The 62,696-nt window shown below is 46.3% G+C and overlaps 1 protein-coding gene across 1 annotated transcript; it reads left to right on the top strand.

Annotated features, from left to right (window-relative positions):
- Positions 1–22,153: 22,153 nt before the first annotated feature.
- On the top strand, positions 22,154–23,053 carry NFILZ (NFIL3 like basic leucine zipper). Its single transcript, XM_075723842.1, has one exon. The coding sequence runs from the start codon at positions 22,154–22,156 to the stop codon at positions 23,051–23,053; it is 900 nt and encodes a 299-aa protein (XP_075579957.1).
- The last annotated feature ends 39,643 nt before the right edge of the window (positions 23,054–62,696 follow it).

Below are 62,696 nucleotides of genomic sequence, written 5' to 3'. Positions count from 1 at the left end.
GGTAAGGATCTTTATGTCAGAATCCCATTTCCTCACAGATTAAAAATCAGTTCTTGCAAAATCAGCATTTTCTGAGGGAAAATTTCTATCTTGCCAGACAAAAAAAAAAAAAACAAAAACACAGTATTATTTCCCAGTGGAAAAAATGAAGCAAAATATTTTATTCTCTCAGCATGGTTAAAATTAATATTGTTTGGTCTGTCAAGCCTGACTGAGGTATTAATTTTCAGTTCCACTCTGCTTTGAACTGCATCCATATGCAGTGGCCATTGCTCATTAATAAGTCCTAGTGCTGATGCCTCATGACCTCATTCCCCTTTTGGCACAACTCCCTGGCAGGCTGGCAGTCCTGTCTCTGTGGCGTTCCCTGGCTGAACCACACACCACATCACACTGCACGACGAAGAACGAAGCCTGCTGGGGAACCCAGCCCCAGAGAACAGGGATGCGAGGGCACCAGATTCCCATGACAGGCTATTTCAGGAAAACCCGCTTGTGAATGGGATGTTGCCTTGGGAACTGCACAGTAAAATTCATCTGCAGTAGTTATGTTCAAAAGAAGTGACATGATATATGTTACATATCCAGCAGTGCATGAGGGAGCATTCAGCACCTACACTCGTTCATGCTTGGGTTGAATGTGTGCGGTTGATACGTACTGCAAATGATTTGAGGCAATGTTGGTGTGTTGTTGCAGTTTAAAAAAAAAAAATGAATTGGAGGTGGTCACTGATCTTCTCTGATCAGATTCATGGTTTTCTCACGAGAATGCACGCTCCTGAAGCATGCTATGTTAGTGTTGAAAAAAATCTGTGAAGGTTGATCGTGATTTAGAGCGTCTGGGCAAAAAAAGAGTTTTGTGAGTGATAACAGAATAGCAATGGATACAGTCTACATCTTCAGAACCTACAAATTATTCCCTCGCAAACGCTAAGAGTTCTGGGTTTAGTTTCCTATTCTGGGGCAATCTGAGGGGCTTCGCGCCCACAACAGCCTGCTCACAAAAGGCATTACGCTGTTTCTGACTGGCACTCCCAGCTCTAGTCTTACAGCAGGAACACAGACCAATCTGGTAGCACCGCAGCTCTCATCCAGACTCCTCACCTTACACTGCTTTATGCCCAATGCAGAGAAAGATGCTAAGATTTTTTTTTTCCTCCTCAAGATAATAATCTAAAATAGACCAGATCACTCACACCCTACAAAAGTCTGTTTCTCTCCATTCACTGTAAGAGGAATCTTAGAGGATAGGTCCATATGTAGAAACCCTGCTTTTGCAGATATCTAAAGCTAAATGAGATCAATAGTATCCCGATTCCCACTTTTGGGAGCAATGAGGGAGAAGAGTGACCTCTACAGCTCAGCTCCTTCCCAGGCCTGCTGCCCTGGGCGGAAGGATTTGCTCTCTCCATTGCTCACACTAATCCTGTCAGAACCGGGGAAAAAAAAAAAAAAAAAAAAAAAAGATTTAAGCCAAACTTATGGAGACTGGCCTTTAATGGCCACTTCACATATACAAGTGCCTGTGTCCCTTAGGCTGAAATTTTACTGCTGAAGGCTAAAGGAAAGTCAATTTAAAAATAAAATAAAGCTAAACATCCAGATACACTTTAAAATATGTTACCCAGAAGACTAAGACCTAGGTTCCTTGGTTCCTTCAATGCTTTTGCAAATTTTAATTCATATTGTTAAAAAGGCAAACAAGCTATATTCTGGCAATGTTAACTTCATTTGACTGAAAAGCAAAATTCTGCAAAAGCTAACACCCACTGCTATGAATGAAACCGGAAGGAATAAAAATTTTCCCTGCAGCTGGGATGGTTCAAACCCAATCCTACAATACAGGACTTCTGGTAAGACTCCTGTCCCTTCCTGTACTTGGAGGACTTTGGTGGCTAAGGCACTGCGCTCTGCAGGTGCGTGCCGGGGAGCAGCACAGACTTGCGCACACAGCCAGGCACATTTTTACCGCAAAACAATTCACCCTGGCAGCATACGAGGCCACCTTCTCCACACTGCTGCTTTTAAAGGTTCGTAGCAGCATGTCTCCAATCCCATTCGTACCCCTGCGGCTGGGAGGTTCAGCCCTCACCGCTCCTACCTTCTGTCTCAAAGGATCAAAGCGGGCTGGATTGGACACCTGGGACCAGGGCAGTGTCTGTGCTTTCGGCGAACATTTACTGCACCCCGGTGCAGCTCAGTGTTTCCTCTTCGGTGTCCAGCAGGTGGCACAGGCTCCTGGCAGGTCTACGAACAGGTAATGCAGCAGCAGACCACAAAGGTGATTTCTGCTTTTCTGGACTGCACTGACTCCTCAGCAGAGCTGGTTCCTTGTTTTTCTGTCCTCGGGGGATGCACGCCAAGTTTCATGCTTGTATCAACAGAGTTTCATCACTGTATTACAACAGAACGCAAAAGCACAAATAAGATCCTAGCGCTGCCAAGGCAGATGCAGCATGTACCATATGTGCACCATAAAATCTGCCATCTAAACGATTATCCTCACTTTATTGATCTGGAATTTCAATCTATAGAGACATACCGCTGACTTGCCTGAAGTCTTAGACCTGTGCCCATCATCTACACCTTCTTTGTGATACACATTGCAGGGTGAGTCCTGATCCAAAGCAAACTATTGCCTGCTTTGTATCTGTCTTTCCTCACCAAGGGAAGAAGCTGGTTCATTCTAAATGAATGAACCAATGAGCAAACCTCCCGCAAGCCGTGAAGCACAGGACGTAGCACCTGCTTAAAACAGTAACAGAAACACCAGTGAATGATGCTGTAATCTGCTATGTTATTCAGAGGGAGAATTTAATTGATTAGAATCAATTAATTAACTGTGGCAGTCTTTAGCACAGTATTTTGCTGTATGCTAATACTTCACTCATCAATAATGAAACATATCCAAAAGCAATGGTGTGAAGGAGAGCCGTGGAGGGAGATAAGGAATCAACGCCACATCCCACGTGGAAGAGCAAGTCTCCAGCATCGCCCGCAGTTGCAGGTCTGTCACACTGACTGCTACCCCCACATAACTCTTTTTCCTTGTATTCTCCACAAGGATTTTAGAGTTCCTGCACAAAACTTAGCACGTTACCCCAACATTTGGAGGGGTAACAATTTCTAGGTCCTGTAGATCAGCTCTTGGAGGATCTTACACGGCACGGAAGCATGTGACATCTCCCACACCGTAGATGAGGCACAAGAGGCATCCGTGTCACAATAATGGCTCCTCATTACTGCCCTCATGATGGAAGGCTGTCCCCTGCAGCTGTCCCCTGCGGAGCCATGCCTGCCCAGGCAGGGAGCAGGGCACCTTGGCTGCTGCCAGGCCCCAGGACCGGGCAGGGGGCCGGGACGCCTTCACCTCCCGCCAGGCGCCATGGCCCCGGCACCTCCTCAGCTGCTGCCTTTGTGTTGCGCAGACATGGTCTTAAGTGAGGGAAGAGTGCCGTAAATAGTCCAGCATGCTCTAAAAATGGTATATTAAAACTTTTCACATACTTTGAGGGCGCAGCTGCCTCAGCCAGCGAGCGCCTCTTCCCCTGGGCTGGCTGGCAGGGCAGGCAGCAGCTGGGTGCAGCCCACAGGGCGAGCAGCAGGAGGCCCCAGCGCAGCTGATTTTATCGGCCTCAGGGGATTTAAAGGCAAATTCCCACCCTGGCTCCTGACAGAAAATGACACGACGGGCCCAGGCAGCTGGGTTGCCATGTTCAGCGGCAATCGTCCCCCTGGCTCCCAAAAAGCCGACCGGTGCCACAAGCATGGCTGCGTCAGGACGTCAAACATGACTCCCCTGAGGGAAGGCGCCTCGCTGAGGCTTCCATGGAGCCGAGGCCTCCATGAAGCCACGACACCCCAGGAACCCCAGAGGCCTAAGGCGGCGGGGTGAGCAGCACCTGTGTCCCCGCAGGCAGGGCCTGAGGCGGGGGGAGCCCCTTCTCCGGGGCTCCTCGCTGCCGCAGGCTGGGTGGGCAAGCCTCAGGGTGGGCAAGCCTCAGGGTGGGCAAACCTCAGGGTGGGCAAGCCTCAGGGTGGGCAAGCCTCAGGGTGGGCAAACCTCAGGGTGCGCAAACCTCAGGGTGGGCAAGCCTCAGGGTGGGCAAACATCAGGGTGGGCAAACCTCAGGGTGCGCAAACCTCAGGGTGGGCAAGCCTCAGGGTGGGCAAACCTCAGGGTGGGCAAACCTCAGGGTGCGCAAACCTCAGGGTGGGCAAACATCAGGGTGGGCAAACCTCAGGGTGCGCAAGCCTCAGGGTGGGCAAACCTCAGGGTGGGCAAGCCTCAGGGTGGGCAAGCCTCAGGGTGGGCAAACATCAGGGTGGGCAAACCTCAAGGTGCGCAAACCTCAGGGTGCGCAAACCTCAGGGTGCGCAAACCTCAAGGTGGGCAAACATCAGGGTGGGCAAACATCAGGGTGGGCAAACCTCAGGTGCGCAAACCACCTGGGAGGGGGTGCAGGAATGGGTGAGGCGGTGGGAGAGGGCGGCTGCTGGGTGCGGGGGCCTGGTGGGGTGGAGGGCTCTGCCTTGAGGCGCAGCCCTGAATCTATTTATTTGTGCTGTACTGACGTGCCCTGCCTCTTATTTAAAGTGAGATTTATCTGGCTTCATCCATCGAGCCCTCCTCCTCCTCCCCGTGTCGCACCGCCGCTGTGTCAGCCTCTCTGCCTCAGGCCTCTGCTCCCACCTCAGCGCGATGGGACACGGCGCTCCTCGCCTGGCTTTCTGAGTGACTCAACACCTACAGCAGCTTTTTAAACTTCAAGCTCGTCAGGGAGGCCACCCCCCTCACTGCCGCTGCCGGGGCTGACATGGTTTTTCGGTGTAAAAGCTAACGGGAAGCTCGAAAGCAGCAGCGTTGCTGGCAGGAGCCACCTGACACTCTCCCCCCCCCGCCCCGAGGGTGATGCTGTCTGCTCTGCCACTGCTGTCACCGCCTCTTACGTAATCACTACATGACTCCAGCTTTCCTGGGACCTGGTTATGCAAAAAAGAGAAAAAAAAAAAAAAAGCCCCAAAAAAAAGTCCTCACTGACCCCACTGACATGTTTCTCAGTGCAGGGCTGTCACAAGCGGGCATGCGGTGAAGCGGCGTGCAGCAGGAGTTCATCGCCCCCCTCTCGCCTTGCCTGGGTGGCTCTTGGGTGAGGAGCCAATGCCGGATGACTCCGGGCGTCGGGTCCGATCCGCAAGGTAAGTCCTGGCCAGGTTGGTGAGAGGGAGCTCATGGCGTTGGGGCTTTTCCAGGTATTGTGGGGCAAAGAAGGCAGCAATGTCCTACCAGAAAACCATTTCTATGCTTGTCCCTAGACCCCTGCTAGCTTTCCTGAAAAGTGAATGACTTTTGGTGTGAAAATTGCTGGCTTTTTCGCCTTTTTTTGTCTTTTTTCCTTTTTCTTTATTTCATCCTTTCCCCCCCTTCTTTTTTCTCTTTCCCTTTTTCCTTTTTTTCTTTTTTCTCCTTCATCTCTCTCTCCCCCATATGTTATCCTATGCTTCCCCCCAGCTGTCCCTGAATTTACCTCTTTCTCTCAACTTCCGACATTTCAGCACTCCTCCCTGCCACACCTGCCAACACACCAACACCTGTATCTGCAGACACATGGATGTACACGCACTTACCATATTGCAACGCCTGATATCTTCCTCCCTGATTTTTCTTCCCATCCTCAGGGGGAGTGATGGAGGTGGTTATATTTGTGGATTTTGTTGTATGCTACTTCTATGTTTGCCTAGTTGTCAATGTTGGATGGTTTTGTTGCCTGTTCTTTCCTATGTGCGTATTTTGGTTCAGTCTCCTCTTCACATCGGAAACACCGATGGTCATGCACTTGCACATGCCTAGCTGTGAGACTAAGGAAGAATTTGTTTCCTGCATTGGGCAGATTTTTGTTGTTTCTAGAGCATCGCCTGGCATCTCTATGGCAGACAATACAGCAGTAGAGCTTGATAATTACATACTGAATGTAAGGTGCTGGATTTGCAGCCCTGAAGAGAGGGGTCGGCACCATCTCTGTGGAGGAGTCACAGTAGAAAGGTGGCTTCCTTGGAGAGGACCTTCTGCCGGCGAATCCCACCCTGGCAGAAGGACCCACCTCTCAGCAGATGGAGCCCTTTGCATGTCTGCACAAAGCTTCGCTTGCGGAGATGATGAGGCCAGGAAAGGCAGTTGGGCTTAGTGATACCAATGGTTAGTATGGAGTGAATGATTGCCTAGGCCAAGAACAACTCCTGGCACGGAGGTCCCTGTACGGTATCGGCATTTGCTCAACTTTGTGTTTTAACCACGGCAAACTCTGCTGTGAATTTCCTAAGCTAGTGAGCTTGCACTGAAAACACAACCTGTTTTGTTCCAGCTGGTCTGTATGTGCTTCAAACCCTTTGCTTCCATCTCTCTGTCTCCTCATCCTCTCCTTCCCTGGTCTAAATTTCTCGTATGACACTTTCGGCCAGTTTTTCACAGTGCTGGAGTCCCTAGATGCAAACCTGTTCTGAAAACCTCATCCTTTATGTCCAAGTCTGTGTAAAAACATAACATTCAAATTGGCTTTCCCTTTGCTTGCGCTGCACAGGGAAGATATTGATGTATATGCCCTTCACTATGTCCCTTGCAGTATCAGAAGCACTGAGAACCAGGATAGAAAATACAAATGATCCAGGCATTGAAAACTGTTAAAAAATTATTAACACCATGTAGGACTTTGTTTCTTTCTATTATTGCTCAGCTTGTAACATGGTTTCTTCAGTTCACAAAGCTTCTGGGGACAAGCCTTTTCCTCTCTTGCTTTGAAAAAACCTTTTGCATCTAATTTCAAAGACGGGGAGGGGTTGTTGTCATTTCCCCCTCTCCCTCTCAGACTTCCCCTTCTGTAGCAAGTTTGAGAGAGAAAGGCAGAAAGAAATCTATTCCGAAGGCATGCAGGATTTATATAAAGGCAGGTGATACATACTTACTGTACCTGGAGGAAGGTGTAAAATTATCGTGTGTTATTTCTGAAGCTTGTGGTGAAATAGTTCACATTTTGAATTTTAAAGCTGATAGCTCTCATGAAATTTTTATACAAAGTAAAGGTGTATTTAATCCCCTTTTTTCTGCCCAAGGTTCACTGTCCTTATTTTGCTTCAGCAAAACAATTAATTTTACAGTGAAGAAAATAACACATTAAATATTTTGATTATATTAATTGAAGTGAGTGATAAATGTCACAGTCATGAGCTTAGAGGATTCACTAACCTCCGCTTCAGAGGTAGTCTTTGGTGTGAGAAGGACTTTAAAGTGGCACAGAAATCTGCAGCCTGGGCTGAACGCTACTGCATGGCCTGTAAGCACAAAACCAAAGGCTATGCCTTGAAGCCACTTTTCCTACTGGCTTTCCGTGAACTCCAAAACACAGGATTTCCTCCCCTGTGGGCAAAAGTATCCCCAGAGTTTCTCATTAATTTTAGTACCATTAATTAAAATGCAGGAGAATTGGGAATGTGCTGTCAATAGGCCTTGGGAATTACTCCTCAAAAGAGGTCCTGCTGCCTTGGAGTAATCAACTCCCCCGCGCACACCGTGCATCCCTTAGCATGCAAAAATCATGGTATATTCAAACTCTTTCAGGTTGCTGTGGTAACAATGGCCCTTTCTTTGCTCTTTGTCTAATGTTAAACCCAATATTCTTTGTATACTTTATAGTCACTGCAAGTAATATGCAGTAGAGAAAACTCTATAGAGAGAAAAGCTGATATGCAAAAGAAAATGAAACTGCCATCCTGAATTCTGTGGAATTAACCAAATTTCCCCTTCTACGTAAGTGCCATGATAATAGATATAAAATGCAAGTTAATGAAACAGTGTACATTTGTTGAAAAAGCTAGTGAGTCTCATATGACAGAGATGCGTATCTATCTGGATGTTGCAAATCAGCCAAACCTCAATCTGCTGTTCATAATCACTTGGTTATTTATGTAAGCAACATAAAATGCAGTTCCAGCTGCAGAATCTTGTTATTGATAGCAGACACGTATGAACAGTAAACTAATATCAAATGCACGCTAAAAAACTCTTTCTGAAGGCTTTTAATGAAATTCTCTGAAAAGTTGTCATTAGATAAATAAATTAAGACAGTGGGAGGAAGTTTCACATTCACTGACTTTCAATGCCAGTGGCATGTGCTTACTTAGTTGAGAAATGAAAAGATGCTTTTTTTTTTTCCCTAAAAGTCAAATTTGCAAAATCTCCTTGGTTTTAAGCATTTAGCAGGGCACTTTGATGAGGTTTACAGAACGATTTAAAAGCACCAGCTCTAACTTCTAATGTTCTTTAATAGTTCATGCTATTGCCTCCAAACCTTTTGATGTCTATTCTTCTTCCCAGCCACCCAACCGTTATACCTGATACTCCAGCTCACCTTCATTCCCATTTGGCTCTGTAATTTCTTGCATCATGAGGCAGTTCACATTTTCACCTCACCAGATTTAGAGGGCTCATTAATTTTCAGTACGTTTTAGATACACACATCTCTAAATAGTTTTAGGAAATAGGTTGTAGATACCTGAAATTGTTACCGCTACGATGCTACATCCCGTTTACGTTCTTAGTAGATTTTGCTCCTGAATTTCACAAATTATTGTTGAGAATGGGAGTAAGATTTTTTCAATTGCTTTTGCGAATTGCATTGTTGGTCATTACAGATTTTAGGCAGCAGATTGGTCTAGCAGAAGCAAACAGTTCATAAGGAGTACTCTTTAAGCAAATTTAAATCAACATAACGTATATGATATTGTGGATCCATGTTGTTTGACAGTGCATTAAGAAGTACAAAGACAGGACAGGAAATCAGCTCTTGGGTATTTTTAGACCTCGCAGATTACAGCTGAGTGAATTTTTTGCAAGAGACTACATTCAAAAAACAACAACATATTAGTCACCCTAAAACTGTTTTCCTAAGAGTTCCACTGGCAAATAATTTTGACTAAAAAAAAAAAAAAAAAAAAGGAAGCTGTTTTTAGGAAGACTTGAAATGCTTCTAAATATCTTCTACTTCAAATTTACCAAGCAAAATGTCATTTCAAAAAGGCATTTTCATATTGAAATTGATCAATTCCTTACGAGAGAAAATGGTTAACTATCCTGAAATATTTAATCTGAGATAAACCCAAAATGCTTTCTCTTGATCCTGTAGAAACAGTTTTGCAGCTGTTTAATTCAGCCATGGAAAGAACTCTTGTAGGGCATTCCAACATGAGCTGCACCTTGCACCCGAAGAGGGAATTCAGGTATATAAATAAATAGAGGGACAAGAGTCATGCAGACAGTATAAGATCAAAACTCTAGCTTCAGAGAGAGCAACACAATTTTGTGTATTTTTTACATTCCCAGCAAAACTGTTTCTTCTGCTCTGTATAGCTAATACCTACATAGCAGAATTTGGACGTGGGCAGCAGATTTGCTTCTCCTATCGAAAGATAATGATGACACCTGAGAGCAGGTTTTGCACCCCGCATGCAAAATCTAGTATATTGTGAGTATAGAGGTCTGACCAGTATAAAATGTCAAATTCCAGTTTGCTGCATTCTTTCTAGTGGGGTGGGAGAGAATGAAGCTTCGAACGAAGGACGCTGGTCTTGTCATGTCAGTGTAGCTGAAACATTCAAGTAGCCACCCCCCAAAACTACTTTATATATGAGTGTGGACATTGTAAACAAGGTGATTGTTTTTAAATCCCTTCCATGTATGAAATTGAAAATAATTAATAGCCAGCATTGCTTTTTAAAGAGAGTGTGACAGTAAATAACTATTCTGTTGATTAAAAAAACCCGTGAGAAGGACATTTCTCAGGTCTTCCCAGACCAAGAAGTGAGCACTGAGAGCTACTTGCGATAAATGCCCTTGCTGTATCATACAGAATACAAGGCTTTAAATTGTTGAAATATCTAGGTATGGTAAATTTTTTGCTGCTCTGAATTTGAACTTTGCTGTGCTGTGGCTTATGACAGGCTAAACTTCTTGGGGACATTCAAAGATTTGTTGGGAGGAGGAAAATGCAGTTCATAAGTACACTTACTACATGCCAATTATCCCATATCTAGCATCTCTGCTTATCGGAAATAATTATTGCAATACTTAACTGTAGGATGACTTCCATGCCAGCGTGGTGGAATGATCTGCACACATCAGGTGGTATTTCAGAAAAGACTAATGACTCCAGACTCTGACATTTCTGATTGCCAAACGTAACAGGCTTAATTTAAAAAGACTGCTTTTTAAATTCAGGCATCCTTTAAGACGTCTCAGAACTGCAGTCCTCTAATAAAGAGACTCTAAATCATGAACTGTTTTAAGAAAACGTTCCAGTTCTAACTTTACAAGATGTCTTCTCTGCAGCACATTTTTAAAAGATAAATTCAAGTGATACTGAGTGGTAAAATCAAAATGTGAAGAACTTTTGGTTTTGTTTTGCTTTGTTTGTGGGGTTGTTTTTTTGTTGTTGTTGTTGAAGGGAAGCTTTCTATTTGTCTTGTTTTTGAGACTCCTCAATGTTACCTTTTTAATCCTCTGTATCCACAAGAGCTAAACACATTTTTCTCTAATCAAAAGCTGAGACTCTACCTAATGAGGTAACTTCAGCTAGCAGAGGCTTTCAGGAAAACAGCAGGTATTAGGAAAGTCTTATTAAGCTTCAGGATTTTTTGCCCGAGCGACTCCGAAATATCTGTCCACCTGCTAGCAATGACCCAAGGACCCGGCCTTGTCCTTGTGATTCCTGCCCTGACGTTTTCACTGAAACACAAGCCTCTAAAGCACAATCCAGTTTTTGCTGTTTAGCCTGTCTCACTCCTTGTAATTTGTGTCTCAGTTTCCCCTGGCTGCAGCGTTGTTCTTTGCTTCCTGGCTAGGTTATTGTGTTATTGGTTTGACGTGTGCTCTTCCTGAGCTACCATGTCAATGTGGCTGCTGCAACTGGGGGAGTGAAGTGTCCCCTTAGTCTCAGTCTTCAGGGAGTCAAGGACTGGTCCCATGTTCCTGCGGATCTCTCAGACCTAAGAGCTCTAGCAGGTGAAAACGCTTTGGTGAGTAATCTGACGTGTGTCTAGCTGAAATCTGTGCCAAGGTCACAGCTCCCTCCTTTTTCAAACCTGTGCAATAAGTCAGATTAAGATGCAGTTAACAGCAGAATTTGGCTTTGTGTTTTGAGGAGGAAGAATATCTTTATTCTCTTGTGGAGTCAAGCAGTTTAGGCAGAAATTCCCACTGCTTCCATCCAGTGAAAGTGTACTGTGAATGTTAATATTGCAAGGATTGACCCAAGGGATGGAAGAGTTATTTCATTGTCTTTTGCTGGTCTCTGTAAAAGCTATTATATTCTGGCTGCTGATTTCTGCTGCTTTGGCAGAAATCTGGAATGAGTTGTACAGCATTAGCAGAGGTACTCCAGATTTGACTCTAGTGTAGTTTCAGACAAAACCCAAGTCCTAATTTAGAGCCTTATCTTCTTTTCTGATGATTTAAAGAGGAAACTGCAGCAATCAGTTTGAATCTGGAAAAATTATTTCTAGGACTGGACCATGTGAATTTACATAAGCGGTTCACGTTAGTTACCCAGAAATAAGTATTTTGAATCTGATAAAGCACTGATAAGCACCCTGTTGCTTTGGGCACAGAGAAACTCAATGATTTGGGACTGAAATTAGGAGTTTCATGTTTAGTACGAGTGGGCTGTCGCCAGTTCCATATATTATAGAAACTCAGGCAGAAGTGGCTGATACATGACTCTGCCTTATAAATCTTCAAGAGTTTAATTTATTTCCTGTGATAGCAGAGTGAAAGGGAAACCTCTGACAGAAAATCTTGATATTAACAATTAATGAATGAGAGATGTGGTCGTGCTTTGCAGCGAGTGCCCTTTGCATACACGTATGAGTGGAGGAGGCCTGGCAGCCTTCAAGACAAGCCAGTAGCGATGGCTTACTTCCTTTAAAAAGAAAAAGGAAAGCTTTTAGAGAGCATCGGATCCTTTGACAGGACTTCTGCAAAAGAACACAAGGATGCGAGTCTTCCTGCCAGAAAACAATGAGAAAGGCACCATGTGCAGACAGTTGTGGTCCTTGATATGCTCCACTCCTGATCCGCTGAATATTTCTATACATCTTTGTGTGAATGGTTTCTATTTTGTGATCATCAATTTCTTGTTCTGAAACAGGAGCGTAAGCAATGAGATGAGTTTGATTTATGTTATGCAAAAACTTTTGTAAATGGGATGCTATGATCAGTCCTGCATTCTGGAAGTGCTTTTGCTGGAGCTAGGAGCAGGAAAAGACTGCGAGAAAGAGTGGGAGATCTTGGCTTCGGTTTCTCTACTTAAAGCAATATACTTTCTTAGAGCTGGAATCTGGATGACAGCACTGCTGGGTTAGCAAAACCCCGTGGGGCTCTACTGCATATGTGTGTCTCTATAGCTCAGCGATAAGCTGAGGGCCGAATTCAGTTTTCTAAACAGGAATAATTTGCAACTGCTGATGAAAGTGACCGCACAACGAGCAGGAGAATGGGGGATGAAGCAGGTCCTGGAAGTTTTACTGGCTGAAAAAAATATTTTGGGTTGAAACATATGTGAAAAGATGAAGAAAGGAATTGGGAATACCAAATATAGGAGAAGACTGTCTTTCCTCATGACTGGAGTTTGCTGGGGAATGGATTTTGAAAATGGGGGGGAGGTCTTTGTTTTTATCATGATTTGTTCTGCTTTTCCTCTTAAAGTATTGTTACGAACTTTGTGACAGTGGTATCTTTGCAGCTTCTACAGAGCGGGGGATTTTGTCATTTGCAAATGATTTCATTCCGTTTTTAAAATAGGGATTTTGTGTGCCCTCAAGACCTGCTAACCACGGATGATTGCATCTACAAAAGATTAGAAATGTGTTCAATTCTTTCCTGGTGGTTCTTGATTTCTAATATCCAAGACAGAAAGCCACTGACTTTCTAACATCAATGGCAGCCCTGCTTAAGCCAGCATTTCTGGCCTTGTCTCAGAAAAATCTCTTAACCTCTCCTTAATTTTGAAGATGTGCTCAGGTCTCATTGATTTCATAGCCTGCAATGACATTCTTGTGCTATGGAGAGAAAGGGACTTACCTTTGGGTCTAGACTGCCTCTCACTTCTTCCTCATGATGAGGCATCACCGTAACATCTGGGGTAACCTTCAGATAATTATGAGCTTTATCTTTGTGAATCAATCTTCACTTTTAAAACTATTGCGACAGCAGTTTTTGTCAGATTCAGTATGAACCAGATGGAATTTTCCATCCCTCTGGGTAGGCAGAGAGGTGGAGAGCGGATGCAGGGCTGCACGTACTGCCGGTGGTACTCTGCGCACAAGCATCCATCTTCTCATTCAACCGGAGCCAGACGTGTGAGTTCCTGGGCTAGTTCTCTTCTTCTCCATCAGTCGTGCGAGTGAAGATCTGGTGACTGGAAAAGACTTACTGCTGAGTTATACCAAGGTACATGCAGCCACACCTTGCCAGTTCCTGTTAGCACAGCAGACCAAAAGCTGCCACTTCAAATGTCCATGTGCAAGAATTAACATGTTTATACCTTTCATCTATGCTGCTGCGTAGCATAATGGTTTTATGTGTTACTTACTGCTTTTCTATAAACGATGTGACACAGATCTGATAGGGTATGGCCTGGTCCTGCAAATTTGTGCACTATGTGCTTAAGAGTGCTCTCAGTAAGACAGCTACAGTAGTAAATGTATTCTGGTCAGGGTAGCATTGCCAAATTGAGCTTGTTGACATTTGTTAGCTTGGGGTTATTCCAGACTGTCTCAGCACCATTGCATCCGAATGAAATAGCTCAGATATCTCTGTGCTACCCTGTGTTGTGCAGTGAAGAAATGGCAAGGGGGAAAAGAACAATTCAGTTATTTGTGCTTTATGTTCCCGGAGCAGGGTCCACCAAGTAGGTGCTGAAACTGAAGGAACAAGACAACTAAAAATGTTCGTAAATACTCAGTAGTATCCAGACTGTTTTTCAGACATAGTCAGCTTTCCAAGGAAAGTTTTAGTTGTTTAAAAAAAATCAGCAAAAATTATCTGAAAATACTAAGATCTTAATTGTTTTGCATTTTCAGCTGAAACACTTGACTTTCCGATTCCAGTATTTCAGAATTCACATAAACTGTCCCTGCCAAGCATAATCTGCTGAAGTCAATACTTTCAACCCAACCTATGAAATAAAGCAGAGGAAGAAAAAGGATTCCTTTAAAGTCCTTTTCCAGAGGAAAAAAACCCATTTGTGAAGTATCTTACATTGAGCCATGGTGTGACAGGTTCAGCTTTCTTGGGCGCAGAGGCAAGCCGAATGGAGCAAACACCATGAAGACTTTATTGTTCATCAGCAGCATGCACTGAGGCATTTGCAGACCAAGAAATGCAAAATTCTGTCACTTGCAAAGAATCATTAGTAAGTCAGGGGTTTTTAAGGGTTTTGCAGTACATTTCCAGTCTTATGGTCTGTTGTAGACCCACAGTAAAATTTAGAGGTCAGTTTGTTCCAAATAGAGTAATACCTCAGCTGGTTTTGAGGCTAGTTACCATAAGCAATGCAGCCTCAGCAGTGCGGGCTTTGGCCACAAGGACTGAGGAATCAAAGGTGACTTATACAGTTTACAAGCTGTAACACCCAGCAGTTCTGCTGCAGGTGGTTGGTAGTTTTGGGTAGGTTCACATGGTTTGAAGTCTCATACCTCAAGGCCAAAATACAAAACTAATTCTACCAAGCCCATAACAATCAACCTGTTGTGATTAAGCTGCACAGACAGTGATTTAATATCTTTAAGCCTAGAATTTTAGTACACCAGAAAGTTCAATATATCCTTCAGACTCTGAATCTGTAGAGAAAAACTTGATTTTCAGGAGTTTGGCATCTGTGGTTGTGGCCAGGTTTCAAAAGTGATGCACTCCAGAGAATCCTTATGGAGTCTTGAAATCTGATTTTCAAACAAGTGCCCAAATGAGTGCAAAGCTTTAGTGGAAACCAGACTTTAGAAAACCTGGCCTGACGGTGAAAATGCTTGATTTTGAAAATCTGTCTGTAAAGGCATTGCAATACATTGACAGACTTGCAGCAACATTTGGTGCTCTGAGGCAACAATCATTTGTGTGTTTTCAAAATAGACACATAGCAAAATTGTGACTTGGGTATACCGTAGTTGTTTCTGAGTCAGTTTTGCTTTGAATTTGAGTTTAAAGCTCTACCAGCAAGAGCGATTCTTCCATCAGTAGCAGCACAGAAGTAGTTGTCCCAGAGTTCAGGCATACAGGTGATTAGGGTCTGTTTTCTCCTCTTCTGCCTGCTTTAATCAATAGACCATGCTATTTCCGATTGAGATACAAAAAGTGAGTAACACCTATTCCTCAATAGCACCTGTTAACCACTGCTTTAGCATGAATGTGAAATACTCAGGAATATGAGTCATTAGAATGATGTCCTTTTATCTTAAATAGGCCAGTACGTTTAGAGAGTATTGTAAGATACTACCAAACCACAGATTTTTTTTTTTTTTTAATTATTACTAAGGTGAAGAAGCAGCAGCAAGGATTGAAGCTTGTCTGCTAAGGTGCTTGCAGTGCAGTATTTGTACAGCACAGTGTTCCTAGTAGAACTTTTCAGAGGTTTCTGTTGTAAATCATGCCGTGCTCACTGGGGCCTGTTTATTATCTCATTTTATCACTGTAAATTCTGAATAACTCCTGTGGGTTAGATATTGATGTACTAGAGTGGCTTGAGATTAACAGCTGAGTTCTGATTTAGTTTAGGATGATATAATTTAAGAGTGAAAAAATAGGCAGCTATCAAGCTTCTTTACATTAGCATAAAACAAGGGTACCTTGGCTCAAACTTTGTGCTGATATAAACTCCTTAAATCCTCAATTCTGTTCCCAGTTCAATTAAGATAGGTAAATTCCAGTGATGTTTCCATGGCTTTTATGTATATGGGTGCTGAATCGAGTGTAATAAAGAAGCTGGGAATCAAAGTTTGATTCAAAAATTGTCTGTGGGGTAATTAATTTCATAATGGAATTATGTGTTTCATGAAAAATAAATGGAAGCTTTCTTCCCTTTGTTTAAAGTTATATTGAAATTCAAGTATAGAGTATGTGCTGAAATCTGCATGTCATGGTTTAGTTTTAGGTGGTCCTGCAAAGGGAAGGGAGTTGGACTTGATGATCCTTATGGGTCCATTCTATGATTCTATGTCATGGGAATACCACAGCAAATCAACCATTTTCACTTCAGACTAAAGAAAATAAATTTCTAACACAGGGAAGATATGCCAAGTCACTCTATGCACTTCTATATTACATTGATTTTTTCCTATTTAATTAAAACATATGTAGATTTATGCTTGGATTTTCATTTAATTCATTATGCTTGGTTTTAGTTAAGAATACTCCTCTCAGCTGTGTTTTTAAATGAGATTTCAAACTCAAAACATTATCAGTGGTTATAGATATGAATTTGTGATATAAATAGGGGGAAATACAGACGTGAAGATTTAAGAAAAAGTTTGCGACTTATAGAAAGGGAAGTCATACTGAGCGGTAGTAAAATTTAGATTCATATGCTAAAAATTAGTAAATTGAGAAGAGTAAAATATAGATATTCACCATATTAAAATTATTTAATTTTGTATGTGATCCACTTCATCCTCTCTTCTAGTCCAAAGAAAAGGTAAGACCCATGACTATGGTCCAGTTCTACAGCATCTATAACCCACTTGCTGGAAATTTATTTAATACTCAAATTCACACAGTACTTTAGGACATAAGAATGGCCAGACTGAGTCAGCTTGAAGGTCCACCTGCCGTGATCTTTGGCCTAATATTGTTTGTGATTCCCTTTTTATTTTTGATGACTACATTATCCTGAGGCAATGAACTCCAAACTTTATGTTGTATGAAGATGTGTTTCCTTTTGTTTCTTTGAAATCCACTGTCTGATAATCCCAGCACGTGTTCTTTATTCTTGAGAAATAATGAGTTAGCATTTCTGTTTACAGAAACTGTTCTGAATCTATGGCTGTTCTGGTTGCCCTTTGCAGGATCTATTCTAATTTTCCTACATCCTTCAGAAAAAGAATAACCTGAGGGTTCAGGGCTTGACTTATGATCACAGAAAAGTGAGATTCACCAGCTGTTTTATGAGGCAGTGTGTTTTGATTAAAGAAAAGTGCATATTGTCTTGTAGATCTGCAGTGAATCAGTTCCTGTTAGATATAAGTTTTTCCTGGAGGGCTTTGTACAACCTGCTGGAAAGTACAATTCATCAGAGTCTGCTCTGATCTGCTGCTCGGGGTGGAGATAAGAGAAAGAAGGGGAGACAGGTCTGAACCAAACCTCTGAAGCCTGAGCCCTAACATGGTCTTCTGTTAGTGGAAATAAAGCAGTTTTACCAGAAATGAGGTTCTTTCGACCAGGTAGATAGAGTGCATGTACAAAAACCTCAATACAACATGTCCTCATTTCCACAGAGGTATAAATGGCTTAGCGTCAGCATTAAACTAGGACATTACACATTTAGCCCTTCGCAGATGTTCAGATGCATTGTAGAAGTGGTAAGGATAGCTTTTATTGCATATCTTCATGTATTTAATAGTCTTTACATAAAAATGTGGGTTGCTTTCTGCCTATTCAGAAAGGTAAGAGACGAAAAGTTCAAAGGCTGCTCTCTCTAGCGAAGTAGGGCTTCGGAAAGATGCTCAGTCTGAACAGAACTAGCAGATTTAGTGCAAGTCAGAGGCAAAAAATGAAGCAACTCTATAATGTTACAATGTTTTTGGTTCTTTCTCTTCTGTTCAGGATGCAGATAACACAGAACATGGCTGATATTCTGGCAAGATGTTAGTAACTGTCTTCTACATTTATAGCCGCAGAAACAACAGATAAGCACCTTAGGAAATATTGGTTGCTTAATGCACTTGACCAAAATGGTTCTACTGCCATTACTAATATTAATGTTTTCACTCGTCCTTGCGGGTACAAGCTGTGTGTCACCTTGTGCACTTGATTGCTAGAGTCTGCACTCATGAAGAGTTCCAAGACAAATGCCATGTGGGTATATGTGCGATTTTGTGGGCTGCAGATTTAATAACAGGTAGAGTTTAGACTCTGTGGCCAAAAACTTGATGCTTTCACATACTTGCTCAGCTAAATCTTCATTCCTTGCTGTTAAAAGACCAGATCCTGCCTCCAATAAGAACTTCCCCTGCTTCCCACTTCACACCCAACCTCCTTCCACACCTTTCCCACCTCCAATTAAGTGTGACTCTGCCCTCCCTCTGGTTTGACTCCTGCCTCTTCTGCCGACTCAACCCTCACTTCTTGCTATTTCACTTCCATCTGCTTCAATTCTCGAGGCATTAAGTTGGGGTCTGAAGCAAATTCCAACCTTGGCGCAATGGATTAGAGCATGAGGCATCAAACAAATGTGAGAAAGGTTCAACAAATGTGCTGAAATTAGTTTGCTGGAAGGAAAAGTTCACATTCATCATTACTTTTTCATTCTGTTTCACAAATACCTATTTTGGGTCCCTTTTATTTCCCATGCTTCCCAGATATATTGGACAGTGAGGGTTGGTTACAGTAATCTTGAAACTTCTTATAGGATCTCCTTATGACAGGCACCAGGAGCAAGAGAAGGACAGGGAGAAAACAAACTACTTTGCCCAATGCGGGTGATGAGTTCACACAGTGAAAAAGCCACCTGTTGATCTTTGACTCATTCAACAAAGAAGTCACGTCAAATACTAACCTGAAAAATTCCTGGTAAGTGATTAAGCCCTGAAACAATAGTGTATTTCTGCCTCTTGATGCTGTCAGAAACCACAGGTACACTCACCGAAATTCTCCCTTTGATGATTTGAGATCAGAAGTAATTTTGATCAAAAGCCAGAGGAATTACCCCAAACATATTCATGCTAAAGGACAGTCTTTGTTTTGGTCTTTAGTTACTCTCAGAACCTTTGGATACTGTTTGAGATCTCAAAGACTTACGGCTAAATTAAAATAAATGCATTCCAAATGTATTTAATTACAAAATCACGCTGATTTGGACAAAGAATACTTTCATGGAACTTGTCCTGATTTAAACCAGAACAAAACTCTGGTCACGCTGCGCAAACTCGGACAGCAAATAGATGTGGATTTGTCTATTTTGCAGGTCTGCATTGTGCAGACATCACAGTTGATGACAACCTGCCAATACTGAAGGTCTCTAAAGCTGTAAAAATACATAGCTGATACTTTATCTGCAAGCAGCGGAATATTTAGTCAAAATAGCTTCTACGGAAGTTTAGCATTTTTAGGCTCAGTGTTCACATTTCTGCTGTACAATATGTATGTAACTCTTTGGGTATATGATGGAACTCCTTTACATACATTCTCACATTGTTTGATTTTCAAAATCCTGTAGTGATCTTTTATGCCTCATTTGTTGGGTGCTAGCTTGAGATACCTTAAAAAGAAAAGAAAGAGCTATGCAAGAAAACAAAAAGAGTACTTTGCTTCCAAAATTTTGTCCTCTTTATTATTTATGAGTGGGATACTTAAGAACTCACTAGTCACTCTCAGAAAACTAGACCATTCAAATGTAGTTTTTTCAATGAAACTTGGAAAGTGAAGAACACTGGAAATTTTCAAAACTTCTACACACAAATTACAACTGGACAATGTTTAGGTATTGAGTTTTTTCTGCAGATGTATGAGCTCTTTTGATTAGTGTTGATGTGAATGCTCATAAAAAGCAAGTGGAGTGCCCAAACACGGTTCTTTATCATTTCTGTTTCTTTATGTCCTTCATTGAACTAATGCCCTTCTGCGTTCAGAGGGACATACAGTCCCTGCCCAAAGTGATGTCCTGAATTATTTTGAATTATATCTTCCCCTTTTGCTTGTAGATGGCTATCAGTCATCAAGAAAAGAGTAATTCATGTCACTCATGCAATAAATTGATTTAGCAAGAACGTTGGCTATTAGTCATGCTGATTATTAGCTGTGTTGATTTTCGGAAAGGTCATGTGCCAGATTTTCACAAGCTCACAGCATCTGTCTGCAAGAATGTATACGGCCCAGGCTTTCTGATGGAGTTTGACTTCTCGCTTCACCTCTAGCTCTGAACATGTCCATTTAATTTGATTCCTAAATAGCTGTTTGAAAGCCAAAAATGCTCCAACTGAATGTGTCTGGTTAAAAACTGAATGGTGCTTGGCTTTTGGATGTTATGTTGATTTTATTGCCTCTGACTTTGGGCAATTTTCAGCCTGAAACATTTCTTTCTTGGGGGGGGGACACGACACACAGACGGGACAGGACATTTTCAGCTGAAAATGTCAGCCAGCCCTCTTCCCCCCAACACTCTGATGAGCCCTGCCAGGAACCTTGGTGATGTTGTCCCCATGACTCAGAAAAGCACTTTGCAATTATATAAACAGGTACTTTTATTATGCTAGCTATGTGGTGAGCCATAAGTGCATTGCAGTGCTAGTAAAGTGTACTGCAATCCGCCAGACAGCGTGGAGGGCATCTTGACCACTATTTGTGCATTGGTCTTTGTGGGTCCCAACAGTCACGTAGTCATGAGGCTAAAATGAAGGGCCTTGTGCAAGGGCTGTGGGGTTTGAAATGTGGCAAATACCAAAGGTTCAGTGCATTAGTTGCTAACCAAAGTGAAACAATTATGCCCTTCTTTACCATTTTAGGATAATCCTGTAGAGGTGATGACTTATCAGGCTCAGTGCTGGCTGCTCCCTCTGGCCCAGCTTTCTGTTAGATGGGACCTAGGTCCTGAGCAGTCTGGCAGTGAAGCATTTCTGAGCAGGATCTTTTCTCTGCTCCTTCCCTATCCATCCTGTAGAGCTGTCATAACAAGCTGTCTCCTCTTGACTCTAAAAAGTAGTTTCCCAAAACTTAAGTTAGGCTTACAAGATGTGATTCCTCTCACCAGACCTAAGATGTCTGCAAGGTCTAAATCAGAATTAGTCACTCTGGGTTTTCTTACAGTCAATAGACAACAGTCCAGGGAGCTCAGATGATCGAATGTGACTACTCCAGGGTAAGGTATATGTCATGCTAAGCTCCCTCACTAGGTCTCTGAAGTATAGAGGGTATCTGAGGTAACCACATGCAGGTGCCTACTTCTAGACACTCACACTAGATCAGCACAATCCCTCAGTCTGCCCAAAGGCAGGAGGGCTGATGTATTTTTCCTGGAAGATCACCATGTTACAGGAAGCTTGTAGCTTAGATGGGGATGTCTGGAGTGTGATCTCTTATTAATTTAATTCACAACTTAGACTGTATCATTAGTCTTCTCTGTTAGCTTCTTCCCGTAGTCAGGAATGTACCATGGTCATTGTCTTCAGAGGGACGCTTCTATGCCAACACTTAGTGCCATACTGCTGCTCAGCAAATACTTGCAAGCTCCTAAACAGCACTTTCAGTGTTCATCTGCATTTGCTTACAGGCCTGTCAAAATCACAAACTCCATCAAATCCAGCTTTCCAGGGTGGGACCAGGGGCTTTAGGGAAAAATGGGGACTGAGCAGATGCAGTAGATTTGTAATCCTGCTTCAGCTGCTAACTAAGGTATGAGACTGAGGTAAATCAGTTCTTCTCCCTGGGCCTTCCTTATCTGTAAAACAGGGGCAATGAGACTTATTTCCTTTGTAAGGCAGTTTGAGATCAGTGGGAGATAAGTAGTATGTGAGAGCAATTTTTATTACCCTGATTGAAGTTAGTTAGGCAAAGTGTTTGTGATTGTTTGCTGAGTTGGCAAAATATGTCCTATTTAACTCTGCTTAGTCATAAACATTTTTTTGGTACCCCTTGATGGACTTTGCAGACACTGATGAGATGTGAGTGCATTGATGTGCTGACAGTATTTTGAAAACATTGCTCCAAAATGACAGAAATAGCTGAGGGAAGCTGTCCTCAGGTTATGTGTGTGTACGGTGCTGTACTCAGTGTTCCTGGTGTGACTGCAACAGAGATGAAACAATCACATGGCTATATTAATTTATTTGTTGGTACTAATTAATAGCAGCTTTAGTAAGAGTTTTATGTTCTAATTCTGGTAGAACCCCGGCTGTATTCACGACCATGGAAAACTTCATGGCACCGCTGAGCACCGTCAGTGAGCTTGCGCTTCAGCAGAGCAAGGTTAAACTCCTCCATGGCAAGGTGAGCGGTTCCTCCCGGCGCAAGCGGGAGTTCATGCCAGACGAGAAGAAGGACAACATGTACTGGGAGAAGAGGCGCAAGAACAACGAGGCAGCCAAGCGCTCACGGGAGAAGAGGCGCCTCAATGACTTTGCCATGGAGAGCCAGTTGGCCGCTCTCAGCGAGGAGAATGCCATCCTCAGGACAGAGCTGCTGTCCCTGAAGCTGCGCTTTGGGCTCATCAGCCCAGACACCAGCACCTACCAGGGCCACTCCCTCCATGACTTCCTGGGAGTTTATTTCAGAGGGCACAGAGCAGCCTCTCCACTCCTTGAGGCTGAGCCCTTTGCTGGGGAGTCCTGCTTCTTCACAACGAAGAGCTTTGTGCCGAAGGTGCTCGAGCCAGCTCACTTTTCCTGCAAAACCTTTGGCCCATCCAGAAACAGCCTTGGCTGTGACTCAAAGCCAGCTCCCATGGACACACCTGGCCTTCAGCAGCCAAAGAAGCTTGATGCAGCCTTCAGATCCACAGTTTGCTCTCCGTTCCTCAGTTACCACTGCCCGGACAAATATGCTTTCCATTTGCCTTCGTCAGGCAGTGCCTGCTTCTTGTGCCCTTCCCCCTGTCCAGCTGAGGTGAGCAAAGAAAGCATCACAACTGTCTCAGATGAAGATGATGAGCAACAAGTACCCAAAACTTCTCCTCTACCCCCATGCAGCCTGCCCTGCCCTTCAGAAGATCTTTCGAAGGGCCGAACCTGTGCTGCCCTACCTCACAAGCTCCGGATTAAGACCAAAGCCCTCAGCAGCTTGGAGGAGAGTGGCCTGGACTCCCACTGAGGCAGCAGAGGAGTGGCCTGCTGTGGGGCCAATGCAAGACCTTCCAAGACATGAAGGGTTTGGAAGGAGGGGGTGGGGGGGGGAAATGTCTTATGCTTCAAAGAGGGAAGCCATTTTCTCTGCTTTGCATAAATGATAAGGGAGTTTATAGGGCTGGGCTGCATCACTACAGCACAACTGCAGCTGGCCATGATGTCCATCTTGCTGGGTGAGACCTGCCAGACCCCACATTTCCAGTGTGAGTAAGTCTGAGTTTCACCTGTCTGCTCTGCTCACAAACCAAGCTAAAATTGGAGGTGTGAAGGGACCAGAGGCAGGAAGAGGCTAAGACAGTGGAGGTGGTGCCCACACCATGTAACACAACTACAGCTTCTTGGGGTGACAACCATTTTAATTAACTTTGCTTCATTGTCGCCTCATTTGTCCTCACGAATGTGCCTGAATTCTTAATTGCTTGACATGGGAAACTGTTGATGGAAGTGGTTTCGGGCCCCCCAGCTGTCTGGAGCGAGAAAAAGGGATAGTGATAAAAAGGTGGTGGATTTACACTGGCATGAAATGAGAGCAGAACCTAGTCCATTTTATTCCCAGTTTATTGTAATTTATCTTCAGAGAGAATGAACTCTTCTCTTTGACCAGACACAGTGTGGTCCAGAAGATAGTTTCATTTATCTTTGCGATTATTATTTTGGGGGACTAAGTATTTGTTTTTTACTGAAATGCAAAACATACTTTAGTTTTACTTTCTTCTTTTTAAATAAGGCATTTTCAGAAATGGTATTTCTGTATTTGGGAATTGCCTTTATAAAACATTCTCTCACCTTTAGCTGAGTTGGATGAACCATTTACTTTTTTGGAAATGAATTGCTTATAAAATAAAAAAAAATAAAAAAGCTAAAAGACAATTTATACAAAAATTTTTAATTAACTGGGTAAAAAGCATTTCAACATTTTAGATTTTTTTTTTTGCTGTGATTTAAAAGTTATTTTACCAGCTTTAAATGCAAGTGAGCAACTCAGTTAACATCGGGCTGCTTATCTTAGTCAAGGTAAATCTCAACTGGCCCAATTCTGGGCTTACATTGGATGTACTCATCGATTATTTCTGTTTACCAAACTGTGCGAGCTGGAGAGACTGAACTGGAGACCTAGCGCTGAAGGTTTCTCTTGAGTTTCAGTGCCTGGCATATTTGCAGCACTCAGAAATAATAGAGGAACATAATGCTCATAACTGTAACCTTTTGTGTCCCTGCTGTCACAGAGTGTGCAGCACCACTGGATGAACTGCAGATATGGAACAGAACGGGCTGGACTTTGCAAAACCAGTAAAGGCCACATTGCTCCTTCGGAGATCTCCTGGACATGGAGGCACTGATTTCCATCCCTCTGTGAAGGAGGGAGGAGACTTAGAAGTGTACGGTGCCCAGGGCAGGGAGAAAGATATCCCAACATGTTCTGCAGGTGGGTCCCCTTTACGGATATAACGTTACCAGCTCGCTCCCCTCCCGAGGCTTCACCTGTGTCAGCTGGGCTGCAGGAAATGCTCCCTCCCAACCAAATTTGTACAGTGAGGTATGTTGGGAAGTTTCAGCAAAGCATCGTTGTTGTAAACCTGCTCTCAGGCTGGGCAGGCTGTTACTTGGTTCTCACGTGGTGCTTCTGCTCCATCCCCAAGCATTCAAGGAGTGCCCGTGCTAAGACATTTCTGGCATCGTCTCCACATTGGTTTCAGCTATTCCTGCTGACAGGGGTTCCCATCCTGTGTCTCAAGAGACCGTTCTGTCCCAGATCTCCAGGCTTTGTCTGATTTTATCTAATGCATTTGGGTTCAGCCCCTTTCCCCTTTTGAAGCATTTTGCTCCCTTTTACCTATGCACATGCTGCATATAGTGCATGTATTCTTTGGGGTATCCCTCTCCATCTTGCCTGCTGACTGCTTAGCCTTTGGGAAAGCCTGCACTGCAGCTATGGCAGTGTGTGTGGAGTAGGTGCGATACAGCTGGAGAACTTTAACCCAGCCAACCATGTAGCTCCGGGCTTAGTGTAAGGCAGGAGGTACCTTGAGCTATAGCTATGTTGAGCTGAAAGCCAGCTGAGCCTCAGTAAGCAGCAGCCTCATGAAGGTCTCTAAAGCCTACTTTATGCTGTTCCTCAGTCACCTCAGTTTACAAGCCAAAGATAGTTCTCAGAGATGTATTCCAGGTATACCTGTGACTTCTTGTCCTCAGTTCTCCTTTCATGTTTTGCCTTTTTTCCTAAGGAAAGGAGGCTAATGCAGTTCTGATGTTTCTGCGTCTGCCTGTCAGCCCTAAATACTTTTTGACATGTTGGACAAATACAGCCCAATCTGATGGAAGACAACAGCTCTCAAAGAGAATAAACAACTTCAAGTTGTTCTCCTCTGCCCCAGCCATACACTTTCATCTACCATGTCCCTACTGATAGAAAAACTGCCTTGCCGGCTCAGCCCCACTGGAAACCAGAGATGACAGTGGGAGCTCAGCCTCCTAGCTCAGATCCCTGGAAGTGTCTGCTTTGCCAGTTCTGCTCCTCACAGGACTACCCTGTTCCTTGTCATGTTACACTGTTCTCACTAACATTTCAGGCTCTGGGGAATAAGGACAATTGTCAAGAGTATTTTTCTAGAAATAATTTTATAGCTAATAAAGAAATGCACCAATAATAAGACCATGTAGAAGGACAAACCATGCTACCTGACATGGGATGTAATAATCCCTGACATCGACTGGGAAAAGAGGGCCCTTAATGTGAGCTGTACATAGGGTCATCTGAACTGTGGAGGTGTAGCAACACATTGTGCCTAATAAAACTCTGTTTCCAGAAACTGCAAAAGGTGTATTGGCCTGTCTATTGGGACTGTACCTGCACTGAACTTTCTTCCTCAGGAACGGCCAGTGTGATAAATATATCCCACGGAGACAAGTCCTGCTCAGCAGGAGCACAGGTAGTTGTGATGAAGGGCATGGATTAAGCAGGCTGTGGGGCATCCTGATTCCTCTCTCCTTAAATGTGGTTTCCCCCCATCTGCGTCTGTGATCTCACAGCAGGACCCTCACTTCTGCACCGCCGGAGTCTTCCTGCAGCTACCGCGCTGCCGGCGTGCTGGCAGAGGGACCAGTGCAGTGGGGCTCACACAGCTCACCACCATTTATAGTGACACCCCAAAAGGGTTAGCCCCGCTGACTGTCCATCTCTGGCATTTTTGTCCTGAGATCAGCGCAGAAAAACGGGCAGACCTTCACCCTCGCAGCTGCTGAGGCCGGAGCACCCAGGCTGCAGCACGGGGCAGGCAGCTCTACTGTACTTGCTGGCATGAAGGGAAACCAAAGTGCTGCAACCGCTCTTCAGGTGTGAAACTTGATAGTGATGCTTTCAGATTAAAAGAAACCACAAATGTTCGATTTCCTGTCCTATGCCTCCTGTCCTCTCTTCCCCTCAGAACAGGTAGGGACAGCCCATAGCAAGAAGGTGGCTTAGAAATGATTTCTCTAGAAGAAATTGCCTCCCCCCTACTCCTGCCCTTCCCCGTCACTGCTGGACCAGCTTTTCTCACCGCTGTTCAGGGCCCTTCTCTGGCTCCCTGCGCTCCTGAAGCCATCGCGGCAAGCGGCTGCGAGCGAGCGTTGTGGGGTCCAGGCAGCAGCCCGGCTGGGGCAGCAGAGCTGGGGGGAGGTCAGCTCACCCTGCTGTGTAGGATGGGTTTGGTGCTCACAGGGAGGGAGGTAGCCCCCAGGACCTGCCTTCCCTCCCAGCCCTGCTGCCTGGGGCCCAGGGCGAGACAACCCGGAGAGGTTTAAACCTGCAGGTGCCCAAAGGTGACTTTTTTGGGGGAGCAGGTATGGTTCATCCGAAGGCAATGAAGAAATGAGTAACGCTTCCTGTTCGTTGTGTCCCTGCTGTCGCACGAGCCGAGGGCCAAACCTGGAGCCAGGGTTCACGGTGGTGTAAGCTGCTGGGCCCCCACAAAGGGAGCAGAAGGGTGTGACAGCAGCAGGAAAAGCAGCAGGAGAGCATGAAAGGGTGTGAAGTAAGCCAGCCCTGGTCCCACACCTGGCTCATCTCATACCTTCTTACAACCCCTTTGCCGCTATTTCTCTTGCTCCAGGTTTTGCTTTTCCTTCCCTCTGGGGCCGCTGACCTGGAGGGGATGGAGACGGGGAGGGTGTTTCTCCTCCCTCCACACTTGCATTTCTCCTTTGCTGCCTTGTCCTAGAGTTTCCTACCAGTACCCAGGGGAGATCCAGCCATCTCTATTGATTATCCCCTCCCCAAGTTGCACATTTAATAACATCTTCAAATAAGAGCATTATTGTACTAATTGTTTCAGATGATGATAGCTGCAAGGCTTGCCTGGAAGGGAGCTGACCTATTTCTGCTCCCGCTCAGGCTTAGAAGTTAATTCATTAACCAGTCTTTGTTCCAAAGTAATCTCAGGTAGTTTTCAAGCTGGCTAATTACCGGGGTGAGTATAATAAAAAACACTGCATGTGTGCTAAGAGGGGGAGGCTAGGAAGATATTTCTTGCCTGTATCTCTTTGGAAACCTATTCTGGTATTTTTTTTGTCTCTCTATCAGAATGGAAAGGTCGAAAGCAACAGCCTAATTCAGTACCAACAGGCATTTAAGATTATACTCGTGATTCATCCCATGGTTAAACATGTAAACCAATGCCACAGATTTAATATCATCATTATTTACACTGGCAAATACAGGTCTGTGTTTATCAGTACCATTTGGTGATGTTTCTCCTTAGGTTAGAGGTGAAATTTAGAAATTACTTGGGCAGGACATTTGAAGGCAAAAACTGTTTAAATCTGGCTCTGCACTGCACAATTCCACTGTTTTGCAGCTTCCTCAGGCAGAGATGTTTTCTTTATAAAATCAAAGACGTAGTTGTTCTCGCTGCGACAGCTGACAGGAGAATGGCCCCCTGCGCGTGGCCGCTCACTCCGCACCTCCGTGCACAAGGGTTTTCACATCATTACTGAGTCCCAGGTGCAGACTGGCAGCTTTTCAGGGCAGGAATGGGCTGAGATGTGGGGCTTCTCCTTTGGCGCCTGCATCCGTGCCTGAGCCTGAGAGCATCACCCTCGCACACAGAGAGCCCGATATCCCCCGGGAGCCGAGCCCAGCCCCTGCTGCAGCTCTCCCTTGCTCCTTTGCTGGGGTCAGGAGCACGACCGTGGTCCCAGCACGGACCTTCTCTGGCGAGCAAGTCCTGGTGCACATCGCCAGCCCCGACTCCCCCGAAGCACAGCCACCGCGAACACTTTCATTCGAAAGCACAACCAGCGGAGGAAGAAATGGTATATAAATATCAGCCTTTTGTTTTGCATAGGAGCTGGTGGTTTCAGCACTTCCCCAGGAAATGAGAGACTTCGCTTCGATTCCCTTCTCTGGCTGCAGGGATTCAAAATTGCTTCCCAAGAGAAGGGAAGCTGCCTGGGCGGGAAGCACGGGCAGAGCAGGGCCCCCTCCTCCCTCCACCAGAACCAACGCTCCCCTGCAGCTGGGAACTTGGGGTGCTGAGGGCTGGAAAGGGAGAGGGAGCCAGGGACCGTAGCATTCCCCTCCTTGCAGCAGAGGGAAGCATGTTGCAGCATTTAAACATTTCACGACACTTCTTTTGTGTTCACAGCTTGATGTTTTTGTCAGTCACAGGCGAGTCTGGCTTTCTGACTCCTGATGTTGTTTCAATGTGTATTTTTACAACAGCCTTTCCCCCTCTTCACACCTCCAGCCTTCACAATCAATATACTTTTCTCAAATTAAAAAATATAGCCATTTTGCTATAAAATTTTCAGGTGACAATTTTGCTGATCATAATGGAAAGTGCTCAAAAGCCCCAAACAGATTCCAGGAAATACAGTTTAAGTGTTAATTTGAGAGCCACTGTGGTGGCATCTGTTTTCTAGTCGATGCATTTAGTAAGTGGCTGAGAAAAAGCAGGAAAGAATGAAATGAAAAGGGTGCTGGCATTATAAAGTTATTCAGCTTAGCTCAAAGAACGCAGAAGATAATGCAGGGGGTATTCAATGATGATAAATACAAATTAATGCACAAAGGAGAAAGCCATGACCTTAACAAATCATGTTGTAACTGGTAAGTAACAACCAGCACTCCTCAAGGCAGCTCTGCTGTCCAGCTGAGCTCACATCTTCAATGCCATTTGCCATTTTGCTCCTCCTGCCTCCAAGAAGAGGCAGCAAAGAGAGGGCAATGACAGCGAGCAGAAATGCTGAATGGCTCTGGTATGGAGCTTGGGATTTTGAGCTGGGAAGAGGGACATGCTAGAGGCATCTAAATATACATCATGGGAGGCCTGCAGAATTTGAACTGGGAAATATTGCTCATTGCTTTCCATAACGTAGAACGAGCTGGCACTGAGTGAAAGTGGGCAGAGGCTTTAAAAAAAAGCTGAAGGAAGTGTTTTGTCATGCAGCATATGCTTAAACCATGCAACTTGTTACCACAGGATGCTGTGGATACAAATGAGGTCAAAAATCAATGAGACAATTTCAGGGAGGATTAGTCTGTCAGGAGCAATTGGACACTGAGTCGTGGTGAGACTCTGACTCAGAACATCCCCGAAGCACAGCCAGGGGAGCCAGGAGGGCAGGCAATGCTAAGCGTCCACTAGCTTTGGAGACAAGCTGCAAGGCTGGGTGGAGCTGAAGTCTGATCCAAATGCTTCTCCATCCCCGTACCTTTGAAAAGAAAACTTTGCTGCTGCCAGACACTGCACACTCCAAAAAACCCCAACAAATCTCACACATTTCAGGCACTATTTTTCACACCTTTGTGTGTTAGGTGGAGAGATGACTACAGAGTCTTCCCTTAAGAGCATGAGTTAATGATGACCTTTAGCTTAGGCTAAGGACCAAAACTGAATCATTACTGATGTAGGAAAAGTTAGCAATGACTTCTGGAAATAGATGCTGCAGTCACAGTACCCTGCTGCCTGACAGACTGTAGAGCCCCTGGGTGTACCTGTAAGGGCAATGCCATTTCAAAAATCTATTTTAAAGTTAATCTTGGTTATATTTCCATCATTATAAAATAATTAGAAGGGAAAATTCCAAACCATACACAACCAGCAATATTAGCCATCTGTGAAATGAACTCTCCCTGCATTGCATCATGTCCTCTACTCACACAGGAGACCAGACACTGCCATGGGCAGCGAAGACTCAGACTCAAACTGAATTCCCCCATTCCCATCCTATAGGATTCTTCTAATTTAATCTTGTGTCAATCCTAGAAAGTTATTTCTAGATAAGTGGGTTGGGTTTTCTTGTGGAAAAGAAAATAATTGTCATGTTTCTGGTTGGCATTTCCACCATCAGAAATCCCAGGTGACCTTGGCAGTGTCAATGCCTGCAATTCCAGCTTGCACAGGTATAGCTGGTTTGCAATCCCCCCAAGGGCGGGGGGCTCAGTTTCTTTACAAATGCCAGTCAGGGGCTGATGCCCAGTGCTTGGGGGGCTGTTTGCAGTGGGAAGCTGCTGGCACCCAGGTTAGCACAGTGGTCAGTTGGGCAAGAGTCAGGGAAGGACGATGCCACATCATTTATCTGCATTCATAGTGATGCTCTGACTCTTGTGGTGAGTTGCATGTTCCAGACATTAGTTAGGGATGGTTTTTATTGTTTCCTATGAAGAGAGATTGTGTGGGGCTAGATTGAGCAACCGCAGGCAGCAAGAGCATTTCTGCCCCTTATCTCTTGCTGGCCTTATCAGCTGCACAAGAGCTGCTGCTCACATGATCTGTCTGCTGTGCTCTGAGCTGCCTGGATTGCACCCCTGTTTCTTCCCTGCTGAACCTTGCCCTTATCTTTATATCCAGGTGCTGCCTTTACATGCTCTCCTGCAGTGCTCTGTCTCTGCATTTCTGGCAGGCAGCCCCGTGTGTAAATCCCCTGACCATGCTTTGCACATTTTACCAGTTGGGCAAGCTGGTCCCAATTCTCTTCCTAACTTAGCCACCCCACTGCTATTTAGGCACCATCTGTGCAAACACTGAAATGTATTTTGAAAAACTGGGTTTAACAGGAAGGGTATTAGAGATTGTTTATGAAATACCACCAGGAAAACATGCAGTTTTTTTCATGCCCACCTGCAGCAATTTTAGTAGGAATAGGCAGAAACTGATGATCAGAGCCTCAGTAACAGTTTAGTGCACAGTAAGTTGGACAACACAGTGCCTTGGTGCCTGTGGGCTTGGGCTTCCAGGGGACTAAGTCCTATGGTGGAGATGTGCATGACCATGGGCTTCTTGACCTGGTTTGTCTTATGGGGATTTAGGGATGATAAACTTTAAAATGTCTGTCAGGTCTGTCCAACCTTGCACAGCAAGGTCAGGCTGAAATACAGCTGGAGAAATGGTCTTGAGATACCCACTGGCCATCACCTGGGGCAATCTTCAGCCTCCTGTAACACCTTAGCTGGCTATTCATCCTGTGGCTTGATAAAGCAGGTTACACAACCTAGCTCCCTTTAACGCACAACACTGGGAGTTGCTGTCTAAATTCCTAATGCTGCCAAATATCCTAGTTTATGTGCAATAATGCTCAGCAGTGGTTTAAGATGAAGTGATTATTAGAGGTATCTTGGGTGCATGGGAGTCAGTATTTATGTAGCTGCCTTCCAGCTTCCATCTTTCTCTGATAAGATACTGTCTTTTAAATTCATGCTCAACTATGCAGAAAAAAGAGAAAAAGAAAGTATACACCCTTACATTAGCCTGTAAATATGATGTAGTAATCGCAACTGAAGAAGTGTGAATACACTAAGCTATTCATCTTTAAGCTGGCTTTCTGATATCAGTTCTTCTGAAGACCACAATCTTTCATTTCTCGCACGTAGTGTTACTCATACTTGGTAAGCGTGCTAAAACATCAGAGGGAACTGGGGAGGTTTGACAACTCCTTGACCTCAAACAAACTACTCAAATAGCAACACTCTAGGATGAATAAAGCTTGCTTGAGTCTTTTTTTTTTTTTTTTCCAGACATTAAATGTCTTTGCAATTGTGATGTGTTAGGGCTGGGTGTGGGTAAAATAACAGCTAACCAAAACCTGTGCCCAGACTCAACCTCAGTCCCCAAACCTCTAGCAAGAAGTGGACCAGGTGCCTCCACCCCGACTTCTCCTCGCACCTGGTGCAGCCCAGGCTCGCTGGTGCAGGCACAGTCCCAGCGCCCTGGTGAGGAGGCATCAATTTTTTTCCTGATTCCCCACCCCTTGCAGGAAGGCTGCGGCAGAGCGGGGAGCTGAGCTCTGCTTCCCAGACATCAAGCAGGGTTGTGTTGTCTCTATTTTTGCTTCTTTCTGCCAAAACCCCTTCGCTTAGTGACAGCTGCATCAAGTAGCATGGACTAAAGTATGAACCAAGCCTTCACAGAACCTCCTGAAATGCCATTTTTCTGGGTAAAATCCACCAAATCTCCCCAGAACTCAAGTCTTATTATGTTGAGTTAAACCTGGAAATTGTCTGCTATTTCTGTGCTGCTGTTCTATCCCTCTCTTTGGATGGATCCAGAGCTCTGGGGCTGGCTCAGCACTGGTGCCCATAGGGATTAACACCCGCCATCACATCTGGTGCACAGCTGGAATGGTTATAAAGGTGTGGAGGACAATACTGGATGTGCAAGTGCAGCTTTGGTCCAACAAAACTCCACTTTTTTGACATCCAGTTGTATTCTCTATCTGTGGTGCTGTCTTCTGTGCCCCAGGAGAGAGGGAAGTGCTGCCCAGGCAGAGAAGCAGCCTGACAGAGGGTTTCTTGCTTGCAATGAACAAGTTGCTTTGTGGCAAGAGGTGTGAGGAGTGTTGTGATTGTGCATGTGTGTCCATATCCCTCTGAAGGGGAGAAAACACCCATGTTAACCACGAGATGCCAAGCGCACGAAAGGAGGCTCTGGTTGTTAGAAATTGGAGGCCCCATTACATCTTCAGGTTTACCCCTTCCTGTGCTCATTTTCTGCCCAGCCGGCTGGCATGAAACTGCCATCAGGACATGGGCAGGGGAGCAGCTCCTCCCGCTGCCCTGAGCCTCCCTTGAATCTGACCACCTCTGTTTGGTCTCCACATCTATAACCTTGAATATTTAGTGGTGACACACAAAGTTGTTGCATTGGCTGCCAGAGGTTACTCCTATGGAAGAGATCAGAAGAAAAAAAAATCAGGGTTTTATTGATCTCACCTGATTTCCCACAGGATGCATCCACATGATGCCAATGCAGCATTCCAGATGTGGAATCTTGGTCACCCCCAGCTCCAGATGTGCCTGGAACAAAGGACAGTGTCCAGGGGTGATCAGGCACTAACCACCGCGCTTGGCAGCACCAGCCCTTTGCCTTCCAATTTTTCATTTCCGTCAGGACTGGTGCCAGCCATCCGGGGACCCCTCATGGTGGGGACGGACTCAGAGGGAAGGGGCTGTGGGGGCTGCGATCGGCCGAGCGTGCACAGGACCAGGCTGCGCCGTGGTGCTGCCATCATCAGCCCTTGGCCGTGCCGCCTCTGCGCCCCTCGCTCTCCAGGTAAAGGACAGGGAAATCCCTCCTGGGCAGTTTTCCTGTGCATCAGCAATTACAGCTGATTAGAGAATTTCTTTTTCCCCCCTTGCATGCAAAAGACATGATCTGATAATAGTTTTAATTTTGTCAGCATTTCCCCCCCACCCCCCCAAAACGTCAAAGGTTTAAATTTTAAGTCGCACCTCTTTGCTGCTTCTTTCTGTAACCAAGATGAAAGGGAAGGATCTCTTCACGGCAATTTGTTTAACAAAAAGTTGGGGTTTTTTTTTGTGGGGGATAAAATAACCTTTCTAGGAAATGTTTTGCCGGGGTGCCCAGGCAGCCAGGAGCTGGCTGGGATTATTTTACTTATTCCCTAATTCCCACTGTACCTGTCTTTGCTAATCTCCTTCTGGACCAAATGAGAATGCATCTGTGGGGAGACAAGGCTGAGGGGTACCAGGGACTTATCCCCTGTCTGACCTGCTTGCGTTAATGCACCAGTTAGACAAAATAAGAAAGTTTTCTTATAACCCAGGCAATTTTCCTCATTGTTTCAGCATTTTTCCAGCTGGCATAAATGTAGATAGTCTTCCTGAATTGCTCAGTATTTGTAAGTAGTGGGAATAAAAAAGCTTGAAAATGAGGAGAAAAGGGAACAGCAATACACAAAATCCGGAAAGCAATAGGAGATGCTGTTGCATTATTTATTTCATGCCTTGAAGAAACAGGAAAAAAAAAAATCCTTTTTGGTGAACACCACTGTGAAATTTAAGTGTGATCTGCTTTCACAAGCATCTGCCTGCAGCTTGCACCCCAGGCTGCTGTGAAAGCTAAATGGGGGACCTGTGTTTTAGTCTCACTACGGCTCTGAAATTCTGAATAACCGCACAGTAATAGAAAAGCAGCTACAGAGTCCCAGGTGGCCACATATTTGTTACAAGATGATTAATTATGCGTGCAGCACAACCGCAGGAAAAATCCACTGATTTTGAAGCTCCTGAGCCCCTAACTATGGTAGCAAGGACTCTCCCTACCAAACTGGGTTGAATTTGTGAGATTCATTTAAAATGTGTCATTTGCCTCGGTGGTTGGAGGACGCTGTTGATGCTCCAGGGATGCAGAGGATGAGGAGTGCAGCTGCACCATGGGAGGCACTGAGATGAGAGGTGGGGGGAGGCAGCTGGTGCCCACTGCATCTCACTCTGACCATATACCTACAGCTCAGACACCACCTGGGAACTTGGGGAATTCACCTCCAGTAAGCATGCAGTGAGTTGCTTTTTATTTATTAGCCTAAATCCAAGCCAAGGTCCCACCTGCAGGGCCTTGCCGTTTAGCCTTTCCTGCGAAAGCTAAAGGAGCTGAGCTGGATTTGGGGTGTGAATATTAATGCTCTGTCCTCTTTGGGGCTATGAAATGTGAATACAGTAAGTTGTAAGGTTTAAGTTATTTAGGTTTGTAATAATCTTTTTGACCCAGACCCTAAAAAGCTGGGGATGGGCTTCATTGCTCTGGTGGGTGGGACATGGGTGTCTGGGGACTTTTGGTGACAAGCGCCGAGAGCCGAGTCGCTCCGGCTGCCTGGTAGTCAGCAGCACGAGCAGCTTCCTCTCCTTATTTTCTGATGGTACTTGGTGCTAGAGCAGCAGTTGAAGACTCTTAATGAGTCAGAATCATTTTTATCAGAAAAAAGCTATTTCTGTTCTTAACGCCTTTCAAGCAGCGACAGCAACCTCAGAAGTTAAAAGGCAATTTGATAAGAAAAGCCTCTTCTTACTACTTTTTTAAAGCAAGTAAACACAGAGCCAGGCACCCAGAGCAAGGAAGTCAGAGGACGGGGGAGCTGCGGTGCTGCGGGTGATGCCCTGGGGGGGCTTGTGCAGGCCCCACCCCCACCCCCCGGTCCTCCCTCAGCAAGCACTGGTGGGTTGTGAGCAAGAAGCACAACTCTCTTCTGCACCTTAGGGATGCAGAACATCATCTACACCTCCCCAAGGTGTCTGCCCTTCATCCCCTGGGGCTCAGCCCTCATAATAGCCTCCTGCCATGAGCCTGCCTGGCCCAAAGGAGCTTCCCGGGTGCAAGACAAGGCGCAGCCGGAGGAGCTGCGCTCGCAGCTCAGGCTCATCCTGCTTTCCTTTAAATTGCTGTGAATTGGATAAAGTGTATGTGAAGACACATTCATTTCCTCCGGACAGCGGCGCTCTGGGGGGATGCGGGGATGCAGGGGGTGCTGCGGTGCTCCCAGCAGCCATCCCCAACCGGTGCTGGAGCCCAACCGGGAGGTGAGCTTCTGGGCTGTGACGGACTGCGTGCCGCAGAGCCCTCGTTCTGCAGACAGGGACCTTCCTCTACCCCACGCCCCAGCCTTGTCACCCTGAATTCAAAACACTGGGGAGTACAGATTAAGGGTGAAGATGTGATGTGAGGGATGTTAATACAATTTGTGGTACTCGGTGCTCCTTCTTGCGAGGCCGTTTCCACTCGCTGCCAATGAGCATGAGATGCTCTCTGGAAAGTAGCGAGCTGCATTTCCCCTGCTCTTGCGCAAGGCTCCCACGTCACCGCTCGAGCTCTTGCTCTTGCCTTCACAGCTGGGACAGGAAGCGATGGTGCGGACGGGAGTCACTTTCCCTCGAGAAACCTCCCACTGGTCTCAGCGCTGGGACCACCACACTGGCGGGTCCCTCCTGCAGCCATGAAAAACGTTCCCAAGTAGGGAGGCAGCTCTGTGCATGCAAGAGCCCGTAACAACGGGGCAGCCGTCTGCAGTGCAACCCCGGTCCGATGCTCGTAGCCAGCTCCCCATTTGCATGAGCGCTGAGGAGATTCAGCTCTAGCCACATCCCCGGGAGAGCTGGCCCAGGAATGACAAGAAATGAGGCTTGTGTCCAAGCCCCGGGTGTGTGCAAATCACAGAGAGATTTTGCTGCTGGGAAACATTTCTGGCAAATAACACCAGCTACTGCCTCAAAGTGGCAGTGCGGGGACGGAGTGGTGGTGGGTGGGGACGGAGCAGCTCTCAGCACGGTGCGTTACAGTGCAGTGGCACACAACAGCTGTGGGCTCTCGATGGGGAAACACGAGTGATTTTGGCAAGTGGGGAGCAGGTGGAGGAGAAAACACGTGAGTGAAAGGGAAGGGAGCGGAAAGGCTGTGTTTAAAGGTTAACACTTGCCCCAGGAGAGAGGAGGCGAATGTCTGTGCTCTTAAATAGCATTTGCTGACGAGGTTGTCTCACAGCTATTTGGTTTGGGTTTTTCTTAAAAGACCAGTTATGTACCTTTTTTTCCACTGTACTTGCTCACACCCCTGTTGAGTAGGGAGTCTGATGAACATCATTGTGAGATCTCAGGTCGTCACCACCTTCCCAGTGCAGCAGCATTAATTCACACCTCCCACACTCATTGCGTTTCTTTAATACAGGAAGAAAAAACTGGCACAGCATGAGAATGGGATTACAGTAGAAAAATACTTTCCACTAAATTACCGCAGTGTTTTGACTAACCTCAAAATCATAGCATCCCTTTCTTTCTGGTCCCTTACTTCCCTGAGACATGCAGATGAGGGGCTTTTGCATCCCACTGAAACACACGTGGAGTCCCGGCGCGTTGCTGTGACAGAGGAGTGCAGTGCTCCAGCACCGCGTGCGTAGGGTTGCCCTGTCCCCTTCAGACCCTGAGCCCGTGATGTGTCAGAGGGTGACTTGTTCATGGCATATTTACTTTATATCATGAAAAAGGACTCAGGAGGTAACCTGGAAGCTACCATCAGCTCTGAGCTGCGCCAGTCCCTTTGGCACAAAAGATGTGTCCATCGCTGCTCAGAAGAGGCTGCGCCCAATTGCAACTGGCCAGTCGCCTGGAGCTGAGCCCCAGTCCTTGGCATCCCTCTGGGCTGTGCCAATCTCCCAGGCACCCCCCAAATTCACCGGTAACTTTGTATGTCTGCAAAACGTTGGCCATTGATGCGCACAACCCGTATCACTCCAGGCCTCACAGAGCTTCGGCAGGCAGGTGTTTTCTGCAGTGCTGTGAAAGGCAGATTTTAACATGGGAGCTTCCCCAGTGCGGGTGCGGAACAGGCAGGCTGGCCGTGGTCTGGGAGGCCTCTGACGTTGCTTTAATCCACACCCTCACCAAAAGCCCCTGGGCAACCACTGCTGCCGTGGAGCCTCTTCCCAAACACTTGAGCAGATGAAAGGAGTCATCCTCCTCCATGGGAAAAACCTGATGGGTGACAGAAAGTACCTCTGGGAAGATAAAAGGGTGATGGAGGTGTCTTATTAACCGCTGAGCAATTTCTTCCCGGTACGGTGGTTGTGCTCTGTGCTGTGCCAGCAGAAGCAAGGCCGAACGAGGCAGCGGGCAGTGGTGAGAGTGCCCAGGCATCCGCAGGGGCCATCATGGAGCGGGCGGAGGAGCTGCCTCCGAGAGCGCTGACAGGCACCGCAGGATTTCACCATGTGGGCAGAGGCAGGAGAGGGCAGCTGATCTCTGCCTTTTTGCTCTCCATGACCCCAAGTTGCGCTGGGGGTGAGTTGGGAGGAAGAGATGCTGCTGCTCTGGCTTTTTGTTGAGCAGAAACAGGAGGAGGGGGGATTTGCTGGGCTAAAAACACTGCAGATGTGCCAGCTGTTTTGTGGGCCACAGCAGTTCCTGCTCAGAGGGCTGTGCTCACCGCAATGTTAACCAAAGTCAGAATTAGAGTCCTGTCCCTCTGTTAAACCTTTAACAGAAAAAGGTATAGGCTGAAGGCTAAGTGTTTGACATTGCAGCTGATACCAGGGATGGAGGATAACACCCTCGGGTTGTGCCTGGTCCCCCCGCGTTTCACCTTTCAGCTCACAGGAAGCAAACTTGCAGCTCTTTGCTCCACAGGACACAGGACCGTGGTTTGCAGCTGCACTGGGTGCATGGTGCCAGCAGCTCAGCCCCACAGGTGCGGCCGCGTCTTCTGGTGCATCCCTGGGGAGGCAGCAGCCAGCGATGGTCCAAGGCTGGGAGTGCCACTGTCGGCTTACAAGAGCTGCTTGTTCCTCCCAGGCAGCCCAGCATCTGCGGCCTGGGTTTCTAGTGAGATAAGAACTTGTTTTCTCCGGAAAGTTTCAGGGGAAATGAAGTGGCTAGTTTGAGTCAATTTGAGAGCCAAGCACTTTTTGCTTGTCAGAGCGCCGTGGGAAAGTGTCCTGCAAGATGCCCCCTGCAGCATCCTTGCAACATCCCCCCTGCATCCCTGCAGCATTCCTGTGGCATCCTTCCTGCATCCCTCCCACATGCCTCCCACGTTCCTGCATCATCCCTGGAGCATCCGCTCTGCACCATGTAACAGTGCCCCTCTAACATCCTTCCTGCATCCCTGCATCATCCCATATCCCACCCATATCCCTTCCACCAAATCCTGCATCAGCTTCAAAAGGTCAGGGGGAGTTTCTCAAAAGTTGGTTAAATTTGGCATGCTTTCTTTTGGGTGTTGTCTGAGGGAGGGTTTGGTTGCTGAGCTTGACAATGCTTACGATACTTTCTGTTTGCGATACCCACTGCTCCTCTCTGCAGCAAGCAAATCACTCTTGTGCAGGTGTTGGTGTTCTCAGGCAACAGTCATTCAGGGGGGCACAGAGCCTGCTCCAGCCCATACACACTCTCAGTGCTGGAGTGGGGAGCAGATACTTCCACTGCGTTAAAAGGAAATTAAATCTGCCTTGTTGCTGTTCAAGACCAGTGATTAAACATGCTGCAGTACCCTTAACTCTGCCCACTGGTGTGCACTAAATAAGGGGTCTTCACAGGATGTAGGGATCTTGGGGCTGAACAGAAAAGAATGAGGACTGGGAGAGGATGACAAATGTGGGTGCAGGTCCCCCATGCCCAGTAGGAGATGAGGAAATCTTGTCCTTGATGCAAAGTGCAGCTGTGGGGAATTCAGCCTCTCCCACCTTTGAGCTGACTCCGAGCCCCAGTGCTGGGGGATGCTCTGGGTTCCCTGCCAGGGATCACAGCTGACGGCGATTGAGTCCTGAGGAGCTGTGAAAGGTGGTGGAGGAGCTGCAGCTGCAGCACATAAACCCTCTACCCTATAAAATCCTGGAGGAGTAGGGGGAAATCTCCTTCCTAGAAGAGAGTACTGGAGTGGGGAGCCAGTACCCTTCCTCCCTGTTGGGCAGTACCTGCCTTGTGGTAGTCCCTTTTGCAGCCTTCTAGTCCAGGTATGAAAATAGTTTGTGTGGTTTTGGAGACTTGTCATGATGTTGTAGGTTTCTGCTTTGCTTTCTCTCCTGTGGTTTTATCTATGCATTGGCAGGCTGCTCTGAGTACCTGGTTTTTGCATTAAAGTAGGTGTTTATGGCCATCTTCCTGTGCTTGGGAGTGACTGCAAGGGCTGGTTGCTTGATGGGAGCCCCATGGGGTCATACATGGGGAGCAAAGGACCCTTGCTGGGTATATGGGCTGCAGCCATGCTGCAAACCACAGCATGAAATTCTGGTACCAGCTATGCTGTTGCACAGCTCTGCTGGAGGTGAGCCTGGGCTGGTGTGGAACCCCTGTGTCCATTTCTGCATTTTGGTGAGCTCCTGGCATGGGTGGAAATATCACCTTGGTGCTGTTGCATTGGCCCTAGTAGAGGACACCATGATCTGTACTGTCTGCTTGGCCACATGGGGTTATATGAGGGGTTGTGGGGGCAGGGATGGGGCAGTGACCATGTGCACCTGGGGCCATGGGGGTGGCAGGGAGGCAGCAGAGCACAGATGGAGCCTGAGGACCAGGTAGCTTAGGACAGAGCTTCAGCATCACCTCTGAGCCTTTGCCCCGGGCTGGTGGTGGGGCTGTCTCCTCCCCTGCAGAGGCAGTGCTCTGGTTGATGGTGTGTCCCTCAGGAGCAGCATCTGTTGGTTTCACCTCTGCAGCTGCAGCCTGACTCTGTGGCTTTTTCCTAAACAGTCCTCAGCTGGGGAGCAGATGATACTTGCTAGCATAAAATAATTTATTTCTGCTTTCTGCTGCCTGGTCTGTAAGCAAAAAAAAATTGTGTACCTGCTCCCTGGGCCTGGTGTCTGTCCCCTCAGTAGCATCTCTGGTAGACAATGTGTGGGCCCTCTCCTTCATACTCATCCCTTTGGATCTACCATGTCTGGAAGTTCGAGGGAGGTGAGGATGGGCCCCCCCACCCACACTGAGTACCTCTGCAGCGGTGTGGCAGCCACCCCAACCTTAGTGTTGGGGGGCAGGCTGTGGAGGAGCTTGCTGCGGAAGGGATGTGCCCTTGCCTATGGAGCTGTAAATCCCAGCAGTGAAGCTGGGGCTGGGTGCTCTCTCCATGTGCCATGGGGCGGGTGGTCTGGATCTTACTCTGGACAAGGCAACTCAGATTGTTCAGGTTCTCTTCTCTGTCAAAGGTGGAACAGGATGGAGTTCTGCCATTGGGAAATGGTGCTGGGTTGATGCTGAGAACAGGAGGTTAAAGATCTGTCTGGATGTGTGCCCTTGCTGAATGGTATTGATGACTGTTTCCAAAGCAGATGGAGCATTTTTCTATCTATAAGAGCCCATTGAATAGGAATATTTGGGGAGAATGATGAGAAGCAGCTGAATCTTTTATCGCTGTTGTTCAGGCTTGTTTCCCCTGTTCAGCACAAAATGTTTAAAGAGCTGAAAAGGAGACAGTTAACCTGTCTCTTTCTAAGCAACAACCACCAAGGCAGTGCCAGGCAGGTCCACCTAGCCCCATGCTGGGAAAAGAGGTGAGCAGGTGCTGCCAAGATGCCAGTTTGCACCCTGGTAGTGGCAGGGGACTGGGCCTAGCCACATGAAGACAAGGAGAAAAATGCCAAGGAACAGCCCCAGTGTTTCTGCAGTGCAAGGGGACAGTAGAGGTAGGGAGGCCGAAGATTGTGCTGGGAGGAAAGCAACCATGGAGGGTGGTGCTACAGGTAGGCATTGATGGAACCGGGTCCAGGGCAGGTCCCTGAGGTCAAGCTGAGCCTCTTCACTTGCTTGCTCTGCCCTTCCCCAGCCCACTCCCTGCCTGGGGCCAGGTCACTGTGCCAGAAGCTGAGCCACCTGCGTCACTGCTGAGCTGGCCTGGCCCCAGCAGCCTTGCCAGGGGCCCCTGTTTGGAAAGAGCAGCTCCATAGCAAATGTGGGCGGGTGTCCAACCATAACACAAAGCGTGTTGCGACATGGTGTAGGGGATGCCGAGAGGCACTGTGGTATGTGAGAGCTCCTTCCTCTTGGAAAGCAGCCCCACGGGGCCCTCCCCAGCCCCACTAGCCATCCCCATAGCATGCTCGAGCTTGGCCCTTTCTCTCTACAAGCTGCTGCTTTCTCAGCCTCTTTTCCCCTCTTGGCTGTCTTGCTGCCCCTTCCTTGGTGTGTTTCAGCTTTAGTTTTGGCTCTTTAGTTCTGAGGGTTGGGTATGGGAGACCAGCCAGCAGGGCTGGGGTTTGACTCCCCTGCCTGTGGCGTCAGGCTGGGGCCTGCCCATGGTGGCAAACGTGTGTGTGACTGGATGTACGTGGCCATGTCCTGGTCTGTCAGTGAGTGCTGGTGGCTCTGCCAGGGAGAGGGGGGTGCTCAGCATGTGTGGCTGCAGCTGTTCCTGCAGAAAGGCATGTTTGCAACAACCCCTTAGGAAATGGGATCTCCTGGTATTGCTGGGATGGTTGTGTTGGCTCTTTGGAGACCCTGCAAGCAGGTCATGCAGAGCTGGGTACTGCTGTGCTGTGTCTAAACTAGAGCTTTTCTAAATTAGATCAGCTATGTATGCCTTTCTGTTGAGCAGACACAAATTTGCCCTGCTACTCAGGTCTATCCTGGGACTCAGGGTGCTGCCTGGAGCTCCCCTGAGAAACTTCTGGGTTTTTTCTGCCTTCTCTTCTGTCCCTGGGACTGGAGAGGACAGGGGTGCGAGCACAGGGGCTGCTGGGCCTCTCCTCCTGTTCCTAGCAAACCCATGGGGAGAGCCTGGGGGAGGAGGCAGTGGTGGTATGGCTCATGGTGCCGAGAGGCACGTCTTCTGTGGCCATGGCATAAAAAAGAAAATTCAAAACCCCTAGGAAAGAAGCTCCACAAAATAGCACCTTCCTCTCCCAGCATGTTCCAGCTGTCACATCTCCGCACCCTGTTCTGTGCTGCTGTTAGCATCACTGGTGTGTTTTTGAGAGTAAGGGATGGGGCTCCATGGTAAAAGGGGAGCAGGGCACTGGGGTACCGGGTGAAGGAAATGGAGGTGCAGCAGGGGCAGCTGGCTGAAGATCTGGGGGTTTGTCCAGGGCTGCCAAGGCAGAAGCTGGTGCTCTGACAGCTGGACCCCACTGGCCCTGCTCTGTCATGCAGCTCTTGAGTGCCCGCTGTCAAAGCCTGAGCCGGGAAGTCCTTTCTGCTCACAGCGCTTCTGTCATGCGATGGCTGTTGCAGCCAGGGCGGCATGGGAACCTGCAAAGGTCTTTTGTAAGCAGTTGTGAAAGCTTTTAATCTGATGTTGCTGACATAATATTGGGTGCTTGAAAAACTTTGTTTGATTGAGCAAACAGGTTTCTAATCCTCTGCGTAGGAAACTCCACCCTGCACTGAGGAACCTGACCTGGGGGATGAACTGGCCTGACCTGCCATTGAGGAGCTTTACTTTCAAAGTAAAAAGCTAGCTTGATTGTGTGGAAACATCGCCTGCAGTGGAAGGATTAATGACTAGTCGTGGTTTCATTAATTCTAATTCTAGTGCTTTCACTTTCAGCACAGAGCTGGTCTAATGATAGTATCAAATAATTACACAGAGATCAGCACCACCTCCTGTGCTCTGCATGAGGCATGCAATGGGTGCTTTTGGGCAAGCCTGTGGCTCAGCTGGTCTGGAAGGGCAGTAAAAGGTCCTGATCTCTAGAACATCAGAGCCTGCACTGTGGGATGCCCAAGACAACTGAGGAGCAAAAGCTCAGGGATTTCAGTAGGGCAGAAGTATTTTCTGATTTGGGATGAAAAGTGTTGTTACAGAGGAAATAGTTTCATGGCAATAAACGTGGCATTTATTCAACTGAAATCAGTGTCAATCTCGAAAGACTATTGCACTCAGACTTAATGTACCTTTACATGGCATCACTTAAATACATGAAATCTTTCAATTATTTTAAGATACTTATACTTCGAAAGATAAATTGGGAGACAGCTAAAATCTAGGTGAAGTTTTTAAGTTTATAATAGTCCCCCATAAGTCTATGAATTAGTATAATTTTAAGCCTTTTTCAGAAAACTGACATTAACACTGAAGAGCCTTGCAAACTGCAGTTCCTGGTAGTCTTTATTTTCTGTTGGTTGTGTAATATTTGTATAAAATACTGTAGTGCTTTAAAAAAATATATTTTCCTCAACATCTGCATTGTTGGCAGATTCCCCATATTATGAAAATAGTTCTGGTAAGAGTGCAAAGATTTGCTTCAAGACAAGAGAAAATGCTAAACATAATTTATTAAAGAAATATTTTTCTAGTACTTGTAAACATTTTTCCTTCATCAATGGACAAACAGGTCAGTGAAGACAGACTTCATCTGTTATGTCAATGCACTTTTCTTGTGTTCAGATGTGGGAAGTACACCCCGCACATGCCCTGTTGAACCTGGTATAGATGTGACTTTCTTCTTAGGCAAAAGATGATCTGGTGGGAAAAGAACAATGCTGATGTCCAAAGAAACCCAGGTCTGCACTTTGTCCTTAATTAGATGCACCCAAACCACATTGCCAGGTGGGGATGGAGGGACTCTGAATAAGATGCTTGCCTAAAGCTGCACAGGCAGACATTAGCACAGCCCTGTTTTGAATCTGAGGTTTTTTCCTTTTCTAAATCTTGCTTACTAACTTTTATTCTTGAGCCTCAGTAATCCATGTTCTCTGTAGATTTAGCTGTTGTCTTCTAGCTGGTGCAAAGCAAACACAGCTGCTTTTGAAATAGTGCTATTAAGATGCTGTCCCCCATCAAATTGGCACTAGAGATCAAAGAGGATCTGCTCTGCTATTTCCAAGGGTACGCAGCTGAAGTATGGCCCTGCAAAGCTGCTACAGTCTGTATGTTAAGAGCACTGACTACAAAATTCTGGGTGTGATTCCTGCAGGTTATTAAAAATAGCATGTTGTGCAGTCCCTTATCTGTAACCTGACAATTCTGCAGGTGTTTGAACAGAGAAGAGGTTTAGGAAATGCTGTGGGAGACCCCCTAATTCAACCTGCTTGTCATCTTGGTGTTTGCCTTAACTTTGGTTTTATATTTTTCTCTCTGCAAAGGTCTCTATCTCATTCATGATCCACTGCTTCCTTTCCCAGAAATCTACTTAGCTGACTATAAATACCCTTCCCCATCTTCCTGTGCGCAAGTCCTTGAAAGAGTTGGCAGTAACCGAAGGGAGGATTTGGTGTGCCTTTGCTGTTACCATGCATGTCAGGTACTACTCCCATTGGGCTTCTTGTGGATGTGTCTGAATGTCCCTCCTGCAGCTCCCCAGATGGCTGGGCGCTGCTGTAGTCAAGTTAGAGGTAGGACAGCAAAGGGGACACTTACCAAGAAGCATAACAAGATGAGGAGAACAAAGCCAAGCAGGCTGAAAATGCAGATGAGGATAATTGCCCAGAACTGAAGCTCTGCAAAGGCAAAATAAGGGCACATCAGGTTTTTTGGATTCCTGGACATGGGACAGAGAGGGAGATCTTGCCTTGGCAAAGTTTAAAAGTACTGTACAGAGCATAGGTGAGGCAAAATTGCTGAAAGGCAGCACCTGGCCTTTCCTGGCTGCAGGACAAAAGTGCCCCAGCAATGTGAAGATGGGTGGGATGTACAGAAACTTTAGTAAAATGGAGTGAGGGTCTGAGGATCTGCAACTTTAAATGCCACCTCAGCATCAGAGCCCTCAAATGGTTTCAGGTATGTTCAGAGAGATAAAGTTCTCTTAGCTGCTGGCTGGACTCTCTTGGGGAAGGGGACAGGGCTAAGGGTGTTGGCAAAAGCTGTGGTTATTTTTGCCAGCATGTTTGTGGTGCATGGAAAAGCAACAGTTCAGAGTATTTTTTCTCCTATTTACTGTTAGTTCTGGGGTTGTAGCTACACTCACCACACTGCATCTGGGTGGGGTGTTTTTGTAAATACTGCAGTTATCAAAATTTATTAGTGCCAGAGCTCCAAAACAGCTTCCCAAATTGCATTGCTTTTGCCTGTTCTTCAATTCCATTTTCCTCAGGCTGGCTGGCTCTGATGGTACCTGCTGTTTGCTGCCAGCCCCCTGAGGGTCCTAGATTTCTGGGCTCTTGTACAGTTCTAGTCTCCATTTCAAGGTATGTGATGCTAATTTACTGTCATTCAAGTATTCAGTGGCTGCAGGGTGAATCCATCCTAAAAAGCACTTACCGGATCTTTCGGACTCCTGTTCATTTGTTTTGAGTGGAGAGTAACCTGGAAATAAAGGGTGGGACAGGTGAGAAACAGAGCACTCTAGAGGTGATTAAAACAAAACTAATAAGCATTCCCACAAAGTCATCTTGGGAGTTCTCACCTTCAACAATCAGACTCTGATCTTCCAGCTCATAGCTGGGGCCCAGCTTGGTGAACCCATGCGTCAGGCGTTTCAGCTCCTCATACACCTCTTGCTTTTGTAAAGTCTTTGAGAAGGGGTCCAGTGTGAATTTGCAGATGGAGGCAACGCTTGTGTAAGTTTTGCCAGGGACAGGCCTGGAGGATGAGAGCCGGAGTCATCATTAAGGGACAAGAGAAAAAGAAGTAGAGCTGAGTAGAGGTAGGGAGAAGGATTCAGAATCAGGCTCAGGTTTGCAGATGTCTAAGCAATGTTTTATTAGCATGGGATCAGTTTTTGCAGTTTATGCTATATGAGACAGGAACTCATGCAGCATTGTGAAATCCACCCACTGACTTAATCCCAGGCAAGGCAATTCTAAGAGGTAAATCAGCTCAGCTTTTTTTTGTTCCTCCAAAGAGGTGTTGGAGAAGACACACAGAAGTAGATTTTGTTCTTAGGCTGGCAGTTCTGATGATTGTTTTGCTAACGTGTTTCAGTGGAGTTTTAGCTTATTTGAATAAGCCAAATGAGAGAATCAACGTATTTGTTTTACTCTGGAATTGTTTATGTGTGAAAATAGCTTCGCTAGCATGGAAACAAAACCACCTCTCACTTGGACAGAAACCTTTTGTGGTAAAGGCAAAACTGACTGAGAGTGAATGAAGGTGCTTCCTATGTGTCATCCAGAGCACAAAGGCTGGCAAGGAGGCATAGACACCATGCTGTGGCTCTGAATGCCTTCTCTAACTGCTCTTTTTTGACTGAAGAAAAAACATTCTGAAGTGGGACATACCCAAAGCTCTCAGCAGTACAACCAGCAAAGTAGTCCTTCAGGCTGCTAGTTCTGAATACATCAAGCTGATAAGAAGAAACAAAACAATTGAGGAAAACTGAGTACATTAACACACCTTTAATTTGGACAGGGAAGTCAAGCTATTGCTGTTAATTTTACCTCTTTCTCAATTTTCTCTTTGTTCACTTGGTACACCTGTGACCTGGAGTCCTGCAGTTCTGGGGAGTAAGGAAGGTTGGAGATTCTGAAGCTTAATCTGAAGTTTTCTCTCCCAGACTTGAGGGGTGTTTTGTAAGTTGCTGCCTCAATTGCTGGTTCCAAGCCTGGAAATTGAGAGGAAAAGTCATTATAAACTCTAGCAGAGAGAAACAGGCTCTTCTACCAAGCAGCACTGATCTGCAGACTTTTAGCTGGGAAAACTTGGAAGTCTTAATAGATTAACAGTACTTGATTTGCATTTGGGTCTGACAGCAAATTCCCAATCTACTCTTTTAATTGGTCCTTCAGTAATGTACTAGGCCCCTCATTTCTTTGGGAAGCTGTACATTTGAAAAAAAGCTAAAAGCCTGTTTATCTCTAAATGCTTGAAGTTATGGTGAGTAGTTACCACTTCATTTTCTTATTATTTAACATCAAGTAACAACTTAAGCCCTTGAGGACTAAAGGGCTACACTGAGCCAGACTGAATGTGGCAAAGGACTGGCCCAACTCTGAGCTGAGTTCAGTGATTCAACTTGATAAGATAGATATATTTCCACACCCTTCCCCCCTGCCCGGATAGACCAGAACTAGGGAAATTCTGAGTATGCCATGGTAAGGTGGGTTGATCTGGGTGGAAACTGGGCAGCTGTGATTTGAGCTCTACATACTGTCTACTGAGAATTCTTGCAGCTGGTAACTGCTTCCCAGCCATAGTCCAGTTGCATTTGAAGTCCCATCCTGAAAGGCCCTTTCAACCACAGCCCTGTTGATGCTGGGATCTGGCTGGAAGAAGCACTTGCAGTCAACTACTATGGATCCAGTCCTGTGGACAGAGAAACAGAGGTTCTGAGATAAATAGGCTGATGATCATAAAACTTCTTCATGTGGGAAAGGGTTTCCTGAAGGCTTCCTGCTAGTCTGAGTGTTAAGTGTTTTTAAGCTAACGTGGTGCTATTGAGAGATGTGGAATGAGAAGTGCTTTGGGCTTTTCCTTTGGCCAGGGACAGCAAATGCAATACCACTACCTCTTCTCTCTGCAAACTTAAGTTATACTGCACGCATACAATGACTGATCAGCACTCTTTCTGGAAAGCTTTTACCCTGTGTGAGGGTCCCTTGTCTAAGCCTCTTCCCATCTAGAGCAGGATACTACAGCTATACCTGAAGCCCACTTTTAAAACCTAGTGGAGTCCAAGTTGGGAGGAGGAGGGCAGAGGCTGGAGGGTCAGCATTTGGTCCTCATTAAGAGGTAAGATTGCTGATGGTAATTACTGGGATATTCAGAGACCTAAGAGTGCCTTACAGAAATCCTGACTGAGACTTAGAAAAATGCCAGCTCATACCAAGTTGGGGAAAACTCAAACTGATGAATTCTGGGAAGCCTGGAAATTACTTCTTAGGGCATGAACCAAATACTTTCCAACATGAGAATGGAGGGGAGAAATTCTGCAGATGACAATGGCACTTGGCCATTGGGGAATGGTGCCAGGGTGTGGCAACTCTTCAAACAAAATCAGATTGTATCACAGACCTGAGCCTTATGATACTGCAGTTCAGGAACTGGTCTTGCAGGTTGCTCTGATAGTATAGCTGATTCATCTGAAACAAAAATGTCATGTTAAATATTAATGAGTTCTGGGCCTCAGGGTAGATGCTTTAGGGCAGCAGAAGGGCCTCTAACTTTGGAGAAACACCAGATTTTTTTTTTTTTGGCTAGTTGGATTTCATGGGAGTTGGTTTTTACTTCAGAACATGCCTTCTGGTGATAGACTCTGACTTCCAGCTTGGCAAGCCTTTCTGTCTTATCTGAGCAAGCTGCCAGTGTTAACAGCACAATCTGCTGACTGACAGCTGTCATCTTGATCCACATTTCACAGCGCAGGCTCAGAACTCAAAGTATGGAATGTTATGGCTTCATCTAAAAGCAAAACCTACCTAATTAGGGCTTTATCGGGTTGATATGTTGGTGCATTGGTGCTGAAGAGAATGTGTTGGATTCTCAGCAATTAATTATGTATGTGCTGGCATCTCTTCTAGAGATGGGACTGAAATGCTGAGTGAGTGTGTATTTAACAGATGACCTAAACCTCTTGCATTTTGTAGTACACTCCTTTGGCTGGAGATAATGCTTAAGACCACATGTAATATAACAAAATCGAAAGTGATTCAAAGGCTAATACCATCTTTTAGATTCTAGAAATTTTTCTCCCCAAATATTGATTTTTTTTTTTTAAATAAAAATTAAACCTATGGCAGTTGCTGCAAAAATTGACCAGTGCAGGCATGATGGTATTTGAGCTGCAGCTCCTTACCTTGTTACTGATGCTTTCCACTGCTGCTTTGTATTCTGGAGACTGAGAGTCTGGGTTAGTTAGATTTTCATTGACTATTCTAAAGCTCAGTCTGTAGCCCAATTTGGCTGGTGCTTCAGTCAAGACAGGCTTTCTGGTGATAGCTGTGTCTGTCAGTGGGAAACCTAAATAAAAAAGGTAGAGTGTATTTATTTTTACATTAGATCTATCCATACCACAAAAACAATATAGGTATGTCCCTGTTTAGATTATGTAACATAACAATGAAATTCTCCAGGAGTTTGTATGATTTAAGGGATGGAAATGCTTCTAGAATGGCAGTATGGTGATGGATTGGTTTTGTCACAGTGTCAAAACCAACAAACCAAAGGTGAAGTTCATTAATGCTCAAGTCCCTGTGGAGTGGAAGAATGAGGAGTGATTTCCAAGTGATCCCCAAAATCATATCTTGATGCTGTTCATGGATGCTTACCATTGATGTACAGGCTGTTCTTCTCCAGGCTGTAGTGCCCTAGTTTGGTGACACCATTTGTCATGGTGCTCAGCTCATTATAAAGCTTTTCTCTGTCAAACCTGGTAAGGCTGACATTGTTTTTGTAGCTGCAGACAGCGTCTATGCCTGTGTCATTCCTGTCTCTCCCAGACCTAAGTAAAAATGTCAGACACATTCTTTAGGACACTGCTTACAGAACACCCTGTGTAACTTGTACGACTAGGAACAATAGGCACTGAAACCTATCAGTGCAATTGGGCTCCTACATCTTTCAGCAGATTCTCAAGAATTGTGACAATGACATTTAGATACCAAAATAATTTTACCAGCAAGAAAATCATGAATGGACAGGGAGGTGTCACTGGCTTCTGTTTTCTGGCATTGGAACAACTATGATAACTTAAGCAAATTTAAGGTGTATAAGAGCAGGCAAAGAAATGGTTAATTGCACTTTCAGGAATCTTACCTAAATCTTATCACTTTGCAACCTGTGTAGGCAGAGCTTATGCTGCTCCTTTTGAAAAGAGGGTCAATCTGTCAAAAAGAAAAAGTACAACTGAGAACTTGAAAGCATGTCCTGAGTTTAACGCAGGCAGATTAAGATCACCACCACAACACAACATGGGCAAAACCAGAGCCAGACTTACATAATGGTTGATAACTTTCACTGTGGAAATGAATTTGTGGGAAGTTGGTGCATCCAGATCTGCAGTGTACTGGAGGTTGGTCAAGGTGAAATTAAGTGTGAAATGCTTGGATGTTGGCCTTGGTGCAGTAGTTATGCTCAGATCTATAATCAAAGGGGAGAAGGATTATGATCTTACTATACAAAAAGCTATCTTTTATTTATTCCTAATCCTGGCACACTTCAAGGCTAATCTGAAGAATCTCTTCCCCTCCTATTTTTGAGTGCACCACTCCATTGATACCTTTTCTTGGAATGAGTTTGGCAAAACACTTACATGAATTCTCAAGTGGTTTGTTGTAACCTGGAAAGGAAATGCAAGAGAAACGTTATGTAAGATAACTATACACTTAAGAGAATGAAAGAGAAGAGGGGATGATTAAATGGATGACTTGGGAATGAATCATCAGAACCAGTCCCCAAGGGTGTGAATCTATTAAACAACCTACTGCTTAACCAGAACAAGGTGCTTTTATAATAGTGAAGACTACAATGAGTAAGTAGATGTACCACCGTTTAAATTAAATACTGGTGGGATAGAAATCAGGTGAAATGTTCATATGCAGGTGAATGAGTGAGCTCAAGGCTAAAGTCACTCTTCAATGTAATACAGAAATTAAAATCTTCAAAAATGTCTAAGTGAAAATGTTCTTGGAAGCATACACTTCATCTTAAACACTTAAGTTATGCAGTAAACTCCAGTGGTGCCACCTTTTCCTTAAGGTCGCTTTTTTTAACATTGACATAATCCCTAAGGCCCAAGGTAGCCCCAGCTGCTGTAGTCCCTGGAGGAATGAGAAAATCAATCACTTACCATGGATATAGAGGCTCTTGTTGTCCAGGTTATAAATTCCTAATTTGGTGATGCCATTTGTCATGCTCTTTAGTTCCTGGTAAACCTTAGCTTGGTCAAACTTGGGCACTTGGGAGCCATTTCCATAGTTGCAGATGGTGTCCACTGCTGTGTTATCCCTATTCCTCACTGACCTGAGGAATTGAATATCATGAAGCTTCTGTTAGTTATTCTAAAAATCTGGGTTTTTTCTCTGTGGTTAAAAAAACCCCAAAACAAATAAAATTGGTCCACAGTTCTCAAAGATGAACTGCAGAAATTACTGAGATATGGTATTACAAAGAAAAAGGCTTTGTAAGATAAGGACTGTACAAAAGTGCATAGAAGCTTTATCATAATGATACTGACTTCTTGAAAAAGGAACTGCTATTAGTTATTTAAGTGTCAGTCAAACTTAAGGAAATCCATTTGCTAAAGTTCAAAGTTAATCCTTCAGCTATATTGCTCACCTGAATGCTATCACTTTGCAGCCAGTGAAATAGGGGCCAATGCTGCTCTTCTGAAGCAGGCTGTCAATCTGACAAGGAAAGGTCTTTGTGAGTATGGGAAACCCAAAATACTGGGTGATTTCAGTGAAAAACAATGTGACTTCAACTTACATAATGTTGCATTATTTTCTCAGTAGAATTGAATTTAGCAGAATTTGGTGTCCCTAGGTCTGTTGTGAACCTGAGGTTGATTATTGTGAAGTTCAGTATGAATTGCTCTATTACTGGTCCTCCTGGGCTTGGTGTGGTGGTTGGCTTCACCACTGTAAGAGAGAATAAAAATTACACAGATAAAATAAGAACAGGATCTTCATAAGACACAGTATTGTTACTATATTTCTTTGTTTAGAGCACAAAAACATATGAATATGATCACACACTTCAGATACTTTGTAATCTTATGAGCATTGCCAAATTGGGGGGAAACAAAATCAACTTACACCTTTGAGTAGCTTTAATATGTATCCATTTTTAAATATACTTACATGACAGACTGTGCAGTTCATTGTAATCTGAAAAAGAAATGGACCATTATTAGGAAAATATTCCAAAATGTCTCAGCAGAACTAAATGCATGTTTTTATTACTGAAGATTCAGGGTTATGGTTACTAAATTAATGACTGTGTTAACTTAGTGACTGACAGTTTTTTTGCCCTCTACTTTTTATCTGTTTTGAGAGGTGTATTTAATCCTCTTCATTCTCATTCCAAAATAGTCTGTGTCAACATAAGGAATTGAGGTGGTCCACCTTGAGGTGGTCTCATTACCATTAACGTAGAGGCTCTGGCTGTTAAGGCTGTAGTGTCCCAGCTTGGTGATGCCACTTGTCATATTGCTCAGCTCGTGGTAAATTGTCACTCTGCTGAACTTGGGATCTGAAGGCTCATCTCTGTAGCTGCAGATGGCGTCTACTCCTGTGTTGTCCCTGTCCTTCTTTGACCTAGGAAGTGAGGCATTGTTTTAGGATGTTTTAGTCATTATTGAGAAGTCCATCTTAACTTTTAGTAGATCAAAGACACATAAGAAAACCACTCAGTGACAGTACATTAATGTGTTGAATGCTGAGAAATGCAAAGGAACTTTTTAAGAAGCAGGTAATGCAGACTTTTCCCAGACATGACTCTTACCTGAATGCCATTACTTTGCAGCCAATGTAAGCAGGACCAATGCTGCTTTTTTGGAGTAAAGGGTCAACCTAGAAATTTAAGAACATTTAAGTAAAATATCATGGAAAAGGTATAAGATTAGAGATATTAGAAGAACTATGCCCCAGCAGGGCATCATTTTGCCAGACTTACGTAATGGTACATGACTTTTTCTGTTGACTTGAATTTTTTAGAATTTGGCATTGCCAGATCTGCAGTGAACTGGAGGTTGGTTATAGTGAAATTCAATGTGAAGTTCCTCACTGCTGGTGACAGAGGTTGTGTACTTTGATCAACAGCTGTAATGAGCAAGGCAAATTATTGCTTGAAAATACAGTTTATGATCATCATCCCTAGAGGAAACACTATAAGAAAAATTCTTGGATATTCTAGTTGGTTTCAGGGTCATAGCTGCAGTTCCCTAACAGGCTCCCAGATTCTCTTAACACTGTTTTGTAAGTCTAGTAGTGCTCTTGGTTGGTTGGTCCAAGCTTCCTTTTTGGCTACTGCTAACTAGCAAAATCTTCTTGCCCTTTCAATTGCTATTTAAAGGTACTTACATAGTCCAGGCTGCAGTTCATTATAACCTATGGGGGGAAGAAAAAGGACAGTATTTGAGAAACTGGCTTACAATTTGGAAGGTCTGGCGCACAGTGGAATAAGGAACTTGAATTGTTTTTGTCTGAGAGATCCTGTGTAAACATTTACTAGGAAAGACTGATTTGATGACTGCCTAGGCATAAATGCACATTCACACTGCTATATGCTGTTGGCAAGCTGCTGCTTTTCTTGGAGAGCAGTGCACAGAATTCTCCCTTCCTTAGGGACGTTGAGAGGAATTTACCCATTCCCTAAATCCAGTTTAACTTCTACATTGACAATTAAGTATGACTTTTGTCAAATGGTGTCTGGTTCTAGGGTTGTTCCTCTGCAGGGGAACACATTCCATACTGCACCTTGAAAGGTCAATCCTTACATTTTCTGGAGAATGACCTATGGTATGTCATGGTATAATATATTCTATTTGGCTAAGTCACTTAGTTCAAAGGAATAACAAGGTGCAAAGGCTATGAGTGACAGTGGCTCCTCTGCTTTGGTTAGCATTTGTTCTTGCTTGCTCTCTCCAGGCTTTATTGTTTCTGTAGTCATGTAGTAACTCAGTTCCTCCTAATATCAAATGAGCAGTCAGGAGAGGATTCCCTCCTGACATCAGCTCAGCCACTTACCACTAACATAAAAGCTTGCTGCATCCAGGCTGTAGGGTCCTAGCTCAGTGCAGCTGGCTGTCATCTTGCTGAGCTCATGATAAACCTTGATTCGGTCAAATTCAGTAGTGGTAGCATTGGCTCTGTATGTGCAAACTGCATCCATGGCAGTGCCCTCTCTGTTCTTCACAGACCTGAAAAATCACACGGGTTTGCAGGCCTGAATGACACTTCTGTGCATTTGAGTTTGCACTCTACCATGGAATTGGATTTCTCCTTAAAATGTAAAACAATGTTATTAAATGAAAGAGTGCACTCAAATTCTGGAAATATAGTATTATGCTGTTTTACATAACTGGAAGAGCACTCTTATGATCTAACTGAAATGCATTTAAAATTAGCCAGACTACCATCTTTAGCACAAAATTGGTGCGAAATCAATGCAAGCATAATGAGAAGAAATTATGCTATAACTACCCCATCACAAGGGATCATAAATGATGTGTAATTCTACTTGGCACTCTCCAGAACTTAACAGGCTCTACCAGGCTAGGAGAAAACAAAATCAGGAAGGAATTATATGCAAAGGAAAGATTTCTGCATAATCCTTTTGTCAGCCAAAATCTGAATTGCACTTGTCTTCCGTAACATTTCCAGAATGTGCCTACCTTAGTACCACCACTGTACATCCAGTGTAAGCAGGGCTAATGCTGCTGTTCTTGAGCACATGATCAAGCTGCCAAGAAAAAAAGCCAGTTGGTAAGTCACAGTGAGTAAATAATAAAACCAACAAGAACATAGCCACAAGAGGAACCTGACTGACACTCACCAAGTATGTCAGAGTTTTTTTTGTAGCAATAAATTTTTTAGAATTTGAATTTCCTAATGCTGATGTGTACAGGAGATTGGTCACAGTGAAGTTCACTGTGAAATGTCCCTCTCTTGCAAGAGGAGGAGCTGGAGATGTTGCTGCAAGAAAAGCACAAAATTTGTTGCAACAAGAAAAGAAATACTCATGAACCTGCTAAAAGCAGGGATAAAGAAGTTTCTATCAGCTGGAATGGATGGGCACTGCACTGAACAGCTTAGTATGGAATGATGATGCCAGCAATGGTGAAGGGCTTACAGCTGTGGAGCAGGTGAGGGTTCTCCAGCTCATCCAGATTCCTACAAAAGGCCAGCTGTAGCTGAGCAGGCTGTAAACAGGTACCTGACCACTTCAGATGAGCTGAGTTTAACTCCATCTCCCCTTTTATCCTGCTGGGTACAAAACCTGATGTCTTTTAACCATGCTGGCCTGATAGTCTAGCTTTTTCAGCCTTGGATTCTTTTTACTTGTAGTGTTGCTGTTGGAAAAGGCTGAACTGCATGTCAACATCAATCACCCTCTAGCCTTCCAAGAGTGTAATTCTGTGTTTCAGCAAACATGTCTCCTCACAGAGTCTTCTGAGCTCCTGTGTAATCCTGATCTAATTCAAATGCTTCATGGGACACTGATACCAGTGGTGCTTAGTAGTTAACTCCTCTCACTATTAAATGTTTGCACCTTATTTTTACTTCCAGTTCCATTAAGAGGCTAAAAAAGAGAAGATATCTGAAAAGGTGTTCATCTCTGTGTTGTGTATTGACACTTAAGGCATCATGGCCTTTTTATTACTTAAAAGTACTTACGAGGCACGAGATGGGCTTCATGGTAATCTGGAAGGAGAAAGGACAAAGAAGTAATGAATTATGCTACTAGTAAGAGACAATAATTGAATTGGGTATCTGTATAGGTGAACAGTGCCACAGAGGGACAATAAATTTGCTATTTCTGAGCAGTTACTTAAACTATTTATAATAGTGTGTTGGTGTTATTTTTGAAGAAAGCTCTGTTGTCAATGGTGGAAGAAGGTTCCCAGTTTATGCTGAAATTAGTTGCCTTTACTTCTTTTAACGTTTATATGCTGCTTTGCATGTTTTGGTAATTTATTCAGATGATATTTAAAATAAAAAAGCTGCAACTGACAATGCAAAACCTCTGAAGGTAAATGCTGCTAGTTTGAGGAGAATTTGTGTAGTTCATGGCGCTTTGTGAATAATATAGCACATAGGTTGAGCCCAAGTATACATGTTGCAAGTGCTATTCCATCTGCACGCTAGTCATTACTGTGCTTTAACTACATGACAGCTATGGACTATCAGTCAATGAATATCCCCATATCTATATGGAAATCAACACTTTACCATTGATATACAGGCTTTCCTGGTCCAGGCTGTAGATTCCTAAGCTGGTGATGCCATTTGTCTTGTTGCTCACTTCATGGTAAACAACCACTTGATCAAACTGGGAAGCAGCAGAATCTGTTTTGTAGGTACACACAGCATCTACTCCAGTGTCTTCAATTTTTTGTGCAGGTCTAGGAAAATTAGGATGTATCCTGTTCTGTTCCAGAATTCAATATTCACAATACATACTGATGGGTTTATTTAACTCAACCATATTGCCAGGTAGAAAAGAAAATATAATTTTTTTCCCCATGATGATTCTTTGAAGTGTGTTATCAAAATGGTGAGAACATACTTGATGTTACAGATGCTATAAGCATGAATTCAAGTAAATTTATAAAGACATAGTTTGAAAAAAGTGCAATGATTTCTTGGGTTTCTTGAATCAGGTGATAAATTAAAAGGTTGGAAAGTGAATTAAGGGATTAGGATCCATTTGTGTAACATACTACATAACAAAAAGGAAAAGTATGTATTTTTTAAATCTAAATGATTATTCTTACCTGAAAGCCATCATTTTGCAGCCTGTATACACAGAATGAATACTACTCATTTTGAACAGCTGATCAAGCTGCAAAAGAATGCATTTCACAAGCTTACCATATATAGATGAGCACAATATCACAAAGAAAAAATAAAATAAATAGGAGTATATCGCACTAACCAGAGCAGTCAGGACTCTTGCTGTAGCACTAAACTTGGCAGAATATGGATTTCTGAGACTACTAGAGTACTGGAGATTAGTTATGGTGAAATTCACTGTGAACTTCCCAGTTTGTGGAGACATAGCTGTAGCTGGAAGCAAAACCCAAGGAGAAGTGAATGACAACTTAGAACTGATCTTCTTCTACAGTCAAGCAGTAAGATAGAATAGTATGAAAAAAATAGCATGGCTGTATAGTACTTATTTTTGGAAGCAACACAATGTCACTACTAGACAAGACAGAATACATGCTCAAATTTGCATGTGATATTACAGATCTATATTGAGTTTATAGACAATTTTATAGCTTTACCTGGCAAAAGTAGTGCTTCATTGTACTCTGAAAGAGAAACATGACATATTCATTAAAGGTAAATACAAAAAGGGCAGGGGGAGCGAGAGGGGGATGACAGCACACAACCAAACTAAAACTACTAAGAAATAGAGGAAAAAGGTCATAGTTAGAATACTGAAAATGAATGTAAGAAACAAAGTATACTCCAATAAGGGTAATTTCCCTATTTCAATATTAAAATATATAGAGTAAGATGAAATTACAAATCAGCATATGACACACATCCTGCAATTATGAAAAGAAATATCATCACATATCTATAGAAAAACATGAAAAATACAGCAAAGAAAAAAAAACCACCCACTGTTGACGTAGAGGCTGTCCTTGTCCAGGCTGTAGGGGCCCAGCCGCGTGATGCCTCTGGTCTTGTTGCTCACTTCGTGGTAAAGGCCCACCCTGTCCAAGGGCGGGGCGGAGGGCTCCTTCCCGTAGGTGCAGACGGCGTCCACCCCCGTGTCGTCCCCTTGCCTCACTGGCCTGGAAAACACAGCGCCGTGCCTCAGCACCCCTGCTCTGCGCCCTCTCGCTGCAAGGCCAGGCCTCGGGGCTTCCGCAGCCGTCCCTGCGCGGGAACGCACGCTCTGCCTTCCCAACGTGGGCGTGGGTGGTGGCCGGCCACTGCTGTCCTGCCTCCGTAACTCCCTGGGGCTGTTCAGGAAGCACGGGGCCAGGCAGGGCTTTAGAGTCGTCTGGGGGCTGCGCCATCGCTGCGCCAGGGCGAGAGGGTGGGCAGCGAGGGGAGGCCCTAAGGCAGGAGGGCATCAGGGGGAAGGCGGCCCTGAAGGAGGAGGGCATCAGGGGGAAGGCGGCCCTGAAGGAGGAGGGCATCAGGGGGAAGGCGGCCCTGAAGGAGGAGGGCATTGGGGGAAGGTCCTGCCTGAGGAGTCTAGGCAGCAGGAGAACAGGAGCTTGATGGGCCCCCTGATCTCCCCGTGGGACCTGCAAAGGGACACTCCGGCGCAACCCGTACCTGAAGGCTGTTGTTTCACATCCAAGGAAAGCGGGGCCAATGCTGCTTTCCTTCAGAAGGCGGTCAAGCTGCCGAGGAGAGAGGTTTCGCAGTTAAGCCCTGGCCTTCTCCCTGCACTCCCCCCTAGATTTGTGGGGCTATGGGGGGCATGGCCATTGCTGTGTGGAGGGTGGCTTACCATGGTGGTCATGACTCCCCGAGTAGCATTGAACTTTGCTGAGTCAGGAGTGGCCAGGTCGGAATTGTAGGGGAGATTGGTGATGGTGAAGTTGATGGTGAAATGCTCGAGGGGTGGCAATGTCGTTGGTGGATGGCTGGGAGCTGCAAGAAGCAGAGACGGGGAGTGACAAGGTGCAAGAAGAGACAGGGTGTCAAGGCTCGGGGAGGGCAAACGCAGAGGTCTCCTCCTGCCAGCCACCCCTCCTTCGCGGCCCCGGTCTCCAAGGGCAAGACCGGAAGGCTCCCCGCTTCTCTCCCGGGGTTCGCAAGCTCTGGCCCCCAGCCCCTCTGCCTGGGAGAAGACCCCCGCGAGGCCCTTGTCGCCTTCTGAGCCCAGCCTGCTCCTGCAAGGTACTCACCGGGCAGCACGGGCTGTTCATTGTAACCTGGGGAAAGAGAGAGAGGGTCATGACCTGGGGACAGGGACGCGTCCGGGCTGGGGAATCTGCCTCGGGACAGCAGAGGAGGCAGAGAGAGGAGCATCGGTCACCGTTGACGTAGAGGCTGTCCTTGTCCAGGCTGTAGGGGCCCAGCCGCGTGATGCCTCTGGTCTTGTTGCTCACTTCGTGGTAAAGGCCCACCCTGTCCAAGGGCGGGGCGGAGGGCTCCTTCCCGTAGGTGCAGACGGCGTCCACCCCCGTGTCGTCCCCTTGCCTCACTGGCCTGGAAAACACAGCGCCGTGCCTCAGCACCCCTGCTCTGCGCCCTCTCGCTGCAAGGCCAGGCCTCGGGGCTTCCGCAGCCGTCCCTGCGCGGGAACGCACGCTCTGCCTTCCCAACGTGGGCGTGGGTGGTGGCCGGCCACTGCTGTCCTGCCTCCGTAACTCCCTGGGGCTGTTCAGGAAGCACGGGGCCAGGCAGGGCTTTAGAGTCGTCTGGAGGCTGCGCCATCGCTGCGCCAGGGCGAGAGGGTGGGCAGCGAGGGGAGGCCCTAAGGCAGGAGGGCATCAGGGGGAAGGCGGCCCTGAAGGAGGAGGGCATCAGGGGGAAGGCGGCCCTGAAGGAGGAGGGCATTGGGAGAAGGTCCCGCCTGAGGAGTCTAGGCAGCAGGAGAACAGGAGCTTGATGGGCCCCCTGATCTCCCCGTGGGACCTGCAAAGGGACACTCCGGCGCAACCCGTACCTGAAGGCTGTTGTTTCACATCCAAGGAAAGCGGGGCCAATGCTGCTTTCCTTCAGAAGGCGGTCAAGCTGCCGAGGAGAGAGGTTTCGCAGTTAAGCCCTGGCCTTCTCCCTGCACTCCCCCCTAGATTTGTGGGGCTATGGGGGGCATGGCCATTGCTGTGTGGAGGGTGGCTTACCATGGTGGTCATGACTCCCCGAGTAGCATTGAACTTTGCTGAGTCAGGAGTGGCCAGGTCGGAATTGTAGGGGAGATTGGTGATGGTGAAGTTGATGGTGAAATGCTCGAGGGGTGGCAATGTCGTTGGTGGATGGCTGGGAGCTGCAAGAAGCAGAGACGGGGAGTGACAAGGTGCAAGAAGAGACAGGGTGTCAAGGCTCGGGGAGGGCAAACGCAGAGGTCTCCTCCTGCCAGCCACCCCTCCTTCGCGGCCCCGGTCTCCAAGGGCAAGACCGGAAGGCTCCCCGCTTCTCTCCCGGGGTTCGCAAGCTCTGGCCCCCAGCCCCTCTGCCTGGGAGAAGACCCCCGCGAGGCCCTTGTCGCCTTCTGAGCCCAGCCTGCTCCTGCAAGGTACTCACCGGGCAGCACGGGCTGTTCATTGTAACCTGGGGAAAGAGAGAGAGGGTCATGACCTGGGGACAGGGACGCGTCCGGGCTGGGGAATCTGCCTCGGGACAGCAGAGGAGGCAGAGAGAGGAGCATCGGTCACCGTTGACGTAGAGGCTGTCCTTGTCCAGGCTGTAGGGGCCCAGCCGCGTGATGCCTCTGGTCTTGTTGCTCACTTCGTGGTAAAGGCCCACCCTGTCCAAGGGCGGGGCGGAGGGCTCCTTCCCGTAGGTGCAGACGGCGTCCACCCCCGTGTCGTCCCCTTGCCTCACTGGCCTGGAAAACACAGCGCCGTGCCTCAGCACCCCTGCTCTGCGCCCTCTCGCTGCAAGGCCAGGCCTCGGGGCTTCCGCAGCCGTCCCTGCGCGGGAACGCACGCTCTGCCTTCCCAACGTGGGCGTGGGTGGTGGCCGGCCACTGCTGTCCTGCCTCCGTAACTCCCTGGGGCTGTTCAGGAAGCACGGGGCCAGGCAGGGCTTTAGAGTCGTCTGGGGGCTGCGCCATCGCTGCGCCAGGGCGAGAGGGTGGGCAGCGAGGGGAGGCCCTAAGGCAGGAGGGCATCAGGGGGAAGGCGGCCCTGAAGGAGGAGGGCATCAGGGGGAAGGCGGCCCTGAAGGAGGAGGGCATCAGGGAGAAGGTCCCGCCTGAGGAGTCTAGGCAGCAGGAGAACAGGAGCTTGATGGGCCCCCTGATCTCCCCGTGGGACCTGCAAAGGGACACTCCGGCGCAACCCGTACCTGAAGGCTGTTGTTTCACATCCAAGGAAAGCGGGGCCAATGCTGCTTTCCTTCAGAAGGCGGTCAAGCTGCCGAGGAGAGAGGTTTCGCAGTTAAGCCCTGGCCTTCTCCCTGCACTCCCCCCTAGATTTGTGGGGCTATGGGGGGCATGGCCATTGCTGTGTGGAGGGTGGCTTACCATGGTGGTCATGACTCCCCGAGTAGCATTGAACTTTGCTGAGTCAGGAGTGGCCAGGTCGGAATTGTAGGGGAGATTGGTGATGGTGAAGTTGATGGTGAAATGCTCGAGGGGTGGCAATGTCGTTGGTGGATGGCTGGGAGCTGCAAGAAGCAGAGACGGGGAGTGACAAGGTGCAAGAAGAGACAGGGTGTCAAGGCTCGGGGAGGGCAAACGCAGAGGTCTCCTCCTGCCAGCCACCCCTCCTTCACGGCCCCGGTCTCCAAGGGCAAGACCGGAAGGCTCCCCGCTTCTCTCCCGGGGTTCGCAAGCTCTGGCCCCCAGCCCCTCTGCCTGGGAGAAGACCCCCGCGAGGCCCTTGTCGCCTTCTGAGCCCAGCCTGCTCCTGCAAGGTACTCACCGGGCAGCACGGGCTGTTCATTGTAACCTGGGGAAAGAGAGAGAGGGTCATGACCTGGGGACAGGGACGCGTCCGGGCTGGGGAATCTGCCTCGGGACAGCAGAGGAGGCAGAGAGAGGAGCATCGGTCACCGTTGACGTAGAGGCTGTCCTTGTCCAGGCTGTAGGGGCCCAGCCGCGTGATGCCTCTGGTCTTGTTGCTCACTTCGTGGTAAAGGCCCACCCTGTCCAAGGGCGGGGCGGAGGGCTCCTTCCCGTAGGTGCAGACGGCGTCCACCCCCGTGTCGTCCCCTTGCCTCACTGGCCTGGAAAACACAGCGCCGTGCCTCAGCACCCCTGCTCTGCGCCCTCTCGCTGCAAGGCCAGGCCTCGGGGCTTCCGCAGCCGTCCCTGCGCGGGAACGCACGCTCTGCCTTCCCAACGTGGGCGTGGGTGGTGGCCGGCCACTGCTGTCCTGCCTCCGTAACTCCCTGGGGCTGTTCAGGAAGCACGGGGCCAGGCAGGGCTTTAGAGTCGTCTGGGGGCTGCGCCATCGCTGCGCCAGGGCGAGAGGGTGGGCAGCGAGGGGAGGCCCTAAGGCAGGAGGGCATCAGGGGGAAGGCGGCCCTGAAGGAGGAGGGCATCAGGGGGAAGGCGGCCCTGAAGGAGGAGGGCATTGGGGGAAGGTCCTGCCTGAGGAGTCTAGGCAGCAGGAGAACAGGAGCTTGATGGGCCCCCTGATCTCCCCGTGGGACCTGCAAAGGGACACTCCGGCGCAACCCGTACCTGAAGGCTGTTGTTTCACATCCAAGGAAAGCGGGGCCAATGCTGCTTTCC

The sequence above is a fragment of the Pelecanus crispus genome, chromosome 20 (assembly GCF_030463565.1).
Source record: "Pelecanus crispus isolate bPelCri1 chromosome 20, bPelCri1.pri, whole genome shotgun sequence".
Classification (NCBI taxonomy): Eukaryota; Metazoa; Chordata; class Aves; order Pelecaniformes; family Pelecanidae; genus Pelecanus; species Pelecanus crispus.
The sequence above is the reverse complement of the archived record's forward strand: the minus strand, read 5'-3'. Positions and strand labels throughout refer to the sequence as shown.

Excerpts from the sequence above, each read along its gene's own strand:
- NFILZ (XM_075723842.1), top strand. The coding sequence starts at position 22,154 with ATGGAAAACTTCATGGCACCGCTGAGCACCGTCAGTGAGCTTGCGCTT.